The 71,768-nt window shown below is 43.1% G+C and overlaps 3 protein-coding genes and 1 pseudogene across 3 annotated transcripts in view; 3 read left to right on the forward strand and 1 right to left on the reverse strand.

Moving 5' to 3' along the window:
• Positions 1 to 881: 881 nt before the first annotated feature.
• PLCXD2 (phosphatidylinositol specific phospholipase C X domain containing 2) lies at positions 882 to 45,998 on the forward strand. Its single transcript, XM_046659556.1, has 4 exons — positions 882 to 1,552; positions 31,829 to 32,289; positions 38,732 to 38,973; positions 45,457 to 45,998. The coding sequence occupies exons 1-4, from the start codon at positions 1,390 to 1,392 to the stop codon at positions 45,614 to 45,616; spliced, it is 1,026 nt and encodes a 341-aa protein (XP_046515512.1). The 5' UTR covers positions 882 to 1,389; the 3' UTR covers positions 45,617 to 45,998.
• A 10,486-nt stretch (positions 45,999 to 56,484) lies between these two features.
• Positions 56,485 to 71,768, forward strand: part of PHLDB2 (pleckstrin homology like domain family B member 2) — a 223,587-nt gene continuing 208,303 nt past the window's right edge. The window contains exon 1 of the mRNA XM_046658183.1: positions 56,485 to 56,765. The gene's annotated coding sequence lies outside the window, so the exon portion shown is untranslated. The remainder of the gene's footprint in view (positions 56,766 to 71,768) is intronic.
• On the reverse strand, positions 63,772 to 64,924 carry LOC124237976 (eukaryotic translation initiation factor 3 subunit F-like; annotated as a pseudogene).
• On the forward strand, positions 69,999 to 70,517 carry LOC124237977 (60S ribosomal protein L21-like). Its single transcript, XM_046658198.1, has one exon. The coding sequence runs from the start codon at positions 70,031 to 70,033 to the stop codon at positions 70,511 to 70,513; it is 483 nt and encodes a 160-aa protein (XP_046514154.1). The 5' UTR covers positions 69,999 to 70,030; the 3' UTR covers positions 70,514 to 70,517.

The following is a 71,768-nucleotide window of genomic DNA, read 5'->3' on the forward strand; positions in this document are numbered from 1 at the left end:
TCCTGTCATGAGAGACCCTATAGTTTACTGCCACGGAAAAGTACCATTTGAAGGAGTAGGAGACATTGCGGAAAGCGGGGAAATGGACTTGAGAGTCTCATTCCAAGCGGGATTTCCAAGCAGCGCCAGCACATGAACTGCTCCCTGACTGCCCCCGGGCACCCATTTCATCTACGAAAAGGGGATCTCCCTGCCTTGTGGAGATTCTGTGAAGAGCAAATGGGACAAAGAATTTGGAAGACGATTCCAAACAAGGCAATACAGATGTAAAGTATCATTTCCTTCTCTGTAAAATGGGAGTAAGTGATGTGTACGTGAATCTTAATTACGAATTGATTGAAACACAGACCATCCTTGATACTGTCATCCAAATATGAGATACAGCACCTTTCTCAGCCACTTCACCTCTCATATTTCCGCTGCCTCTGTGGTTTATTGAGAATGCAACACTTCCTGTGTAATGTCATTGTGTGTGTGTGTGTGTGTGTGTGTGTGTGTGTGTGTGTGTCGAGGAAGGAAAGACATTTGTGGTTTCGTTTAACATCTGAGCGCTGACTGCGTGAAAGGCTGGAGGAAAGAAGACTTGTCCGAGGTCTGACGGGTCCGACCCTGCAAGCCTCGCCGCTTGCAGCCCCTGCAGCAGGTCTGTCCACCCGCCCGAGCGCAGGAGGACCAGAGGGAGGAGGCGGGGCAGCCAAGGGCTGAGGGCTGCTCGCTGGGCCGCCCTGGAGGGCGCGGGCCAATCAGAGCGCGCTCTGCCGGCGGCCAATCACAGGCCGCCTAGCCCCGCCAATCTGTCCAGCAGTGCGGGGCGGGGCCGCGGGAGTGCCGGCGCCGCCGGTTAGACTTGGGAGCGCTTCAGGAAGCCTCCGGGCAGGGGAGTCCGTGCCGACACGCCGGGGAGGGCTCGCAGGCAGGCCCAGCTTAGGTGGCAGCCCAGGGACACACACGGAAGACAAATCAGGCCGGCGATGGTGCGTCCGGGCGCTCACGTGTGTACAGACCCGCCGGCTTGTCTATATGCGGTGTGGGCACCTGTCGTGTGAGTGGCTCCGGGTGTGGCTGCTCGTCGGTCGTGCAGTTTCTGTAAGATTTATCCCTAGGGGCCTACCTTCCCCAGCTCCAGAGGGGAACGTAAGAAGTTTAACTGAGCCGGGTCTGAGCAGATTAAGCGAGTGGAACAGCCGCTGGGCCGGGCCGGAGAGGGTGGGGAGTGCGGGTGTTGGGGGTTAGGGACCACCTATTCGTCCCGTCTGCCAGGCAGAAAGGCCTTTCGGCAAGACTGGCTTGACAGAGGTGGCCCTGAAATGCCTCGAGAGCCTAGGCAATAATGATCACTGAGTGAGTGGCACTGGGCTGACCCTGGGCAGTTTGTTGACTGACAGAGTGATGCTAGCAGTTAGGAAGGCGAGGAGCAAACTCAGGATGGGGACCATCTGCTCCCCCAACCCCAGCGGGACAAAGACATCATCGGAGGTCTGCAATGCCGACTGGATGGCCTCGCTGCCCCCTCACCTCCACAACGTCCCCCTTTCCAATCTGGCAATCCCAGGTATTCTTTTCCTGCTTGCTCCCCCTGTGTGTGATTCTGCCATTTTAGTGTTGTTAATGGGTTGTGTTGCTTTTCTATTGTGCTGAGAAAATAATTGTCAGTGACCTTAACTAAGCCTCTTTTTATTTCCAAACCAAAAACTTAGTGAAGCAGCTGCTGTACGGAGATTTAAGCACACTGCATCATTGGCAGAGGGACTCAGGAAAATGGAAGCACTGTTTTTGTTTGTTTGTTTGTGTCTTTGTTTTGTTTTTACTTAATAGCCTCATTCTAAGAATATTACCTTCTTACTGTTGGGGCCAGGGTATGTGAAGGGTGCGTTTACTTAAAGCACTTAAAGAGAAAAGGAGAGATCAAGGGTAATGAATAGAAAATCATTCATGATTTTAGATCTGAGTCAAAATTAAAACTGAAAAGTATTTCCTTTCTCATTTATCTGACCTTTCATATTGGAGAAACAAAAAACAGATTAGCATTCGAGAATAGGTTCAGACCCAGACGGAGCATAAAGACGTATTTTTGTTGTTGGAGAAGCCAGAAATAGAGAATGCAAGCGCTCGTCACAGGCAGTCATTAGGTGAGATGAGGTGGTGGTGGTTGAAGCTTTGTCTATATATACACAGGTGTCTGCTCGGCTGATCTAGAACCAAAGCCTTGAAAAGCGCTTCTGCTACAGCCACTGTCCCTCTTCCGGGGGTTTTATACATTGACAACACTCTCATTAGATTTGTTAAATGTGACCTCTTCCTTCCACTCAAAAGCTGGGTGAAGCATGGTTCTAGGGAAAGACGTTGGACTACAGTGATCTTGGTGTAGTGGTGCTGGGCAAAGTCCTAGATGCTGGTACCTGGAAAGCACTCCTAGGGGTAGGGGATGGGCCACTCCCACTCCTTTCTCTCACCTGGAGACAGAGCAATCAGCTTCACTCCTAGACTAACAGGCAAATGCCCGAGCATCCCAGGAGCTGTCTGCCTTTTCGGTGGCTGATGAGATGACCTCATGCAACCTCGGATCTTTGCTTTCTATGCACAAGCAAGAGCAGTGCTGGCTTCAGACGCAGCCTTTCCTTCCTCATCTCTTCTTTTGGAAGTCTTCCAGGCTCATTGTCCTCGTGGGCTCTTGTTGCTTTTGAGCAAGGAGAGAGTTGCAAAATCTGTTCAGAGTTATGATCACTTGTGTTCTATCAGCCATTGACTACAGCTTCTTGGGAAAGGCCAGTTGGTCACACTTCAGAACAGGTCTTTTCCATGTTTCCTGGATGCCTGTGGAGTTATCACTGAAGTGATGCACAGGCCTCTTTTAACATTAGTCATTTGTCTTCAGGCCTTCTGATGGAGCTGTTTGGCAGGTGCTGGGGCAGGTAGTGTGTTTGCAAACAGAATGGCATCTTAGGCAGGCTGTAAATAGCTCTGTCACTCCGGGCCTATCGGGGTAGGTTGGGGCTTCCTCCTTCCCTGTGTCCTTTGGACAGCTCCGTCCACAGCTGCGGCCCTGCCCGTGGCTTGGCTGTGTACCCTGACTCCATGACTCCGCAGAGGAGCAGGCATTTGTTCTGCAGTCTGTTGGGTGTCTCACGGGGATGAATTGCCCGGGTTTGCAAACAGCAGGAGCCTACTCCTGCAACTGGAAATTCTGTGATTACCCACCATGGAGGACGCAGAATTGGTTCATCCTGCTTTGTGAAGTCCAGTCCTTCTAAGCAAAAAGAAAAGGGCTTGACTCCTCAAAGTATGCTGGATTCACTACTGTGAATGCCCTTTTCCCAGCAACAGAAGAGACATAAGTGTATGCATATGTAAGCTTAAGACAGGAAAACCACGTATTAAGTGCTAGCCATTCATGGACCCTCTGCCCCACCCCTGTTCCACCACTAGTTCCTGTTCCCCTACCTCAGGTCAATATTCCCAGCCAAAGGCTAGCAGTCTAGTTCTGCGGAGCCTTGCTGACAAATTCTGAAATGCAGAGGGCATTCAGGAAGTGGATCTTCTTCCTCCTTCCTCTCATGCTCTTCTGCCTCATCATCACCTTCACCATAATAGTTGTTATTTACTGAGCCCTACCGTGCAGCACCACTGGCATACATTACACCTCTGGGATAGATATTAACATCGTCATTTTAGAAATAAGGAAATTATTGTCCAGAGGAGTTAAGTAATTTTCTCAAGATCACACAAATAGTAAATAGCAGAACTAATATTTGAGCCCTAAGTAGCAGGCTCCAAAACCCAGGCACTGTCCCTGTGCTCCTAAGGGGACCTTGGGAGGTGCAGAGCAGCCGTGGGGGCTGGGAGGTAGTTTTCACAGACCATCCTCTGCAGTGAGTGAAAGAACTTTTAAAACTAGGTGGTCTTTATCTGAGTGACTATGCATCACTGTGAAGAGATAGATAGACATATATGTGTACATATTATATATCTGAGTAAATATATATATATTTCCCTGTTTACAATTATGTGTGTGTGTGTGTGTGTGTGTGTGTGTGTGTATATATATATATTTAGAATTGGAACCCAGTGTGTGTGTGTGTGTGTGTGTGTGTGTGTATATAGATTTAGAATTGGAACCCAGTAAGTTTTAAATTCAAATTTAGTGCTTAGACCTATTTTGTGTGTGTGTGTGTGCACGTGTGTGCTCAAGTTGCCAACCTAGGACATCTGTAAGATCGGATCCTATCTGTCGCGGTGGGGGTGGGCGGCAGTGATGTGGGAAAGGGCAGGGAAAAGGCAGAGGGTCAGGCAGTGCTAGCAAACCTGGGATGGGGGAAACTGGTTGGATGTGAGTGTATCTGCCGCATTCGCCTAAGTAGTTGTGGGAGAGAACATGTGTGAATATGCACCTCTCAACAAAGCCTCGATGTATTATTTTACTTCCACAACTGTTAAGAACACCTGTTAATGACCAGTGTCACGCAAACACACTGAAATATCTTGGAGAAGAACCTCAGAACAATTCTCATTGCCAACTGTATCGAATGATTGGAGACCCTAAGGATAAAGGATCTGGAAATTGCAAAAGTCAGATTTTTAAATTAAAACTTTAAACTCTACAAACATTTTTGCTGACGTTAGTGAAAGCATGATATTCTTTATGGACAGATAGACTGATAGGAAATTTTTTTCTATAATGTGTACAGCTTTTCAATGAATTCTTTTTCTCTGTATATTTTAGTGCTATTTCTTTTTTGCTTCTTTTTATTTGAAAGGTCTATTGGAAAGAGACTTGAACTTAAGGATCTTGAAATTTGATATTGTTGATTCTGGTTGTGTGATATTGAAGAAGTATATGAATTTCTCGGAACTTAGTTTCCTCATTTGTAATTAAGGTGTTAGATTAAACAAAATATAGAGTCCTTTCCAAATTAAAAGTTCTTTTTTTTTTTTTTTTTTGAGGAAGAGTAGCCCTGAGCTAACGTTTGCTGCCAATCCTCCTCTTTTTGCTGAGGAAGATTGGCCCTGAGCTAACATCTGTGCCCGTCTTCCTCCACTTTATATGTGGGACGCCTGCCACAGCATGGCTCGCCAAGCAGTGCCGTGTCTGCACCCGGGATCCAAACCGGCAAACCCCGGGCCCCCGAAGTAGAACATGCAAACTTAACGGCTGTGTCACTGGGCCAGCCCCCAAATTAAAAATTCTTTGATTAATTTGAGAGGTTTTTGTTTAGTTGATTGGTTTTTGGTTTTTGCCTTTTCTTTGTCTAAAGGTGGAAAGAGATGGGAAGAATGATTGGCTCATTTAAGTCTAAAGGCCATTTCTTTTATGCGTCTTCAGAGCAAGACATTATTTTTGGCATGTGCAAACAAGGACTCGCAATTGCCAGAATGAAGCAGGGTCTTCTCACTTTGGCCTCCTAAAAGGGACTGCAGATTAGTTGTTCTAAATGGACAGATCTGAATACGTTTTAAGAAACCTCCATGCTCAGGCCTGTGGGAGACCCAAAGGTGAATCAGGTGTCAACCTTGCTGTGTGTATATGTGTGTGTGTATATATATACACCTTCACCATACATAATTTTTAGAAAAACTAATTGGGTAAATATTAAAACAGAGATAAAGTGTTGCAGAAGGACACAGAATGGAAAGATTACTTCCAACTATTAAGGTTAGGAACTACTTTGTTGAAAAAATGGCAGTTGACTTGGGATTTAAAGAATGGTCAACATTTCGAGAGATGTGGCTTGGGGGTCAGGACTGAAAAGAGGGCTTTCCAAGTGAAATAAGCCAATTGGGTGAAGGGATGGGGGTACATTTGGGACATGGCTGGAGGACTCCCTCTCCTGCCCCTCAGTAAGGTGTTGTTAATATGTCTGATCACAGCACTTCTCGTCTGTCTTCCACATTGTCTATGAACAACTTGCACACGTAGAATTTGACTTATTTCTCTTTATAATACTAAGTCCTAGTTCGGGGTAGCAGCTCGGTTGTTGGTGACTGTTGAGTGAATAATTTAATGCTTGGAACTGGAGAGTAAGAATGCTGGAAAAGTGGCTTGCAGCCACCGTCATTTTCAGTTGTGATCAGAGCTAAACCGAATAGAGCGGTTTGGTTCATCTTCTGTAAATAGCCGTATGAAGCAATCTGAACATTTCCAATCCATTTCTTGTTACTTTTGCATACTATTCCTGCAGCTCTAGATGAGGCTTGTCACTCAGCCCCTTGAGAAATGAAAATTCTGAGGCAGAGCGAAGTGGTCAGAAGAGTCAGAGCAGAACTCTGGAGAACTTCTGTCCTAGAAACAATTCTTCCGCCTGCATATTTTCTGCCTTCCTTCGTCCCTTGTCATGTTTGAGCTTCTCACCTTTCCCGTCTCGCAGCAGCCTCAGCCTGCTCTCATTTCTTGTTCTCCTCTTCACCTTCCTTCCACTGACCCGGCCTGTATCATCCTGGCCTCTCCCTTTCCGGGCTCAGCCCTTGCTCCCACACTTCTCACTGCTCTCCAATTTCCAGACGGTTCTCTGTTCTCATCTTACTGATGATGATTCCCTTCTCTTCTTTTTCGCTTTTCTGGAATCCTCTCCTTTCACGTGCACTTCTGCTTTGACTGCCTGGTGACTTCTATGGCTCTTCTACTGTGGTCCCACACTCCCTCCCTACATACGTGACACGGAGACAAAATCACCCTGGGGGCAGGATGCAGGAATCTTACTCAGATCCTGCTATGGAAGTTGGATCAGGTCTGGTGTATCTAAGAGAGATGTGAGGGACACCACCCCAAAAGAAAAGGGCTTGACTCTTCAAGTATGCTGGATTCACTACTGTGAATGCCCTTTTCCCAGCAACAGAAGAGACATGAGTGTATGCATACATAAGCTTAAGACGTGTACTAAGTGCTAGCCATTCACGGTGGACCCTCTGCCCCACCCCTATCCCACCACTAGTTTAGGTTGGCTCTGCTTTGAGGATAGTGTGAGCCATGAGTTGGCCCTGGGACAAATCTATTCTCCTACAGGATTTGAAGCTTTAGAAAACCAAGGACCGAGCTGAATCAACCAGGGCTGACCCAATCAAGAAAAAATCATATGGGACCAAAATGGTCCCCTAAGTGGGAATAGTTTGGTGTTGTCGTTTTGCATGGTCGTAGTGAGGAATAAAAAGAGGCTATGACTTTGGTGTTCCCATTAGTGGGTTTCTCTTCTAGGAAGCTTCATCACTTCCCTAGATTTCCCCCCTCCCAACCCAGTCACACAAAAACCACAAGGAATTCAGGAGTCACATGTGTCTGTAAGAGGTGGCATCATGGAGGGTGTAGGTTATTAGCACTAAAGCCACACTGTCTGGCTTTGAACTCCAACTCTGTTCCTCTCGACTCTGTGACCTGGGCAAGTTACTAACCTCCCTGTGCCTCAGTGTCCTTCTCTGTAAAACAGAGATAATAATGGCACTAACTCATTCGGTCAGAGTGAGAATTACATAAATTTATTCATATAGCACGCTTAGAATAGTTTCTGTCATAATATAAGTGCTATGTAATAATAATAATAGTAATTATTATTATTATATGTCTTTTTTACATTAATCACAACGTTCATCTGTTGAAAGCCTGAACCTGAAATGAACAACAAAAAAGAGGTGTAAGATGCAGTCCATACGCTCAGGTAATTTACGGTCTAGTCAAAGAGCTGACCTTCCAGTTGAGCCGTGTGGCTCAGTGTTCTCTGTCTGATCAGATCAGGATAACTCGAACGGTACTGTCCTTGGGTACTGAGAGTTAAGGGAAGGGTGCATGCAGGGCTGCCCAGGAAGCGTGCCCCGAGGGAGTCTTCAGTGCAGTGTGAGGACAGCTGATCAAGAGAGCCAGGAAATCCTCTTTATCTCCTTACTCTGCCCTCCCATCCCAAGTTCAGCTGTCAAGCTTTGTCATTTCCAGACATCCAAAGCCTTTGGGAAAAATTCAACTCTCCGTGACAGGACCATATTGTTAACTTTGCTTCTGCTCTCCTCATTTCCCCATCACTTGCCCCCCTAACCCAGTCATTTTGTTTCCAGCTCCAGATTAGGAATATTACAGAATGCTTTCCTTTGAGCAAGTCTCTATGCATAGTTTATAACTCCTTCCCCAGCCATCGGGATAGCTTCATGATCTCTCCAAACATATGCATCACCCCCGCGTCCCCCGCCACACACAGACACACATGCTACCCATCACCCACGCAGAAACACCTAGCTGTGACCGCAGCCTCATCCTCAAGAGAGCCCACATTCTAATGCCTGTCATGGTTTACTCTTTATAAAGATCCTGCAAATCATGCCCTCTGACATTTCAAATCCTGGGCGCCTGCTCGGTCACCTGCACGGTGCTGTGTCAGATGTGCTTCTGAAGCTGAGGATTTGGTTTCTAGGACGTGATCTGACCTGACTTCCACTCCATGGGTCAGGCTGGCTCCATATCTCTCCCAGCCTCTAAAAGCGTCCAAGTCCAGGGACACTAGAGGTAATGTTAGCGAAATGCTTCAGTGCCCTGTAACTTTGCCTTTGGGAAAAATGCAAACTATTTTGCAAATGCTAACTAACGCTAATTAGAGTTTCAAACCATGCCTGCAGAGGACGGATTATTTATAGATGTTGTTACAGGTGGGTGTGTTTGTCTGTGTGAAAAGAAATTGAACACACATCAAGACCCAAATTTAGGTGGAGGAGATCTTTGACCAAATCTGTTTGAGTATTTACACACGTGGTTAAACAAGAGTCCTTCCACTCTCTCACATCCATAGAAATTTCAGTTTTATATTGCTAAGCACCCGTGGGGATCAAAGAGTACCTGGGAGGATGACATTAGCAGATCTCTAGGTAGCTCCAAGAGAAAATGGATTTGTTGGGGCCGTCCCAGTGGTGCAGCAGTTAAGTGCGCACATTCAGCTTCGGCGGCCCGGAGTTCACTGGTTCGGATCCCAGGCGCGGACATGGCACCACCTGGCAAAAAGCCGCTGTGGTAGGCATCCCACATATAAAGTAGAGGAAGATGGGCATGGATGTTAGCTCAGGGCCAGTCTCCCTCAGCAAAAAGAGGAGGATTGGCAGCAGTTAGCTCAGGGCTAATCTTCCTCAAAAAGAGAAAAGAAAAGAAAATGGATTTGGCCAGAGACGCCTGCATTGCTCTGAGGGGGATGTCTAGATTGTGGTATCTATGAAAGGTCAGCAGTCTCTCTTGGATCCATTGTCTGCTAAGCAGCTGAAATTTTCTTAGAGAATAACAGGGTTTTTCTTTTTTAAATTTCTAATTATTTTAGAACTATTGGCTGTAATGTGTTATTTCTTCCTGGAGAGTATCCTATCGATATTTTTTTTCTCTGTACACACCTGACAATGGCAAAATAACGGAAAAATAGTAAGTATGTGTACCCAATAATGCAAATCTCTTAAGAGTGCAGCAGTAAGGGTGGAACTGAAAAATTCCTAGACTGTCAGCCTGAGATGAATATTTTATGAACAGGTATGACTTCAAGGCTTATATAATGAAAGCAGTATTCTTAAAGTACAGTTGAAACCAGATGGAAAAAAATGCCAAAGAGATAAAGATGAATAGTCCCTCCTCCCCTCCCTGGGTTTGAGTTCAGGTCGTTGTCCTGGCAGGAGGTGCCCAGATGGACCCGCCTAACAATTATATGAGCACCTTATATCAGTTTGGCTAAAAAAAAATTATTACTGCTTGTTTATTCCTTTTGCTTCTCATTGCCTATGTTCAAAAAATGTATTCATCTCAAGGAAAATCATTTATTCAAAGGATATTTATTGAGCGCCCTTTTGTGCCAGGTACTGTGTTAGATGAAGTAAATATGGAGATAAATAAGGTTCTTCTTCCTGCTCTTCATGAAGTCGTGATCTTAGAAGAGAGCCGAAATTCAAACACTATGGAGAAGAATGCATAGGACACTAAAACCCTCAGAAAACCAACACCCAATTCCGTTACTGGAAGGAGGAGGAAAGCTGGGTAGATTGGGCTTCCAAGAGGAGATGAGCCTTGGGTGGAGTTGTAAAGAGCAACTAGCAGACATCCAGGTATTACAAAGAGAGAGAAGAGGGTCACAATGCAGAGGTACCAAGGAGCCAGATAAAAGGTGACCTTGAGGAAACCCAAGAGTCTAGAGTGGTCAGGGCATAGATTTAATTTAAAGAAAGGTTTGGAAATGAGACTGGGAAAGTGGGCTAATGAACCTTATGTGTCATGCCAAGATTAAACGTTAAACATTATCCCGAAAGCAAAAAGCAGCCATCGAAAGACTTGGTCAGGTAACCACTACCCTCACCCACAGCAACTATTATATCCAATATAAGATGACTTGAGTTTGCAATTAGTGTCTTTATTTTTTTATAATGTTTTAAAATTTCACCTTTTTAGGAAATCTATCCTGACCTTCTAGTTCCATTTAAGTGACCTCCCAAGCTCCTCTAATGTTCTGCTTGTTCCGCGTGAATTCTATCGTTTCTTGTTTAACTATTATTTCCCCAACTATATTGGCAGCTGGGGGGGCGGGGGTGGGGGAGCTAGCTCTGTGCACTACACCACCACCCAGCTGTGAAATGGAAACTTTTACTTCCTGTACCAGATCATCAAATACCACTTATTTCACACACTGACATCCAGGGTTAAACCAACAGGCTCAATAAAAGCAGGAGAATTCTGTATTAGAATATTTAATTTTCTTTATTGCAGTAACATTGGATTATAACATAGAATATTTAATTTAATATAATGTTTTCTCCTACCCTAAACAATTTACCATTTTCCCCTAAACGTTCATACTTTATTTCTTTTGTGTTAAATACTGAAAATTTGTTAACAAAACTGAGAGGGCTCATCGGGGGATGACCAAGTGCCCTTGTGAGGTGTCACTTTACCACAGACAATGCCATCTGTTCAGAGATAGAGCAGGGTGATAATTAGCAAAATACAGAAAGAATTTCTAATTAGTGAATTACTTATACAATATCTTATTTGTAGGTAAGGATTGGGGTTTATTGGACAGTGGAGGAAGAGAAAGTCTTTCCAGAGAAAAATAGATATCCATCCATATGTGTAACACTTTAAAATGCCTCCTATACATGGAATTGAAAACCCTTTGACTCACACAAGTCGTTGGATGTTGAGGCTGATTTGGGGACTATCTAGAACAATGGAATTCCCATGGTGCCCTGCAGAGCCCTGGGGAGGCTTGGTGCTCCCTTGGAGCCCCCAAGACACCTCAAGACCAGGAATGGGGACTATCAGGGACAGGCCTTTACCAGAGAAGCTGAACCCAGAGAACCCAGAGAAGCTCTACCTACATGCATTTGTTTTTACATATAAATACTTCATTTGACAACATTCCAGGTCTTCAAGTGCCCTGAAAACGCGATTTCCTCTAACTCTCTCCAGCTCATCCAGCCAGTTGAGGGTAGACCAGGATCAGCTCTCTCGATTCCCAGGCTGATGTCTGTCCTCAGACAGTCGGATGTCCTTTGGCTTCTCAGCACATAAAAAATAAGTTGATCAACATCCTCTGGTTCCAAGGGTTCTGCCTTCTACAATTGCTTTGCTGCACTGTGAATAATTATGAATTCAGTAGGCACCTGATTAAAAATTAAATTGGCCACATGGCCCTCTCAGATTTTACTGACAGTTTGATGGCTATTATTAACAGTCTCCCACTTGCCCCATGGAAAATAATCCAGTCTTATAGGGGAAGTTTATCCCTTTGGGTTGGCAGAGTTTAAAGATGTTATTCTTTGGTTTGGAAACTGCTAAATGGTCCCCCGATCTTGAACTGTGGACTCCCGTTGGCTCTATTTTTTCTCCTAAAGATGCCTCAGGCTTCCTGCACTTTCCAGGGAGGAGTCAAGTTCTCTACAAATGCGGCACTTTTCTCGAAGACCTAATTCGAGTGTGAGTGTGTGAGATGGGAGACCCCAAAGAGATGTTATTAGAAGATAATTTATGTGGGCATAGTTTGCAGGAAATCTACTCTCTGGGACTTTTCCTCTTAAATTGTTCAATGCGATATTTTATTATAGCTGCTCCTTTAGTCATCCTCTCTGGTTTATTTTCGTCCTCTGTGTTTTCTGACACATTGCTCTCTATTGACCCAGATAACTCAAACTAGAAGAACAAATGGAGATAAATGGGGCTGGGGGTAAGCAGGTGCTGGGGGTGAAAAGGTGCAGAGAGTAACTCTGCCTGTTTAAAGAATATGGATGCACCAAAGAGAAGTTTGGGAAAGGACCAAGAGACCTAGGCTTACCTGTCCTAGGCAGCTCTCTGAACAGCTGTTTGTTCAAGAAATCAAGCTTACACTTAATCTCTACACTTATATTCAGTGCCTACTATATGCCAGAATGAATTAGACATGACTCCACCCTCAAAAACTCACAGTCAGATGTCAGAGACAAATATGGAGATAATTACCACAGTGTCCCAAGTTCATCACGTGTCAACAAAATGCCGTGGAAGCACACAGCAAAGAGCAGTTACATCTGCTTGGTGGAGTGAGGTGAGCTCACAGACAAATGACTGGGACCTGAGTCACATACGGATACAGGCACACCTCAGAGATATTATGGGTTTGGTTCCAACCTCCATGATAAAGCAAGTCACATGAATTTTTTGGTTTCCCCGTGCATACAAAAGTTATGTTTACACTGCTGTTGTCTCTTAATTGTACAAGAGCACAACCTAAAACAATGTACAGACCTTAATCAAAAAATGCTTTATTGCTGGGGCTGAGCCTGTGGCCGAGTGGTTAAGTTCACGTGCTCCACTTTAGCGGCCTGGGCTTTGCCAGTTCAGATCTTGGGTGCAGACCCACACACTGCTCATCAAGCCATGCTGTGGCGGCATCCCATATAGAGGAACTAGAATGATCTACAACTAGGATATGCAACTATTATTGGCACTTTGGGGAGAAGAAGAAAAAAAAGAGGAAGATTGGCAACAGATGTTAGCTCAGGGCCAATCTTCCTCACCAGAAAAAAACACACACAAAAAAACAAACCCCACCATACTTTAAAAAAAAAATGCTTTATTTCTAAAAAATACTAACCATCATCTGAGCCTTCAGTGAGTCATACTCTTTTTGCTGGTGGAGGGTCTTGCCTCAATATTGATGACTACTGACTGATCAGGGTGGTGGTTGCTGAAGGTTGAAGTTGCTGTAGCAATTTCTTAAAATAGGGCAATGATGAAGTTGGTCACCTCGATTAACTCTTCCTTTCACAAATGATTTCTCTGTAGCACGTGATGCCATTTGATAGCATTTTACCCACAATAGAACTTCTTTCGAAATTGGAGTCAATCTTCTGAAACCCTGCCACTACTTTATCAACTATGTTTATGTAATATTCTAAGTCCTTTGTTGTCATTTCAACAATCTTCACAGCATCTTCACCAGGAGTAGATTCCACCTCAAGAAACCACTTTCTTTGCTCATCCGTAAGAAGCAACTCCTCATCCATTAAAGTTTTATCATGAGATTGCAGTAATTCAGTCACGTCTTCAGGCTCCACTTCTAATTTTAGTTCTCTCGCTATTTCTACCACATCTGCAGTTACTTCCTCCACTGAAGTCTTGAACCCCTCAAAGTCATCCTTGAGGGTTGGAATCAATTGCCTCCAAACTCTTGTTAATGTCGATACTTTGACTTTTTCCCATGAATCACAGTGTTCTTAATGGCATCTAGAATGGTGAATCCTTTCTAGAAGGTTTTCAATTTACTTTGCCCAGATCCATCAGAGGAATCACTCTCTGTAGCAGGTATAGCCTTATGAAATGTATTTCTTAAATAATAAGCCTTGAAAGTAGAAATTACTCCCTGATCCATGGGTCACAGAATGGGTGTTGTGTTAGCAGGCACAAAAACATTAAGCTCATTGTGCATCTCCATCAGAGCGGTTGGGTGACCAGGTGCATTGTTAATGACAGTAGTATTTTGAAAGGAATCTCTTTTTCTGAGCAGTACGTCTCAACAATAGACTTAAAATATTCAGTAAACCATGTTGTAAACAGATGTGCTGTCATTCAAACTGTGTTGTTCCATTTATAGAGCACAGGCAGAGTAGATGTAGCATAATTCTTAAGGGCCCTGGGATTTTTGGAATGGTAAATGAGCATTGGCTTCAACTTAAAGTCACCAGCTGCATTAGCCAGTGACAAGAGAGTCAGCCTGTCCTTTGAAGCTTTGAAGCCAGGCATTGACTTCTCCTCTCTAACTATGAAAGTCCTAGATGGCGTCTTCTTCCAATAGAAGGCTGTTTCATCTCCAGTGAAAATCTGTGGTTTAGTGTAGCCTTCTTTGTTAATGGTCTTGGCTAGCTCTTCTGGACAACTTGCTGCAGCTTCTGCATCAGCACTTGCTGCTTCACCTTGCACTTTTATGTTATGGAGACAGTTTCTTTCCTTAAACCCCATGAACCAACCTCTGGTGGCTTCAAACTTTTCTTCTGCAGCTGTGTCACTTCTCTCAACCTTCATAGAACTGAAGAGAGGTAGGGCCCTGCTCCGCATTAGGCTTTGACTTAAGAGAATGCTGTGGCTGGTTTGATCTTCCATCTAGACCACTAAAACTTTCTCCATATTGGCAATAAGGCTGTTTTGCTTTCTTATCATTTGTGTTCACTGGAGTAGCACTTTCAGTTTCCTTCCAGAACTTTTCCTTTACATCCGCAACTTGGCTAACCGTTTGGCACAAGAGGCCTAGCTTCCGGCCCATCTCACCTTTCATCATGCCTCCTCACTAAGTTTAATCATTGCTAGCTTTTGATTTAAAGTGAGAGACCTGCGATTCTTCCTTTCGCTTAAACACTTAGAGGCCATTGTAGGGCTATCAATTGGCCTAATTTCAATATTGTTGTGTCTCGGGGACTAGGGAGACCCGAGAAGAGGGAGAGAGACAGGAATGAATGGCCGGTCAGTGGAGCAGTCAGAACACAGGACATTTATTGATTAAGTTCACCATCCTATATGGGCATGGTTCATGGCCCCCCAAAACAATTACAATAGTAACATCAAAGATCACTGATCACAGATCACCATAACAAATATAATAATAATGGAAAATTTGAAATATTGTGAGAATTACCAAAATGTGACACAGAGACACGAAGTGAGCAAATGCTCTCGGAAAAATGGCGTAAGTAGACTTGCTCAGTGCAGGTTTGCCACAAACCTTCAATTTGTAAAAAATGCAGTATCTGTGAAGTAGAATATCTTAAAACAAGGTATGCCTGTAATTAAAATGGAAAGGCAAGGCACAATGAGATTGTTCCCAAGGCCTCTAAGGGTTTTTTGTTTTTCTAAACAAATCTTTTGCTATGTTCAATAACTGTAAGGCCTGCTTTTCATACATAACTTTGCAAATGAGTCTGTTCTTACCTCAGGCTGCAGAAATATTTTCACATGCAAAATTACAATCTATTCATATCAAATTTATTGCCACATTCAATATTCGTAGAGATTAAATACCTGAGTTGTAATACAAGATGTTTTTCTACAAAAGCTGCCCTAAAAATCTTCAGCATTTAAGGACACATGTTCATTTTTATGTCTGTTCTTAACATTCTTTATCTTATCTCTATCTTTAACTTTTATTCACATGGGAGGCAGTATCGAGAAGCAGTTCAGCGTGTGGGTTCTGTTTTACCATACGTACGACCAGATCCTAGTTACTAGTTACGTCACCTTGAATAACAAGTTTAACCTCTCTGTCCCTTAGTTTTCCCATCTGTGAAATGGAGATAATTACAGTGTCTACTTCACAAGTGCAGGTTACAGGAGGCACCGTCCACAAGACCACCCTCACTCTAACACCAATTGCAAGTTTGGGGGGTCCTCAGGATCACCCTTAGTTTCAATAATTTGCTAGAAGGACTCACAAAACTCACTGAAACCTATTATACTCACAGTTACTGTTTATTACAGCTGAAAGCTACAGATAGAAATCGGCCAAGTGCAGAGGTATGTAGTACAGAGTCCAGGGGAGGTCCAAACGGGAGCTTCCAGCCATCTGTCCCCTGGAGCCCTGGGCGGAGCAACTTTCCTGATGTTGATGTGTGACAATTGCACAAAGGATCGCTGACCAGGGATGCTCACCTGAGCCTTGGTGGCCAGTCTCTACTGAGCCTCCACATGTCTGGCCTCAGTATCCAGCCCCCCAGAGGTCAAGTCTGGACCCACGTGACTCAAAACCACCACCATAAATCTCATCCTTACGCTTTTTGATGTGGCCCCAAAGCCCCTCCAGGTAAACAAAGATACTCTTATCAGCCAGAATATTCCTAGAGTTTAAGAGATTACCTCCTAGCGCAAGGACAAAGAGCAGGCCTCTCCTTGGGCAAGGTTAAAGTATTACACAACAAAGCTGTTTAAGAATTAAATAAGATAATACACTAATACACGCAATGTGCTTAGAATATTACCTAGCACAAAACAGGAATAACTTTTGGTTATATAGTTATTATTAACAATCCTTTCTGATCACCTCGTTTGTACCTAGCATCATACTAGATGCTATAGGAAATCTTTACAAAATTAACAAGGTGTAGTTTGTGATCCTGTAGGAGAGATACTGAGGTTCAAATGAAGCCAATAAAAGCAGAATGCAGTGAGTGCCGCAGTAAAGACACCAGCTGTGCTGGGGACCTGGAAAAGGGGTGGTTATTTCCACATAGGGGTTCAGGAACAGCTGCACCGGGAGTCAACCTGGGAGCTGGCTTGAGGGATGGGTAGGATTTCAATGTGGGGAGGAAGGGCATTCTAAACAGAAGGAACCAAATGAGTAAGATTGGAGATGGGAACGCAAGGGCACCTTCAGGGGACAGAGAAGGGCTGTAGGTACTCACTGTAGAAGTGACAGGAAAAAGAAATGGAAAAGCCTGGAAAGACAGACTTAAGCCAGATTGAGAGAGGTTTTCAACCTGGTGCTGAGCACTTTCTGCTTTATCGAGTGGACTTTAGGGAGCCAGTGACAATTTAGGGCCCAAAGAACCCCCCCCAAAAGTATTTTGTTTCTTTTCATGACTCTGGTCTTTGAAGATGCTCTTTCCCCAACCATGACACCGTCCCTTCCAATACCCCCCACTTTACTTGGCCGATTACAATTTATTCTGCAAGAAACATCTCAGTTCTACTTCTATGCACACCTCCATCATGGGACACATTATGTGCTGTTGGGACTGTTTACCTGTCTTTCTGCTGTACACAACTCTGTGGTCCTCTCTGTGTGCTCGGTGTCTGTATGCTGGTTCAGAATCAGTACTTTCTGGAAAAAGAGGGAGCAAAAGAGGAGAGAGATGAGGAATCTTGAAACGTCTACAAAAAATTTAAGCATAAAGCAGATGTTTCTAGTTAATTTAAGGAGAAACTCAGACACACAGAGAGAGAGTTATCATGCATAGGGAAAGACAAAATCTGATAACGGCATTGTCAAGTCTTCTCAAGGTGTCCCAAGGCTTCAATAATAATAATAAATAGAGGAAGACGAGCCTACTTATATAACACTTATAAAGCACTTACTAGGTGCCAGATATTGCTCTCCTTGATTTTTGTAAACCCAGTTAACCTTCACAACCCACTGACGTAAGTGCTATTATTATCTCCGTTTGACAGATGAAGAAATGGAGGTACAGAGAAGTTAAGCAAATTTCAACAAAAATCCTGATAACAATGCTGGAATTGCATAAACCTGGTCTTGCCAAATTCATTTAATTGTATTTGAATAAAAGACATTGATAGAGTTGGAGATTGACCCAGTGTTGGGCTGTGACTTTAATTCCTTTTGTTGCCTGTCGTACAGAGTAGTTTTCTTTTCATCCGGGGCGTTTGTTTCTGTGCCAGACTCTAACGCCTGAGCACCCACGAGGACGGCTGTGTTGGAAGGACTGCCTGCTAACCTGTTCCGGCTGAACAAGTCACTTTATTTTTTTCAAGACCAGACATCCAGGAGGCTTTGTATTGACTCAGAACAAAAGCAGCCCAGTGGTTTAAGTGGTCTGTGTAGTAATCACCCAGCAAGGCTCCAGCAGAGAAAAATCTTTCTGCCTCTGTACAGAGAGATCAGCAGAGGCTGTTAGCAGCTTTGTGAGCTTGTCAGAACACTTCCTGGGTGGGGGGTGTTCTCCTTCACTTCTCCTGCTGTGGGTAATGTATAAATGTCCTTTAAACCCATCATTTCGTGTAATTTAGACTGCTACTTGTTGGATTGTCCCCCCTCCTTTTTCCCTTTCCTGTCAGAGCGCTGAGCTTAGTGCTTCATTTACAGAAAAGAGAACAAACCCTTCTTGTTCTCGCAGGGGATCGAGCCGAGGAGCTTCCCTGGGTCTCCGTCATTCTGCAGTTTGTCAAAGGGATCTTCAGCTCACCCTGCCCTGAGCAAAATTTCAAACAAGCTAGGGGATTATGAAGGTGTTTTATTCAAAGTCCCCACAATAAATTTCGTAAAAATGTCCCACAAAGCAATGAAATGCCAGCCTTTAGAGTGAAGGGAACTGTTACCTAAATGCTAAACAAGAAGCGAGCTACTGGCCAATAGGTTCAATCAACATAGCGCAGACCCGATGCTCGCCACCCAGAGGATCGTCCTTGTGAGAGTGCGAACCTGGATCTGTGTGAGGGAAAGGACTGTTCCAGCAATTTGACGAAATTCTCAGATGAGCCAAAAATAAATGAATACCACCCTCAGGCTTGAGAAATGATTTGATCTTTGCAAATATGAGAGTTAAATCTATAAGCACGTTTTCTGCTTAAGTATAGCAAATATCAAAGAAATGTATCTTATTTCTTTGCAATAATTAAAAATCATTGTTAAAATAGGGTCATAAATTCATTTAATTAGCTGTTAATAAATTGGAACCATCCAATTCTTGAGATAGAAGAGACCCTCAAGTTCATTTCATCCACCTTCCTAAATTTGCAAATGGAGAAACTGAGCTCCAGTATGAACTTAAAAGCTGAAGCTCAAACAAGTCATCAGAGCAGAGCCAGTGCTGGGATTCAGGGTTCTGAGCTGTGTAACTGCAAAGAAAATGTGTCCTCAACTGAGAGAAGGTTAGAGTGCCCTCATGTGTCCCTACAAAGAAATTCTTCATGTCTTTGTAAAATTTAAAATGACTTTAATCTCTCCATCAATTTTCCTGCATTGGGGTGAGGGTCAGACATTTAGCTCTAAAAGCAAACCTCATGATCACCATGTTATGGGAAGTAAACGTGCAATGCATTTGACTTCTTTGATCAGTAAGGTGGTGGGAGCAATAATACCATCCCTAGAGTAGCTGTGTGTGGGTTCGGGTCTGTTTGACCTGGGTTTCTGTCCCAGGAGGCCAGGTGCAATCTCTGTAACCCAGAACGAGTTGCAAAACCAGTCTGAACCTCAGTTTCCTCATCTGTAAAATGCAGGTAATCACTGCCCTGCAGGATTGTGGCAGAGATTAAGTGAGATCATGAAAGTAAAGTGCCCGGCCTGGCACTTGATACATAATGAACACTCAATAAAGTGAAGTTGTTACTAGTTATTTTCAGACGTGAGCCCCCACCAGGGATCACCAGCAAGTCCCTGATGTAGGAACTGAAGTGCAGATGCTGGGGAGGTAAACAGAACGGCTGTGGCTGCTTTTAGCTCTTGGATGAGACGTTTCCATGAGCTCTGGGGGCAGAGGGGACAGGGAGATACTTTTTAAAGAACATACTGAATATGTGATTCCTCCAAAATGAATTCTTTCTTCACGTGGAAATTCAAATGGGGAAATTCAAATGGAACAACGCCAAATGGCTTTCCCACTGGTGGAATCTCTTTCAGAGGTGACTCTTGGTCTCTGACCCTAAAGATCCAGCAGTCAAAGAAAAAGCCTCTACTCTGAAAGAAAATATTTGAAAACCGGATCCTATTGATGGCATTAATCCAATTCTTTTAGAAGTCTTTATTTATTGAGAGGGTAACCATATTAAAATCAATAAAGAACAGAGGTGGAAAACTATGTCTGGATGAATTCCTCCTTTGATTTTAACTTTTCTTAACTCTTTAGTTTATGAAACAGTTCTGCTTAAGTGTTCAGCAGAATTGCAATAAATCAAGTCCCTTTGCCCCAGTGAACTTTCAAAGGTTCCCTCCTCCCCCATAGTAATTCTCACAGCCTTCCTTTTCACACATGTGCGAGGGAGGTATCATTACGTACAATACAAAAGCCTTGACCTTTAAATGTCAGTGGAGGTGTAGAGTCTGGTGATTCTGTATCTTCCACTAGCTTCTTGGAGAATCAACAGAAATGGTCCAACAGTCTGTATGGGGGGAAGGGGGAGGGGCAAAAGGAGCACACCACCTGTGCCCCCCTCTTTTTATTTTTACACAACCATGGAAAAGGAAAGGCAAGATTGGGCTGGACTCTGTGATCTAAATACTAATTCTAGATACCACCGTCACTGGGACATTTATGTAGATCATCACACTGCAAGAGCAGATCAAAGGCTGCTCGGAGTTTGCAAGCCTTGCGCCTGGTGTTGCTCACGCTTTCTGGGACTCTGTTACCTTTAAATAAGGCAAATGCAGCACCTGAGGCCGAGGCGTTATTATTTATCGTAAGTTCATCATCGGGCGCATCTATGGTTGTGGAGGGGCAGAGCTGGAGCCTCTGAGCCTCAGCAGGAGAACACCACTCTCAGCGGCACAGGCAGCTGTGACGTGCCAGCTGGAGAATGCTGCGCTCCACAGCACGGCAGGGCTATTGTGGGCAACGTGGAGCTGGAGCTCGACTCTCTGTGGTCATAAATCTTTAGTCTGCTACTGAAAAGATATTCCCTGCCTCATCCTTGGAAGTCTCCTGTTTGCAGATTGACTGAACAACACATATTCTAGCTGCTGTCGTTACCTCAATAGCATTTGTGAAACACTCTGTTGTTGCTGTTCATCTCATTTTCTGTTTTATGCTTTTGAACCTTTATACATCATTTTTCTCCTTAGAATGCCCCTAAAAATCTATATATCTTGATTATCAATGCTTATATTGCTAGCCTTTATGGTAGAGTTTTGATTGCAGCACACCAAGAAAAAAAAGATTTTTCATAAGATGATCTTTTTAAAGTCCATCTCAACCAGAAAGAAGGCTCCTCTTGTCCTATCCCACTTTCTCCTGTCCTTTATGTGGCGCTCCCCTACTCCCCAGCTAGGTCTGCCTCTGCCAGTGGTCTCTGGTCCAGGCACTGGGTGAGATGAGGCGAGGGGGGCGGTCCAGCAGAGGAGAGCCCCTGGTGCGATGGGGCCTGAAAACAGCGTTGGACCGAGGCACGTGTTTGCTTCAGACAGGTTGATTCATGATTTAGAGAGAACTGTAGAAGTGGAATTGTAGCCCATCTTTGAAAAACCCCCATTAGCTTTGTCTCCTCTCCCCAGTGTCTCAGCCCTGCAGCCCCTGTGAGTCCCTCTTTCTCTTACCTTCCATTCTCTGCCTTCCTTCCTGGCCTTCCTCTCAACCTTTCTCCCCTTTCTCAGCAGAGCAACTTAGGTCTTTCCAAGCTTCTGGCTCCAAACTTGCACACCCCCACCCGCTGCTGAATACTGCTCCCAGTATGTCAGAAACCATTAATGCCAAAGATGAATATTTCAGTTGTGCTTAGCAAACAAAAGATAGCACAGTTACGAGGATTTGCTCTGCTTAGAGGACAGTGTGGACTAAAAATGACTTTTTTTTTCTTGTCACGTGTTCATATTCAAGATAAAGAGTTTACTATGTGCGTCAAAGAGACCTTTTTTTTAAACATCTTGCCCATGTTGTAAGGAGTCACTGGTGAAAATCTGCATCAACTGGCACCAAATGTGCAGTTTATCCCAGCGGTGCTTTCACATCCCTTGTAGACAGGTCCCTTCAACCAGTGCTCTGCTGGTGTGCCCCCAGCATAGCTATCCCTGGAAGCCCACTGTCCTGCCAGAGCTGGCTGTCGTGCATAAGGAAAAATGTTGGAGAGGGAGCTGAGCAAGTGATGGCCTCTATGGGAAGTCGGAGCCATAGTGTAGGAGTCCGGAGTCCAGTTGGACCAGTGCTTTCTGAAGGGCCACAGAGGTGTCCCTGCATATTCCTTGTCACCGTTTGAGTCTGACAGTGGACACTGGTGCTGAGTAAGTGAGCAGTTCCTAAATGGCTCTTCTGAAACTTGACCTTGCTGATAAGTTCCGTACCCATTGAGACATACGTTTTTAGTCATTTTTAAAATTAAGTAGTGGTCTCTCCAAACCCTAGAAAAATATCTAGAGTTTTTGATCAAATGAGCTTGAGTAGAAATGTTTTGATTGCCTTAGTTTTAGTACATTTGAATTTTTTTTTCATTTCTTAAAAATTGCAGGTCCGTTAAAATGCAAGCACTTTTAGTGAGACAATGTGTTTGAAGGCCTAAATCCCAATTTTTAGCTCATTTCCTAAGAAATATTGTTGAAAGATTTTTTAATAAAAATTTTATTAAGACAGAGTTCTATGTAAGTCAAAGCATGAAACATCTTATTTTCTCAGAAAAATTCAGTCCTTTAAAATGGCTTAACAAATCACCATGCTGTCATCTCTGAAACTCTCAAAGATGGATGGACAGTATCAGGAAGAGCTTTTGTTGAGCTGGGCTTCTCAGTGTCTGATCCCACTTCCATTTGAGATCTGTTCTCTCTTCCTTTTCTCCTTAGGAGATTACTCTCTCTCTCTTTGGCTTAAACACTGATGGCTTTTCTGTCTCTTTATGAGGCATGATACTGCTCTCTCTTCTGCCATTTGCACTGTCTTTGACCTAGTTGAGCCTTTTTCTCACCCAGACACCTTCTGGTCATCTGAATGACGTGGCTTCATTAAGATAGAGTGTAAGCAAGATTTTTGGTCTTTTGCGTTTGAGCACCTTTGATACCCTTTCGTCATTGTTTTTGGATGGGGAAGGGTCTTTGCAGCTAAGATCTTATTACTTTGCCGAGAACATTTTTTTGGTATGTGTATTTCATGTTAATTTAGAAAACCACATTTGACATTCAATACCATTTTATGCAGCATCAGCTCCAGTGGGTAACCAGCCCAACAGCTGCACCTGTTTTCCTGTGAGTTGCCTGCATTATTCTGGCCTCACTTGACAGGGTATATGCTAATAATCAGGGAAAGAATATGTAAATTATGAATCATATGACCTAAAGTTCAAACTGAGTAAAATAGACAAGTCCTAATTGAACAGTGACTATTCCTGATAGAAAATGCATTCATCTTTAGTATATGTTTTAAGACCAAGCTTACAATGGACTAGACTGTCTTAGTTTTGATAGAAATAATATGATGAAGTCCCAATAAAAATTTGCAGTTTACATGGCTCTTTTGAAAAATGAGCTCATGGGGCCAGCCTGAAGGCATAGTGGTTAAATTCAGCACACTCCACTTCAGCAACCCAGGTTCAGTTCCTGGGTGCAGACCTACACCACTCATTGGCGGCCATGCTGTGGCAGCGACCCACATACAAAATAGAGGAAGATTGGCATAGATGTTAGCTCAGGGTGAATCTTCCTCATAAAAAAAAAAAATGGAGCTCAAAATAATAAGTGTCTTTAAAAGAAATTTTGCAGAATGATGATTATATCTATTAGAAGCTCTCTATTGATATTAATAAAAATCATTCTGTGAAATAGTGGATTTTTTTTTAGTTCTTTTAAACATACTTTTCATGTAAATGAAGCCTGTTTTGTTTTTCCTCCTGATTAGAGTTTTTGTCTGGATTTCGTTTCAGATGGGCTAGTGTTAGTGTCAACACAGGCACCCAGACATGCACATAAACACTTTGGTAACTGAGAGACTTTAGTCCCAAACACCTCTGTAGATGTCGCTGCGACGATGTCTTGCTGTCTAAACATTTGCTATAACAACTTGTAAGATTTGTTTTACCTGGAATCACTGCCTGAATCAAAATTCTTATAATAGTGAAATCACACATGTGGGCTGGCAAAAGCATTTCAGTTGCAGGTACATCCAGGTGAGGATGGAGAATGTGTCACATCTCCCAATAGGCTTAGCTACTCTCCCAATGGGTTGCACATTAGTGCTCTCAACTTACCACATTATTGAGTGAAAATGTCTTCTAGAAAAGTTAAAAGCCTGTGAATAAAACAAGTGAACTCAAGGGGCCTGAATAGCCCACACATGCAAAGAAAAATGGGAAGTGATAAAGCATGTTGAGAGAGGCAAACTAACATGAACTTGGCCATGCTCATGTCCCCAAGAACTATGCACTAATGTTTTCAGTGTGTGAGAAAAGACAGAAAAACTCCTGAAAGTACTATGGATTCTGATGTTTGGTGTTTAAAATACTGTATATTCTGGAAAGATTCTTTATGGATGTTTATATAGGTGTTTGAGTGTTTTAGTGATATTTATTAAAACTGATAGGGCTTTTGGATGGGTTGGGAAAGCGTTACTGTTTTTTCCATTTCAAATAATGGATTATAGGTTTTCACTCTCCAATAGTCTGCTATCCAATATGCTTTTAACAACAGATTGGATTTGTTTCTCTGTGTTTGTTTTTCTATAGAAATCACTCGAGGATGTCTAATTCTATGATGTTAAAAATAAAAAGTTCAAGAATATCCTTGGAACTTTTTCTTCTACACTTTCAAATTGTGTAGTACTGTATTTATTTATTCCTAAGTTATTGACATAGGAGCAGCCTAGAGATAATTTATAGTTTTACTTTTAGTGCCAGTTTATACGTAAACTGTATGATACTGTGATCTGAATTTAGCCCTTTTGATGTTGATTCTGGATATAACCTAAAACAAATCACTGAAACTGCAGACTTCATCTTGCCCAGTTAACTGCCACAGCAGACCCCTGAGTGTAAGTAGTTAATGAGGTCTCACAACATTATTTAGAAACAAGAATTGTTTGTTTCTCAGATAGTATCATCCAAGTAGAAGATGACACAAGTCCCTTAATAGTGAAATAGTAATAATAATAATTTGTTTGAGCTCATTCTGTTGGCCAGGGACTCTTCTAAGTGCTTACCTGAGTTAATCATTTAAGCCTAAACACAAACCATTGATGTTAGTACCATTGTTATCTCTATATGACAAATGAAGAAACTGGAGCTCAGTGTTTCAGTCCATAGCTAGTAAGCAGTAGAGCCAGGACTATGACCTTAGGCAGCTTGGCACCAGACCCCATGCTCTGAACACTGCGGGAGCTCTCCGTTTAGCTTATTCAGAGCTACGGTAATTCACCAAGTTATAGTAATTCACTCAAAACTCACCATTTGTAGGTTTCTTCTTGATAAACTAGCATGTTGTAAACTGCAAGTCTGGGTCCTTTGGGCCTGAGAAGGCAGAGAAATGACTTGTTGGGCCTGGAGATGCCTATTGGGAATATTTAAAGGATAACTGGAAAAGAGGGAATTGAATTGGTTCCCAACTCATTAGTGTTCTGGGGGCAGGGGATGGGAACACAACCGTCCAGTATTGGGTCGCCTGATGGGGGAGTGTCCAGTTGCTAGAGGCAATGAGAGACATGCCAGTTAAGGACAAAAAGAGGTGCAGGGTCAGAGATCCAGCCCAGACAAGTCAGATGTCCATTTGGCAACCAGGGAGCTCTGCCTAGAGCCATACTTCTCAGCCTTTTGTTCTTTATCACCATACTAAGGAGTTTTTTTAGCCATTTCTATCCTGCTCGCCACCCCCAACCGTGAAATTTTGATACCACAGATACACTGTATATCTGTTTAGGTACTGTGTGTGTGTGTGTGTGTATTTATATATATATATATATATATATGCTTTATACATAAAAAGAGTAAGATTTTTTTCATCCCCCAAGAACAATTTTTATCCCCTTGAGAGCAATGTCACTCCAAAGAGAATGCATAGCCTAGAGGCACCCATACATTAAATGATGTGAGTAAACACAGAGTGGGAGGGCAGGCTTCAAAATTAGGTCTTGGAAGGCAGGGTAGTGCTTAAGGGAGAGGGGAAAAGAGATTTTCTTAAATATGTGAGTTCAAGGGTTCTTTGACCTGGGGTCACCATCCCACCTCCCCAGATGCCACCCAGAGATGTCATAAAGAAGCTTCTCTTTCTTTCTCTTATGTTTCACTTAACTCTTGTCTTATCCTTCCTTCCGTGGCTATAAGTATAGCCACCATGTCATCTGAAATGCCACTGTGCTGTAATGAAATGTATCATTTCAGGGTGTGTGATTTGAATTCTTTTTGTTTTATTTGGAGACCAGGTTCCCAAGAAGCTTGCTTTAAATTCTTTTTAATTAATTGAGTCCAGAAAAATGGCTACTACTCCAGTTTGCAAGAAATGGGTAATGAAAGTGCTTTAACTAAAAACTATTATGTGCTAACTTGAGAGCTCCTAATTCCCAAATTAGAAGTCGCAGAAAGAATCAAATGGCAATTGGTATTCCAGATAAAGAGCAAACTGATTGTCCCTGGCCCTCCCACGGCCAGCATATTTCCTTATAGATGGTCTCTTAGATTATCTTCTAACCTAATGCTGGCCAGGAGGAAATAACTAGAACACTGAGCAAACCCTTTCCCATTCAAATCTCTCTTTCCTCATGATTTTGCTGCCACGGTGACTATACTGAACTGTGCAACCCAGCCCACATCTTGAAGGCCCTAATTAGCCTTAAATAACTTCATCTAATCACTTACTAGAAGGCATGAGAAGGAAAACAAGGCCTCCCACTGTTTTTCTTCTTTACAAACAAGCTATGGTTGTTCAACTGGTCAGGGCAGGAGGCATTCTTGGAACAGAAGGAATGGTGAAGAAAGCTTCTACCAAGATATGGAAAAGGCTGCCCACCAGATTATTATTTGAAGATTTGAAAGTGCTAGAAACCAACCAGGGAAGGTGACCCAGAAGTCAGAGAGCTTTTTGGCAAAGGATAGTCTTACATTTATGGCAGCAGATGTCCAGCCTGGGTGCCCAATAGAATCACCTGGGAGCTTTTCAAGTTTGCCATTCTCAACTCCCACCCCAGAGAGATTCTGACTCATTGGGTCCGGGGTGGGTCTTGGGCACTGGTGTTGTTTAAAAGCTCCCCACCCCGGGGAGTTTCTGATGTGCATCCGGGGTTGAGAATCACTGCTTTAGATTACAGAGTGCTTTCACATATATTATCTAGGGTTCTGTATACATGAAGAGAGGAGATAGAAACATTTTTAATGCCTGTCGATTGTATAAGGAAAAAAGAGACAAGTGTAGTAATTATGAAAATAAAAGGATTGCACAAAAATAAGTTTCCAAAAATTGGAGGAAAGAACCTCACCTTTGCAGAGCTAAAATTGGGGATGATATCAATCCATGGAGTGTAGAACATTAAGAATATGTGTCCGTATTTCCTGCTCTATAGGGAATATTCTTGAGATGACAGCAAAATTCCCTACCCAGAGAAGTCTGAAAATAGTTATCCAATATTTGATGCCTATTATTTCCTAAAGCCTTATTCATTCTACTCTATAAATGAGAAATATTGGAAAAGAGAAGGAGAACATTTGCTGTTAGTCAAAAAATATGTTGGAAAACATGTTAATATTTCCATGTGCATTTTCGGGCTGTGCACATGATTTGCATGTATAGACAGACAAAATGCCTCAACAGTGATCCTAACAGCTTTCATATGGTTATAAATTCTGCACGTAAAAGTAGCATCTAACTACTGTGGTTATAGCTGAAGGATGACGTAGAGCCAACTCTGGGCTCTCAGATTAGGGAGAATAGAAGTCAAGTTACAATGAGGCAGAAGAAAAGTCAGTTGTGCTCAGAAAGTAGGGTATTGAATTGTAAGGTTTTAGAAGTGGGTGATGACAAAGCTTAGGCTGTGACCAAGAGAGTAAGTGACAGCTACTGTCAACAAAGCAGAAGCTAAGCTATCATCTCCGTGTCAACCAACAAGGTGGAAATGAACCACACTTCATGTGCGGGAAAGAAAATCTTCGAGACCCTAAGTATTTAAGATAAGGAGCTTCAGTTAATTCACCCCTCCTCCCTCTAGTTTTTAACTAACAGAGACTGACTAATAGTAATAGAAACAGTAGTTCAGCACTTACTTAGTGTCAGCATTGTTCCAAGCACTTTGCATACATTCCAATATTCACAGCAATTTTTGTGACAATAGGCACTATCATGCCCAATTTACAGACAAGAAAACTGAGACGTAGAGTAGACAGCTTGCCCAATGTGGGTTATAAATGCCGGGGAGAAGACATAGACAGAGTTGGCTGAGAGATTATTTCATGGAAGATATCAGCAAACGAAAGTGAATGGAGTCCAGGAAGAGGCCTGCCCATCAGTGTATTTGCACACCAACAGATAGATACGTGTAGGGACTGGTGAGAGATGAGTCTGAAATAATGCATGGGAGCCATACTGGAGAGAGTCCTAAACACCGGTGTTCAGAGTTTGAACCTGATTTTGGGGGAGGAGGAAAATGGCATAGCACTGTAGCTTCAGATGATTAACTTTTGAATATGAACAAATTAGAGAGAGGCTGCACTGAAAGGACACAAGTTAGGGTTCTGTTCGTCCTGATTATATGAGAGGTAATGAGTGTATGGACGAGGGGGTAACAGTTGAAGGTTAAAGGAAGAGACTGTGTGATACATGTAAGAGTCAAACGCAAAGTTTTTGTAGCTGGCTGGATGCAGGGGGTGAGAGAGAGGGAAGAAGTTAAGTAGAATCTAAGGTTTCAAGTCTGAGAAACTGAGTGAACGATTGGTGGAAGTTCAGGAGAGGCCCTTTTTGGGGGGTGGGAGGTACAACGTGAGTAGCTGGACCTTGAAAATCTGCGATTTGTTGTTTGAGTAGGCCATTGGGTGGAAGACCACAGCAGGAAGTCGGAAACATAAATTTGGAACTTAGAAGAGTCTGGGCTGGAAATGAAGCCTTTGGGGTTATCAGCATAATGGTGCTGTGGTAAAACTGGGGAGTGGATGAAACCTCTGAAGAGGGGGAAAAGAAGGCAGTAGAGATCTTCGGAAAACATTTACATTTGGGGACAAGCAGAAGGAAGAGGAACCAGCAAAGGAAGCAAAAGGAGTGGCAACTGGTAACAGAAGGATAGGAACACTGAGAACCATGCATCCCGGAATACAAGGAACGAGAGTTTCCAGAAAAGAGCTGATTTAGCAAAACCTCAGAGAAGCCAAGAAGAATAACACCATCTGGAATTGTTGATTTGAAGGTTTTAAGGATCAAGAGTAGCAGTAGAAGGACAGGAGGTGGCTTTGCATGGGAAGGAGTGAGGAGATCATAGGAGACAAAGGCCGCAGGACTTGCCTCCCTTTCAAGAGTGTGACAGCGAGGAAGAAAGAGAAGACGGTCACTTGAGGGGATAAGACACGTAAGGGAAAGTGCTTTGTTTTGTTCTTAAGATAAAGAGCACCCCTTAAATCTACTGTAGACAGAGATGAAGGAGTCGGAGAGAGGGATGAGGGAAGCTGCGCAGGTATCACTGGGTAGTAGCAGCAACAACGCTTTCCCTGACAGAAATCACAGCAGAGTGAGGTCCTAAACTGTTTCCTCTCTTGGCATAAAACAAACCAGAACTCATGGAACTGCTGTGCTTAATGACTCAACGCTCAGCACTTCTCTCAGAGAATAAGGCGAGGACCCATGAGGCAGGGTTCTTCTCCTCTGCTGGGGGAATGCGTGAGTTTAATCCATACGTCCCAGGGCAGAGAGGGAGAAGGAGCCCACACTGCACAGTCGTTAAAGGGTAAAATAACCTCCCTCGGGTCCAGGGAGAAGACAACACTTTGATAGTGAATTTGGGGTGTAAAATATTAGGATTTTCTTTTTATAATTACTATTTGTAGGTTGTATAACGTGTAAATATTCTATGTGCAGGAAAGGGGAGGGCATTTTTATCCTGTTTTTCAAAAAAGAAATAGTTAAATGCACTTAAGTACCTGAATGTTATTTCCCTCACTCTATATGAGGCAAAAGCTTCCTGGAAAAAAATGAGCAGAAAGGCAAACATATTGATAGCCGTTAATGAGTGATGGCTAGCTTCGAAGGCTGTAGGCCTAGGTAGGACAACTGCCATAAAACATTCTGCAAACAATGTGCTCCATTGTCCTGTCCTTTCCTGTCAAGGGGAGGGAGGGCTGCGCTGGACACAGGATGTCACAAAGGAAAAGGGGAAATGGCAAAGGGAGCAGAGAGATAAAGAGAGACGCCATGTTCCCAGGGAATGTGCACACCCTCCCTCTTCTGTGGGTACCACGTGTGTCCCTGTGTTTTCAGAAATGGTCCCTGGAGCCCCATCACTGTCACATTGCTGCATATTCCTCAGACGTGGAGAAAAACCTTGGAGGTTCTTAGCACATCTCCCTCTGGAGATGGAGCTGAGCTTAGCACCAACAAGAGAACCCCAGAGGGGATTCGTCTCTCCTCCGTGCTTGGGTAATGGCTAGTCCCTCATCCCCAGGGAAGAATTAAGTTCAGTGCGTGCCTCGCACTATATTACACACTCAATCCTGAACAGCTGGACTGCTAATATAATTTAAAAAGAAGAGAGAACTGGCTGTTCACCATCTATATATAATGTATTCATAATAAATCTCTCAATGAGGAGGTATAAAGGTTTCCTGTCTCTGTACAGCCAAAGGAAGCAGAGCATTAGGCAAGTATCCAGTGAGTCTCATTAACAGAGACAACCAATGTGGAAAATCCAGGGGGACTCGCTCCACATTTCTATTAGTCACGGCAATTTTTTTTACCTGAAATATGCTAATAATTTTCTCACTTGCAAAACTGACTTTGCCTAAGGATTAATAGATGTGCTTTTTCTTAATAGTTACTGAATATCCTCCATGTTCTAGAGACCACGTAAAAATAAAGCATTGCCTGTCACCCTTTTTTTTCTTTTTTCACTTTATTTCTGAGAACATAAAATAGTAAAGCCATCCCAGAATGATTTATTTTCAAGAAAATGGAAATAATAAGGCATAAGACAGTAGAGTTTTGTAAAATTCTATATTATGTATGAAATGCCTCTAACAATAAGATCATGTCAGTGTCTAAGAGGGTACCTACCCTCTTTTCTTTAATGCAGAGGAAAAGGACATGATTTTGACCATTTAGTAGCACATTTGACCATTAAGGGATGAATTCAAAAAGAGGGCCATGTAACTAACCTGTATCGAGTTCTTCAGAAGGTTTATCTGATCTGTCAAGAAGTCATTTCTACTGACTCCTTTTTACAATAGTAAAATAGTGTATACAAAATCATAAAAAGAAGATAGTTTGGGTTTTTTTAATTCTTCCCTTCCTAGAATTTAAATGCCTGTTGCAGCATTGTTGGGATAGAGAGTTTGCGTAGGCTTTGTTTCGATGACTGCATGAATAAAGTGGATTTGCCACCATTGAGCGTACTTCAATGAGAGATGCTTAAGCAACCTCCACTTTGTCTCTGCTATGAATATTCTTCAGCAGCCATCTTTGTTTTTCTAAATGTTAGTTTATTTCTTCAGGATAGCTTTTCTGAAATGAAATTACTAGATCAAATGGTATGAATATTTTAAAGCTCCTCTTTCCAAACATATTTCTCAGTAGCTTTCCAAAAGGGTTTTAATTTACCTTACATTAACAATATACGAGAATTATAGTTTTACCTCAGGCTTAACAAGCTGATAATAAGACTACGTTACTTTTATTTGTGCTTACTCATTCCTGGCAAGCTTGAAAATTTTTTCAAGTCTTCGTTTACAACTTTTGTGTGCATTTGGTTCTTAATTTTTCTTTGTTTTCTTCTCAGTTGGCTTATTTTTCCCAGCTCCAGCCTCAACTGCTCTCCTCCCCTTTATTGCTTTGTATAGGTTCCCATGACTCATTCAGCTACTGGGTAGATGAAAAGTCCCCGGTGGGGCCTGATCAAACCCCAGCTATCAAACGCCTCGCCAGGATCTCCTTGGTGAAGAAGCTGATGAAGAAATGGTCTGTGACTCAGAACCTGACTTTCCGAGAACAGCTGGAAGCTGGGATCCGCTACTTCGACCTGCGTGTGTCTTCCAAGCCAGGGGATGCTGACCAGGAGATCTACTTCATTCATGGGCTCTTTGGCATCAAGGTCTGGGATGGGCTGATGGAGATTGACTCCTTTCTTGCACAGCACCCGAGGGAGATTGTCTTCCTGGATTTCAACCACTTCTATGCCATGGAGGAGGCCCATCACCAACGCCTGATTCTCCGCATCCGGGAGGCCTTTGGAAGCAAGCTGTGCTCAGCCTGCAGTGTGGAGAGTCTGAGGCTACAGACCCTGTGGGAGAAGAAGTGCCAGGTAGGAGGAAACAGAGATGAGCTTCCAAGGGCGAGAACCTCACTCTTTCTGCTGTTTCTATATGGCCAGCTATAAGACAGCTCACTCCAGCGCTCTTAGACCAGAAGGTATAGATTGTTTGGAATATCAAACATAGCACACTGGTTCCCAGGCTGTAGGATAGGGCTCCCCCAGCGCCATCGAACTGGGATTAACACCTGCCAAATATTTAAAACTTGTTTGGCAACCTGTTTGACATCTAAATTAACTTTGAGTGGGCTGGCCAGAACCAACCCAAAGCACAGTCGTCAAATGGGACCAGTTGGTCATACCACTTTTCTGTTTCCCATAGAGTCCATTTTCGCCTTCCTAATTGCCCTCAGGGATAATCCATTCCATCCTGCCTTCAACTCAGTGTCAGAGAATCCCTGCCAAGGGATTGATTGGTAAATTACAGCATTAGCTGAGAAAGGCACATGAGGTGATTCATCTCAGGGGTGTTAACATCTTCAAAGGCCATCTTCACAGAATTTGGGTCATACTGGCAGGAGTTAAGGAAGGAAGAGCCTGTGGAAGGGATCCAGGTTGAAAGAACAGTCCCCAGATTGCTCAGGCTGAGGGCAGCCCCCAAACATAGACCCATGAAAGACACACTCAAGAAAAAGAAAGTGAGCTTCAGATATATTCCGCTCTGATCCCAAAGGATGGTAGATAGTGGGAGAGGGGAGCTTCAGGAAAGGTCAGCCTGCACTTAGACTCTTTTTATTTTAAAAAGGGGAAAAAACAAGTACTTTTCATTCATAGTTGCTCACTTACTCATAGATACATTAACCAAAGCATCTAAAAGAGGCAGTTATTGTTAAACTTAAGGAAGAGCTTTTAGTTAAAAGTCAATTAACGATTATTCACTTGCAAATATTTATTGAACACCAAGTATGTGCCAAGCATCATTCTCAGTACTTGGGGTAAATCGGTACACAAAGATCTTTGCCCTGAGGGAGCTTTCATTCAGCTGGAGGGAGATAGATCGTAGATAATAAACATAGTAAACACATTATATATAATGCTAGAAAGTGATCGGAGTGATGAAAAAAGAAAGTCAAGCGTAGTAAGGGAGAGCCAGGGCTCCGTGGGTTGGAGGGTTGGTTGCAATTTTAAATAGCTTGATCAGGGTAGACAGTTAAGGGAGTTAATAGGGGCTTATTAGGGGAAGAGTTTTCTCTACAGAGGAACCAGCCAGTGCAGAGCCCCAAAGCAGGAGTGTGCCGGACACCCCAGGAAAAGCAGGGCCTTGGGGCTGGATGGAGAGTAGAGCAGCAAGAGGTCAGAGAGATAATGGGTGAGCATGTAAGGACTTTGGCTTCTACTCTGAGTGAGGAAAGTTCTGGAAGGGTTCTGAGCACAGGGTGCTGAGACCTGAATTAGGTTTTAATGGGATCTCTGTGATTGCTAGGAGGAGACCAGGGGTAGGAGGAGCGAGGAGAGATGGGAAACCAGCGAGGAGACTACTAGTCGGCAGTGGGCAGGTCGGAATCTATGGGAAGGTAGGGCCAACAGGGTTTTCTGATGGATGGGATTTGGGGCGTGAAAGAAAGTGACGATTCAAGGATGACTCCCAGGTTTGGCCTGAGTAACTGGAAACACCAGGTTGTTTTGCACACCTGTAAAAATGCTAAATGCCTTTGACTCCACAGAGGCTAATGGGTTAACTTTTAGTATCTGTTAAAAGTTGTCTAAGCCACTTTTTCTCACTAAAACTTTGTAAGTGGTATTTTGCCAACGATTTATCACACTGTTACCAAAGTGAGTTCACCTCCTGGTGAGTTAAAATCAGACTCTCCACCAGAAGTAGTGGTCTCACAACGTAGGGTATATTTGCAGCAAATAGAAGGCCATGCAGAACCATTTCCAAAGTTGGCATCCCCGAACGAAGGGAAGCAGGGCCGTTTATTTCCGATGGGGAATGAATATTCCAAAGGGAGAGGTGGGTTTTGGCTTGAGCAGGCTCATTTGGAAAACAAGCCTCCACATAAACTGCAGGTTATGCTAATAAGGCCTAAGCTCCTCCCAGAGAAGAGATCTTAGCATTAAAAATAAGGCAAAGGTCATAGGCACCCGCTTTTGTGGTAGGGCTTGGTTTGGTTCAGGGTGGTTGGTGACTGCATCCCTTAAACAATGAAATGTGCCCAAACCCACTCTTGAGTTCCTCAGGGCAGTCAGTCAGTGACAATGCCTCTCCCTCTAAACTTGAGTTGTATCTGTTCCAACTCACAGGTCTAATTTGGAGAGATTTTTTCCCCAGTGGAGTCTCTCTCTTACAATGTTAAACAATAGTAATAACAACAGTCATAATAGCAACTAACATTTATTGAGCCTTTCCACTGTGCTAGGTACGTGGATTAACATGTGTAATCCTCTGCACAACACTAGGAGGTTGGTCAGTATTTTGTTATTATCCCCATTTTACACATGAGAAAACGGGAGACTTGGAGAGGTTAAGCACCTTGCCCAGAGAACATTGTTAGTGAGTGGTGTAGGGGAGGAAGATAATTCCTCTATCCTCTAGGTCCTTCTGGCTGGTCTAAGAATTAAATTGACATGAGGCAGAATAAAAGGGGAAAATAGAACAAAATTTAATAACATGTATACATGGGAGAGACCCAGGAAAACTGAGTAACTCACTGAAATGGCCAAAGCCACCACCTTAAATACCATCTTCAGCTAAAGACAAAAGAGGATGTTGGGGGTAGTGGTTTGGGACTTCAAAGGGAGGAAGGCAATTTACATGGAGATAGAAATGCATATGTTTGATAACCAAGTATTTTTTGGGCCATCTATAGACAATGTGACCTGGGAGATAGAAATTTGGTAAAAATGGGCTTGTTAGTGCCTTCCTGTCTATCGCACCTAGTTAACATCTTACTATAGTTATCTTCTGGTATTAGCTCCTTCATGGAACAGATCTTCTGTCTTAAGTTCCTTTAGGCAGTTAGGGAGAAGGTCAAAGTTTCTTTCAGAGTCTGTTGTCTTTAAAAATAATCAAGGCAGGGGCTGGCCCCGTGGCCGAGTGGTTAAGTTTGCGCGCTCCGCTGCAGGCGGCCCAGTGTTTCATTGGTTCGAGTCCTGGGCGCGGACATGGCACTGCTCATCAAACCACGCTGAGGCAGCGTCCCACATGCCACAACTAGAAGAATCCACAACGAAGAATATACAACTATGTACCGGGGGGCTTTGGGGAGAAAAAGGAAATAATAAAATCTTAAAAAAAAAAAAAACCAAGGCAAAGAGACACATTTTGGGGTGGCTGATTTTGATCCCCCACATGGCAAGAGCCTGTTACACATCTTGGTGACTTTCACAACTAGTGTAGTAGATGATGCCAATAGAAACACTTTCTCTTTATTCATGAGCCACTGTTAGCAGGGTCTCAGAGGGTTAGCAGAATGGAGAAAGGGACAGAGATCTGTAAGAGGGCTTTTGACTGTGGGGATTCAGGGAAGGTTAAATTTGAGTATAGCTAAGTTTATAAACAGATATTTGTGATAAATATAGTTTTATAACTTTGTATACACATAGTGTTCTGGATAGTTTGCCATATTGCATGCTAAATTGCTTAGAAATCTGCAGGAGTAACAGATATTTTCAGGAATAATGCATAGTGTGGACAGTGAATTTCTAGCAGCACAGCAATGATCTATCATAAAGTATGGGCTAATCTGTGTCATCCAATGACAAGTATGCCTAAAATTATGAAGGAAAGAGTCTGTGATGACATATCAGAAAAAGAGAGAATGTCATCCATTTGAATTCTGGCATCTCCTTTTTCTTCTTCCTTTCCCAACATTTCCCTGCCAGGTCTCTTCTCAAAAGCTAAGCAGATCTCCCACAGAGTCCTCAGGCATCTCCCCCTGCTGGGGCAGTGCCATACTGGCAGTTAAGCGTCAAATATTCATTATGTAATGAGCTGCCTTGCGTGTAACCCCCTGAGTATTTTATGGCTACAATTTAATAGCAAGAACTGTACAACCATTTTGTCAAATTTCATTTATTCAACATGCAATTACATCACAACTCACAGGTGTATCTCTGTACATTAGTGGCTATGAGTTTTGAGGGTACAGTGAATTAGAATATTTAATCTGCATCTTGACAGTATTTAGAATCTTAATGAAAAGGTAAGAATACAGAACACTAGTAAAATACAAAACACCTGATATACAGTTGAGGATAAAACTACCTCAAATGTACTATATGAAGAAAGGGGTTTGTAAGCACTCAATTGAAAAATAGTACATAGTATAAATCTACATCCCAGGAGCCTCTAGTAAAGGACTGGTCAGAATGAGAAGAGGTCAATTATGGAACAATTCTCAAAGGAAATAAGATTTTTAATCTGAGTCTCAAGAGAAAAACTGATCATTGGAAGGGAAAGTATTTCAGAGAAAAATACAGCAGAGCCAGGTAGGGGGCACATGCAAAACCCGGGCCCTGGGGCAACAGTTACTGCCCCTGGAACTCTGTAGAATGAGGGTTGGTTTGCTAGGCCAACCTCCTCCTGTAAACAGAAATTCTCCCTATAACCTTTAGGGTCAGATTGCCCAAAAAGACTCTCGAGGAAAAGAATTCAAACCCCTTTCCTGTAATTTGTACTTTCTGCATCTTTTCCAAGGCAGAGTAAAGAATAGACTGTCTTTTCGTCCCTCACGCACAGGAAACGGTCTGACAGGCCCTGTCGAGGGTCACACAGCCTCCGCCTCTCCCACAGTCCATGTCACAGGCCAGCTTTCCTCACTTATGATGCTGGAGACCTCTGCCTTCCAAACTAGCCAGTTCCACCGCCAGCAGCAAATCTACCCGATCTCCCAGGCAATCTGCTTACAATGAGCCGGTGATTAACCTCATTAACACACAGCCAGCATTAGCAGTCAGTCAGACATTACTCAAATCCATTAAAAACAACAAGAACAGCTATTAGCCTGTTCAGGCATCAAGCCTGGCGCTCCCCAGCCCTAGGCCTTCAGGAGCGGTTAGTCTGGCACCTTAGTCATGAGCTAAATAGCCCTCGATCTTGGGTGCCTGGAGGGTTATGCTCTGGGGCCAGCTATCTGAGGATTGCAGTCCAGAGAGTGTAAACATGCACGCTGGACATTCCTCCAGGAAGAATCACTGGTACCCAGGAGGGAAAAGATATGTGACTTCTAGAAACCAAATTAGCAACTCTCTGTCCCCCAGCTGCCTCTCAGAAACTAATTAATGCTGTGGATGTGGCTTGCTAATTATTTTGAAATCACCACCATCCTGAGAGGTCCCTCTGGAGACCCATCAGCTCCTCAAAGTCTTTCCTACCTCAAGCAGAGAACTCCCTCCCTCTCCTGGGACAGGCAATTTCACTCAGAGTCAGCATGCACAGTGCAAGATGTGTGTGCTCCCAAATTAGTTGTGTATTGATCTGAACTCCAAGAGCTGTGTCAGTTTCATGAGCAAAGGAGTCATAACTTCCAGACAGCAGTAGCCACAGGGGTTCTCCACCTGGGTCCAGAGATTCCCAAGGGGAGAGAGTGTGAGTGGAATGTAAGAAGTCTGTGAATTTGGATAGGAAAAAACTACGTTTATTCTCACTCACCTTTTTTTTTTTTAAAGATTTTATTTTTCCTTTTTCTCCCCAAAGCCCCCTGGTACATAGTTGCGTATTTTTGGTTGTGGGTCCTTCCAGTTGTGGCATGTGGGACCCCACCCCAGCATAGCCCAACGCAAGTGGTGCCATGTCCCCGCCCAGGATCTGAACTGGCGAAACCCCAGGCCGCCAAAGCGGAGCGCGAGAACTTAACCACTCCGCCACGCAGCCGGTCCCAATTCTCACTAACTTTTAACTGAAAATTAATATCCCCATTGATTGTAAGTGCCTGCGTTGACCACAGCAGGATTGGCCCTACTGTGACTTTATCCCCATGGAAATCACAGAGATTTCCATATCACATTTCAGTTCTTATGGATATCTTTTGAAATATCATTTATACTCATCAGTAACTCAAAATTATGGAACGTATTAGATTTACAACAAAATATTTTATTTGAAGGTATTTATTATGAAGCATATCCATTAATTTATTGCAACCTTAATTAATATGTTGATAGCTGTATTTCCATCTCATTGATTTTCTTTGTAATCCTGTGTATTTTATTTTACGCATTCATTTAAAGCAGTCTGAGAAGGCGTTCAGGATTTTACCGTGCTTCCACAGGTGTTCATGACAAAAGAAAAGTTAAGAATCTTCAAGTCACACCTGTAACAAGTACTTTAATCTTTGCTTATTGATTTTTCTAAAAGAATGTATAACAATTCTTGACTTTCCATGTATGTCTATATTTGTTTGCCTTTCCACCTAGCCGTCAGCGTAAAGCTAAGGAGTTGCCATTCAGCTTGTCCATGAACTGTTCTCCTTTTCTGTTTGGAACGTTTCAGGTTCTTATTTTCTATCACTGTCCCTTCTACAAGCAATACCCCTTCCTGTGGCCAGGAAAGAAGATTCCAGCACCCTGGGCAAACACCACAAGTGTGCACAAGCTAATCCTCTTCTTGGAGACCACTCTGAGTGAGCGGGCCCCTCGCGGCTCCTTCCACGTCTCTCAAGCAATTCTCACCCCCAGAGTGAAGACCATTGCCCGAGGCCTGGTTGGTGGCCTCAAGAACACTCTGGTTCACAGGTAGGAATTTGCTTCCATGTCATCAGTAAGGTTGTAGAAAAAAAAACCATTGATCTTGATTCTCTTCTGAATAAACAGCAGTAAAGCCATATAGTTTGAAGATTGAAAATAACAACAAAACAAAAAACCTTATATTTGAAAAAGCTATGCATTTGAGATAGCTTGCGTTAACTGTGGCCAAAGGATCTCTAAATACTTTGTTAAATATACATATGATATCATAAATACTGCCTAAATTTTGATACTAAAGCAAAGTGCTTTAAGTCAACACCCGTATGTTGGCTTCTGGAGGTGGTCACATCATTTTCTTGCCTCTGCCCTCGCGGCCGGCCCAAGTTCTCACTCGTTTAAGAAGCATTCAGTGAGCCTGCTCTGCTGAAGCTAAGGATTCAGAGATGGCCCTCCAGGGATTTGGGGTGTCCTTCTCCCTTTCGTGGTGACAGTGAGTCCTAAGACGCAGCCTGGGATGCCCCCGCTATGCCAGAGCCTCAGATACTTCCTCAGTACAGAATCAAGCCTGACTGTACCATCAGGCAGGAGAAGCTCCAAAAAGTTTGTATTAGATGATGTTCTTTATCCTAGACACCAATTAACAATAGGCGTTGTCAAGAAAAAGGTGTTGTCCAGAAAAGTCTTACATATATGTACATGTATGTATCTGTGTTGATGCCTGTGTCTGTGTGTAAAAGGAATGTTATAAATACGTTTGGATAACAGGGCATCCCTTGCCATCCAAGCTGAGGAAGCTAATACATTTGGGTGACAAAGGATATTTACAGGTGTCACTTTGGTCCCAGGTGATGAACACCAGAGTTCAGATAGTGCAAGATTCATCCATAAACCTGCCCCTGTCTCTTTGGCTCTGAGTTTGGATAGCATGACTTCAGATAGCAGGAGGTCACCTGGCAGGAGTCTGGATAGGAAGGAGCACCTGCACGTTTCTTTCTCGGCGAGAGCTCCTGATTAGTTGGCCATGAACGAAACCAGAAACCCCACTCCAGTCTTCACTGAATTATTTGTGCTGAACTTGGAAAAGAGAATTTTATAAACCAGTGACATATCTCTGAATGATCCAGAGTTACAAACTTTTTTTTTATAATATATGTTCATGTATCCACACCATTTTCCTCATGCCTTTGTAAATTTATAGATTAACATTATTTATTTATTTATTCGTTCAGCAAAGATTGAGTACCTAGGAGGAGCTAAGTCCAAAGATACAAGATGAATAATACAGTGTCTACTCTCAAGGAACTCACAGTCTAGCAGGAAAGCTAAACATGTAAATTTCTATAAAGGAATATGAAAATCACTATAATAAAAGTTGGTGCTGAGAGCTGTGCTAGTAAAAGAGAGGACGTGTTTAAAAATAAAGACAAGGTACATCTGTAAACCGTATTCTGAATATAAAGTACCCTCTTGCAGATGATTTCATTGATTCTTAAATTGAGACAGCCTCTAGGAGGACACATTGTCTGGAGCAGTTTATCGTCCCCTTTTAAGATGGGCTCAGTGAGGTGCAGTGACCCACAGCCACATAGCTGGTAAGAGTCGATAATGTGTCTCAACTCTGGACTTCTGACTGTTGGACTATGGCCCTTTCCAGTGCTTAGTGCTGACTTGAATGGAGCGTGTTTCAGTGCCCTGTTCCTTTCTGCTCCACTGGGCTGTAATTAATTGTCTTATTAATACCCGAATCTGGTCAGATCTTACTGGTTACAACTGTGAACCTGCAAAGTCCCCATGCTTTTCATACTTGTAAATTCCTAGACCATTCATCTGGCTACAGATGCAGCACAAGGCCCTTTCACTTAGTGCTAATGATGGCGGCACGCACCCAAAACCAAGGCATCCCAGCATGCCAGAGCCCTCGCCCATTGGTAGCAAGCATATGTCTGCAAGATTGGAAAGATACTTGGGCGTCTTGACCCCTGCTGATCACAAGAATATTACAGGGATGCGTCATGCATTCCTAGGCCTCCACGTCAACTGAAGGAAGAAGTTCAACTTTGGTCAACAGTTTGTACCCAGACACATGCACAACATGTGACTGCCATTTGCTCTGTGCTATTGAACAAGCATAGGAAAGAAGCAGCTGTCATAGGGTCTTCTCGTGAGTCCCAGCACCTGGAAAGTCTGTCCTAACTAAGGTACACAGGGGTGCTGTCAAACTGGTCCTGGGCACAGATTGGCAGCTTAACCAAGAGGAAACAGACAAGGTCTGTTTTCCTACAAATGTGGTGGTTTTCTCAGCAGAGTTAACCCTCCCTCCCTCAACTCTTTGGTAAACATGGGCCTGAGATCGTGTTCACTTTGGTTCATCACCCTAAAAGGAAGCCATGAAAAACATAGCCATCTGACTGAAGTTCTGTGGCAATTATCCTTTCTATGGTAGGGTTCTTAGAACCTTGCAATCCTACTGAAATCAAATGAAAGCAAGTTTTGCCTAAACCTGATTGATGACAAAGCATCCATGGGACCACAGACCAGGCCACGAACTGAAATCAGAAGCCTGAGATTGAAGTCTGACTTGGTCCCTGTTATGGGCTGAATTGTGTTCCCTGAAAATTTGTATGTTGAGGCCCTAACCCTTAGTACCTCAGAATGTGACTATATTTGGAGATAGAGCCTTTAAAGAGGTAATGAAGTTAAAATGAGGCCGTTAGGGTGTATCCTAAGCCAGTCTGACTGGTGTCCTTATAAGAAGAGGACGTTAGGACAGAGAGAGACACCAGGGATGCTGGGACACAGAGGAATGATCATGTGAGGACACAGCAAGGAGGCAACCATCTACAAACCAAGGAGAGAGGCCTCCTGAGAAACCAATCCTGCCGACACCTTGTTCTTGGACTTCCAGCCTCCAGAACTGTGGGAAAATTAACTTCTGTTGTTTGAGCCATCCAGTCTGGCACTTTCTTATGGCAGCCCTAGCAAACTAACGCAGTCCTTTAACAACAGGGTGGCCTTTGACAAGTTTCCTGAGGTCTCTGAGCTTTGGTTTTCTCACCAGTTAAATGGGTTAATAATACCACACAAGGTTCTAGAGTCTTAACATGAAGATGCTACCACAGTGCCTGGCACGGAAGAGGCATGCCATCCCCGTCTGTGAAAAAACTCAGAGACACAACAGACTGGCCTGTTCTCCCTGTGCCTCAAAGTCAACAGAAAGTTTCTCACCTCCTGCTCTGCAGCCCGTGGGATTTGGTGCCTTGCAGCCCTGTCCGCAGTATCTGGCTCAGCCTTCTGCATTGATCTCTCATCTTGGTAAATGCCTGGAGTTAAGAAAATAAAGTGGCTCCTCCTCACAGTGGGTTCTACATTTCCCTTTCTTTGTGTGTCATCTCGGTTATTTGATCCTTGCCTTGGGGAAGGTGGACACATGCAACCTGAAGCTGACACAGAGCTCTTTGTCGCTGGAGACCACAGGGACACACCTTTCCCTGCTTTCTCTGCTCAGGCTGCTGGGATCCTCTGAGGTGCGGCTGGTGTCAGCCAACTGGAGGTGCCACCGAGCCTTTAATTCTCATTTCCACGTGATGACCAGAAGGTGGCGCCGGCATTTCACACTTGAACACTGACTAGCGATCGTTAAAAGAAGTCTTGAATGTCCCCTTCATGCGGGCCTCTGTGTATTCCTGGTCCTGAGCTCCAAGGGAAGGCCGGATTTGTAGTCCTTTGTTCTCAGGCCACAACATTTTGTCACCTAGCAGCAGGATGTGACCACTTCAGGAAAATTTCTCACCCCCAGCCCCCGAATCCCTCTACCTCACACTCTAGCATTGACGATTCCTTCTCTCGTGCCAAACACTTACATAGTGCTTACTCTATCCCAGGCACAGTTCTAAGCACTTTACGTGTATTACTTTATTTAATTCCTTGAAAATCTATATGAAGGAAGTATAATGATTATCCCCATTTTACATGAGAAGAGACTGAGGCACAGAGAAATTGAATAAGTAGAGGTCAAGTTGAGGTAGTTAAGTCTTCAGGAGTCCCAATTAAAAATGGAAGTACCTGTGATGGTGTTCCATTGATTCTTAATCAGCTATTAATATAAAAATGCAAATCAATTTATGAGATGGGTTTTAGCCCATCGCTGATTGTAGAGTCTGCTGAGTGAGGGAAGAGGGCGAGGACAGATGATAGTTATCATGATAAGAGGAGAAGGACAGAATGGTACCAAGGCCTTGATAGGGTTGTCTAGGAGAAGACTGCGAAGTCAGAAGATCAGCTAAAAGAAGAGAAGTCAGCTTCAAAGGAGAAAAGGAAAGGTGAAGATGACAACTAAAGAGTGTATTACCAGAGGAGGAGAAAGGGACCCATTAAGTTAATAAAGTTGACTTATTCTCAATTTTGGCCTAGAGCATACCCGTCTTAAAATATCTCCAGTCACTTAGCCAAAACATAAGCCCCAGTTTGTGTCGTCCTTAAAGCCTTCTCAACGTCTTGAGTATTTAGTGAACTGTTTTTACTGTGATGCAAAACTGTGAGTGCACTTGAATGCTGCCTCCTCTGTACCACCCATGGTATTTTATACTTGCTACTAATATAGAAAGTATCACATTAAATTGTCATCCTTTGTTTATGTCACTAAACTGTGAGCTTCTTTGGGCAAAACAGTCTGACTATCCCATAGAAAGCCCTCAAATTATAAAATGAGACCGACAGACTGTGTTTGTGAGACAACCGAGTAAGCAGTGGTCTATTAAGAAGCTACACGCGGTGCTGGAACAACTGTATATCCAGATGGGAGAAGTGAACCTTGACCCCTACTTCATAGCATGCATAAAAAGTAACTTGAGATGGATCATAGATCTAAATATAAAAGCTAAAACCATAAAGCTTTTAGAATAAAACAGGAAAGTATTTTTGTGTCTTGGGCATGGGCAGAAGTTTCTTAGGTCACAAAAACTATAAAAGGAGAAATTGATAAATTAGACTGTGTCAAAATTAAATTCAGCTCACCAAAATATGCCACTGAGAAAATGAATAGGCAAGCTGTAGGCAGGGATAAAATATTCACAAAGCATATCTGACAAAAGACTGGCATCCAGAATATATAAATAACTTCCATAATTCAACAATTAGAAGAAAAAGAAAAAAAAAGAAAAAATGGATAAAAGAATTGAACAGTTACTTCACAAAGAAGATACATAAATGACCAATAAGCACATGACAAACTGCTCAACATCATTAGTTTTCAGAAAAATGCAAATTAAAACACTATGTCTTTACACACACACTGGAGTGGCTGAAATTAAAAAGACTGGTAGCATCAAATTTAGGGGAGGATATGAAGTAAACAGAACTCTCATACTTTGTTGATGGGAATATACAATGGAACAACCTCTTTGGGAAAGATCTGGAAGTTTCTTATAACTGTAAACCTACCATATAATAAAGCAGTTTCACTCCTTGGTATTTACCCAAGAGAAATGAAAATAAACATCCACAAAAAGACTTGTATAAGAATAAAAGAGTTTTACTTATAATATCCAAAAACTGGGAACACCTCATTTATCCATCAATAGGAAAATGGATAAACAAACTACAGTACATTCATACAATGGAATACTATGCAGTGATTAGAAAAAAGAACAAACTGCTGATGTGTGCAACAATGTGGATGAATTTCAAAACCATAATGCTGAGTGAAAGAACCTCAAATACAAGAATACATATTGCATGGCTTATATGAACTTCTTGAACTAATCAATAGTAGAAAAAAATCAGTATAACTGTTGCTTCTGGGAGGACAGGGAGAGGGATTGGTGGGGAAGGTGCAGGCAGGAACTTTCTGGGTGCTGGTAATGTTCTATGCCTCGATATGGGTATGGATTATGTATATACATTTGTCGAAACTCAACTAGTGCACACTTAAGATTTGTGTATTTTATCGGATGTAAACGTTATGTCAAAAGAAAAACAAACTGAAAACAAATATTAAAGCCTAGTTAATGATTTGCATACTGAGATATTTAGATGTATTTAGATGTCTGCAGTTGGAATTTGTCAGAAATATAAGATGGATTGGTGGAAGGATAGAGTGATGGATTAATGGATAGATATGTACTGAGCAAGTAGAGTAAAGTGTTAGTGGTAGAATCTAGGTGGTGGATATACTCACTGTAAATTTCTTTCAGTGTTAGAATATGTTTGAAAAATTTCATGACAAAAAAAAATTAAAGAACCTACCAATACAATAATAAGGCTCTTGATCTTAGTCTTTCAAGGTCCTGTTGACATGGTGTCTCTTTGGTGCTTGAGGCAAATCAACTCCTCTTCCAGCACAGAAACCCCAAAAGTACAAGTCTCTGAAGAAATAGACCTCACTTTCTCCCTGAAAGAGATACAGAGCTGCAACAGACAAACTTCTGGGGGCTCGTGATTCTACTGACATACTTTTGTTACATTAACAGAAACATTTTGCTTCTGTTTCTGGAAGAGACCTTCAAACTCTATTCTCTGTTCTCTCCTGTGTAGGAATCTTCCCGCCATCCTGGACTGGGTGAAAACTCAGAAGCCCGGAGCCATGGGGGTCAACATTATCACATCTGACTTCGTGGACCTGGTGGACTTTGCCACAACTGTCATTGAATTGAATGACCTCCTGCAGGAGGATAGAGCTTTAGCTAAATGCTGATTTAATTTTTCATTTAACTTAATGTTGAATTTGTTGATCCAGGCAAGAGTGCTAAAGGATTTCCTGTTGGGATGGCCCCTGGGCTGTGATGCTAAAATAAGTAAGAGGAGGGCATTTTTTTCCCTCCTAACAGGGCCATTTGGATAAAATTACAGGGCATTTAATGGCATTTTTCCCAAATGAGACTTTCAAAGAACTTAAGTCCAAGGGAAGAAAGCATGTTTCACATGATCAAGGTCAGGATCTGCCCACTGGCTTCTGATGTTGAATGTAGTACGGAAATAGGGTCTCCACGTCCCACTGGGGTATTGGGTGTCCCCTAATTGGCCCAGTTCCCTGTTGTCTTCTAGGATGTTGTGTTTGAGCCAGTGAGAAGGCTGAACCAGAAAGGCAACCCTGGTCAAAACAATGGCTCATTGCAGGTGTGGACTGCCCTGTGGGTGGCATCAACCTGGGAGAAAGGGCCATGTCTCTAGGCATGTTAAATGTCACCACTTCTTCCCTGAGAGAGGAAGACTTCTTTATCACCAAGGTATTTCAGCCACAAGCTGTTCTTGCTTAGATCGTGCTTGGCAACTAGTGACCGTCATTCTTTAGTTAAACGGTTAAACATACTGCCCTTGGTATCAGAAGTGTGTTTCCTGGTTTTAAAACATTGATTCCTTTCTATTTCTTTTGGCCCCTTCTTAAAAGTGAAAGGAACAATGATGAGACATCTTTTCGGTGTGGGGCCCAACAAGAGATAGACATGCATGTTTGTTGCATGCCAGATTCTTTCATTTAATTTTGTAGCTTTTCCCAAAATGGCTGCCAGGTAGGTGCCTGCATCCTTTTGGCAAAGTCATTTCTGGAGTGCGATCTTCAACCAAGATCTTGGAACTGCATTTTGCGGTTGTCTGCCTAGGACTCAGGTCTGCACTGTGGGACGCACTGCTGAGGGAAGGCCCCTTGTCTGTGACACCGTGGAGGCAGACTCAGGAGGCATGGGAAAGTGCAATGGATTTAAGGAGGAAGCTCCAAGTGAGTTTGGAGCCATTCTGTAACTTCTTGAAAAACAAGACTACCTCGGGGACATTTAGGATGACTTGTGTGTCATCAAGTGAGAAATACTCAGTGTTGGAACATTTCCAGTTCATGTCTTGATTGTTCTACTTTCTGCAGGTTGTTCTGAGCCTACTAGTCGCCACTGTATGAGGGCTTTGAAACTCAAGAGGGGGATTTTTCTTTTACTTGATAAGAGGTGGTAATCCCTCAAGAGCTCTCTTGTGTTTTGTTTTATTTATTTATTTATTATTTATTTATTTATAGATTAAGTATCTTCAGTGCTTCTTACCCTAAGAGCACTCACAAAGGAGCTTCCTGAACTTTTCTCACCCAGGCCAGATGCTGCCATGGTCTTCCTCCCCTCAACAGGACCACACTTCTCAGGACTGTGAGTGACCTCTGACTCTGCTGTAGATGTCCTGGCTCCCCCAGTCATGTCTGGGACAGTGTTCATGTGTGAGTGTGGTCCAGATCTGAGAAGCCACTACCAAGCCATGCACTGGAACAGAAGATGAAATGGGTCATGAAGAACTCCAAATTCCTGAGGAAGACCCTCCAGAAGAAGGTTGAAAGGGGAGGAGCTAGAGAGAAAGCTGGGTATGGGAGTGTGCACACTTCGATGCTCCTCAGACCTGTCTGAGAATCCCCAAGGAAGGCAGCTTCGGGGTTCTTAAGGAGGAAAGATAAACACGGGATCCTGGATGGATGTGTGCATTCATAAAGATCATGAGACCACCTCCCAGCAGCTTCCCATTCCTATGCTTGGATGCTCCTAGCTGGACTTTGCATACTACATGCTGCAGTATGGGGTATCCTAGGTGAGCTACTAACAGCACATGCACACCCCCAACTCTTGGTCTTTCAGCCTTTCCTCTCTGTAGGGTAATTTAAGCCCTGACCCTTTGCTTCCACAACTTGAGGAGGTCACAACTGCAAATGCTTCTGGGAAAATCTGGTTTAACTTTTCCTTTTCTTGCATTTGAAGCCCTCCCCAGTGAGGATTCTGGGATTTTATTGTCAACTACCTTAGGGCCTTCTCTGGAAATGAATAAGAAGGTGGGTGCCCTCACTTTCTCAATCTTCCTCCAGTTCTGATATTAAACTCAGTTTAAACAAGCTCTGAAGTCCCTGGCCCACCCTCAGGGTTTTACTTGTGTTGTTATTATTTCGTTTTGGTCTTGTTTTTAATTCTTGGTCAATTGCTAGGGACTAGATCATTGCCCCTCTTTTAACCCTGTGTTACTTGGCAAAGAGATAAGGAGGCAAGAGGAGACTTACTCTGCTCTGTTTTATTTGAGCCTCAGCTTTGTCCAGGTGCTCGGTGCTATGAGGCCAAGCGTGTTGACAGGTATCTGCACAGGATGCCAATGACAACCAAGGGCTGCTGACTATTCAGTGAAATGTTTACTTGATTTTCTCCTTTAGTTTTAAAATATATAGTTGCACTTCACTTGGGTTGTAACATTTAAGTGCACCTCAGTGTTTGCATGAGAAGAGAAAAGTCATCAAGCATGACACAAAAGCACAGAAAATGATACAAGGTCGCCTGCATGGAGTCCTCCACTGCATGGCGAGTGCAGGCCTCATTTCTTCATGCTGCTTTGGGTTGCCAGCTGGGCTTCCATTCTGAAATTCTGCACAGGAGCTCTGGGAAGTAGGAGAAGGGTTATTTATCATTCATCCTTGATAAACACCTTTGAATGGGCAGAATCTCTGCCCCCAGAAAGAGTTGCTCAGCGTGTAGTGAAGGATGTGTGCATTCTGCTCCTTGATCGAAGGCCAAGCAGGAGAGTTGAGTGATGGGACAGAGGGAAAATAGACTTTAGTTCTATAACTCATTCTGCAACTGGCAACAATAAACATGGTGACCCAACCACATCACTTATTCTCGCAAGTTCTGGGGACCTTTCAGATCAAACAAGGCTCTGATATTTGCTCAGAATTAACTTTACGATTAGCTAAAAAGCTTCTTGATTGAGCCAAAGAGGACTTTAGTTTCACAGGATTTGGGGCAATATTTGTTCTGAAATGTAGACTGACTTTTTCATGAGCTCCCTGGACCATTTCCCACATGGCCACATTTCCATGGCTTTGTGGCAAGGGGGACCATCACAGATTTCAGTTAGATTAAAGCAGTGTTTAAAGGCTTGAACTTTGAGCCTATTAGAAGTACCACTGTGGTTTCATGGGTACAGAAGATATTGTTAGAATTGGAGACAGAGGTCAAGATGGAATTGATGGAAGGGAATAATAAATTATTGAGGATTAAATTTTAAATTAATGGCAGATCTAAGAGGATTATGCCAAAAAATATTATATATTTGCTATATTAGACTGTATAGTAATTAAGTTTATTTTCCTTAGCACTGAGTCCAGACCCCTGAATTATCGAGAACAGTTAAGCCACGGTCCAAACCCAGGATTTTATATAAACTCAAAGAAAAGCACAAGATTCTGAGCCCAGGTCATGATCGATCCTAAGAATCCTCGTTCTTCTTCCATGACCTCATATTCACATCAGAAAGTTTCTGTTTCTGTTCAAGGAGACAATGTAATGGAGCATTCTGGAATTAAAGGCAGTTTTGTGGTGTGTCAGGATTTTCTATTTCTGTTTTTCTGAATATTGCCGTAATAAAGTCCTCCCCAAAGAGACATTATTACAACCCAGCTAGGAGGCTTAGTGCTCAGCTAAAGGTGGAGAAAAAGGAGATATTAAGACTGAAATGAAACTGCCTCTTTTCCTGAGAAGCAAAAGGGCTACCCCAATTCAGGCCATCTTACAGAATTAGTTTATGCCACAGTTGAAATTTTTGTGTTTTTCTTTCTTGGCTGACTGCGGATTTTCACTGGTGGGTTCTGGGAAACAAAACAGGCTAATGAGTAGGACACAGCCGTGAGACTCCCCTCCTGTGGCTGAGCGACTGAGTGATGCTGTGCTGGATTTGCCTTGGCTCCTTCCTCTGGAATAAAGAGGCTGTCTGGTCCTTTAGTGCTGTTTTGCAAACCTTGGGTGAGTAGCTCCCCAGAATATCGCTCCCTAGTGATTAGGTTCACTGCCTTATAGTCAGGGGCTCCACAGTCGTGGTAGTTCTTCCCTGAGTGGTGTGTGTAGAGAAATACTACTTGGACTTATTTCTCAAAAGTGTGGCGTGGGATGACAGAACTTGTCCAACAGCGGCGCCTTCAGTAATCCAGATAATGAATAGGGCTGAAAGAAAGCTGCTTGCATGTACATGAGCTCCTGAAAGGTGGGCTTTCCCAAATACCTGCTAAATAGGCACATTATGCCGAAAGGAAAGGGATAGAAATTGATACCATCAAGTGTCCAAACTGATAGGAAGTTTGTTTTATATGGCATAGAACTTGCTTCTCCCTCTGAATTCCAGTAACTTTCCAGTACATCTTGCTCATCTGCCTCAGGCTGCTTTCTAGTTTTTGCCACCATAGCTTTGTCACTCACAAATGTTGCCTTGGATACAAAGGAGCGAACTGGTTGAGTGATAAGTGATGTACCTGGAAACTTCACGCTTAATTCCAAATAATACTGAACAGCTCTTTACTGCCCCCCAGAGACACACTGATCCTGGTCCTCTGGCTCCCCTAGCTTCCTTCTAGAAATAGTGACACTGATGGCACTATATCATTGAATTAACCCTAACCCAGAAGAATGCAGTACAAAACCCTGTTGATGTTGAAATAGCATTCTTAGAGGCTGTAAAAATATTCTAAGATAACTTTTTCTGTCCTGAGGTAGAGTGTTCTAGTATTTTCTCCAACAAAACTTGTTCTTAGGACTTTTCAAACTTGTTTCTAAGCCACATCGTTTGGATGAAATATTTTCCCTCTCTCTTCTGGAAATTCAATCCCACAGTCTATTAAGGCAACCCCATGAATAGTGTAAGGCATTTTCCATCTCATTTCTTCTCATCTCCTTCACAGAAGACCACTTTCTGCTTTTCTCTTGTCTCTTGGCCATCCTCTGTCGTCTGCTGATTACTGTTAATCACAGGAAGCTGGCAAAACTTACAGTAAAAGGCACATACGTTCACTGATGTCCAAACGCACTCCTATCACTGTAGTTTTTGCTCCTTACTCTTCTCAGATGCATTATTCTGACCCCCACCACTACCACCCAAAGACTAAGGCTACACCTGAGAGGAACCCAGAACTTGGGGCTAGTGTTTCATTCAAAGAACAGGGGCATGCTCACAAGCTGTGAGCCTAATGAGAAGCACAGCACTTTTAAAAGTCAAATAGGCCTTCGGTAGCTTTGTACGTTTGCAGTTTTACATTTGTTATTAGTTTATAGCACTAATAACACTGTAGTCATGAACCTATAGTGTCAATATGATAAATCTTAGAAGATATTCTAGAGACAGTGGTACCCTGCCGCTATTATACTTACTAATTTATACCCCAATATTAATACGTATTACATACAGATTGTGTATGCATTATTTGTGTTGTGTATATGCCAACTGTAATACTTGACCTCACTGATCAGAATCAGGAAATACAAACATTGTCATAGTGAAAATAAGTCTTGGTCAATTCAAATGATACGTGAATCTGATAAATGCTCTATTAGATATTATGTTTTGTCCTCTATGCTTGTTTTATATTACAGTGCATGCTATTTGCTAAGTTAAGTAAAATAATAATAAACGATGCCAACTTAAAAGTTAGAATTAAAATTTTGCATATATGCTGCTTGGTACTCTGAAATGTATCTTGTGGCTTAATTATCTTTTTCATGCACATTTCACTTGGATTTTTTCCCCCTAGGAAATAATTGTTCAAATCTCTCTCTCTCCTTTCTTGTAACCTGGATTAAATTGTTTAATTCAACCTGAAACATTGTAAAGCCAGATTACCTCATTTTAACTGTGAAAAAAGTTCAATAGATATGATAATATGGTGTCTTTTCTTGTATTTGATTTGAACTACCTAAGGAGGCTTAAGCCTAATAATAAATAGAAACCTTCAGCAGGTACTTTTCCTTTGCTCGTATGCACGTTTTGTTATTGGCCCACTTCTAATTTTGTCTTGAAAAGTTATAGACTCAGCATCAATGAAATTCCTCATTATACGATACTGGATGAAGACCCTTGCAGCCACATCCAGCACCTATTGGAGTGAGCTGCACATGCCTGTGGTTCCCAGGGTGAGCTGTGCGTGAATGTGCACACAGCCTAGTCACCCAGTTTTCCAAGCTTCATCCTCAGCACTTGAGCTATTTCTACTAGGCTTGGCCCAGGTCCTGCTGGCATCCATATTCTCGCCTGACCACCATCTCCAGCCCACATTACTGCGTGATCACCAAATGTCCAGAAATAGAACAATGCAGAGGTTAAGTGTTTGTGCATACAAAGGTTAAATAAGAGTGAGCCTGCAGTTTCTGTTGGCAATGAAGATTCCAGTATTTTCCTCATTCCTAATTCTTTTTAATACAATATCTAAGGCCACTTAATTTCAGTAAATTTCTCTTTTTGCCCTACCCCCTACAAAAATAATGGGTTGAGGTGAAAGTCTTGTGTATGAATTTAGCAGAGATCAAATTAATTCTGAGTAATCATTCATTTGACATAGTTCAATGTTAGAACAGGTAATTAGGGATAATTATATTTCTGTTCAAGTTACCATAGTAATTGAAGAACATAGTCATGGTCAGAATGTTCTGCCTGTATTTTTAGGTTTTGTGTGGTAAATCTACATTATGTCCTCTGGTTTGCTTTGATAAGCACCACTGTCAGTCATTCCTATTTGGTTTTAATAAAAAGTGACATGATGTAGATAGAGCTGGGTCCAAACATAAGCAAAGCAGGTATAACCCACATAGTGTAATTGCAAGGTTACTACTGCCCTGCCTCCATTTCTGAACGTGCACTTGCTTTGAGACATTGCCTCTACGACAATGGGGCTGTTGCATTATGTATGAATTCTTTAATATCTAAACACATATTAATTTATCATATTAACAGCATTCTATTTAGCACAGAAGCTAAGAACAGGCATTTCAGAGATGCACACACCTGGGTTTCTGTTTCAACTCTATCACGTCCTGGCTGGGTGACGTTAGGCAAACTGATAGCTCTAAATATATAGGATATGGGACTAATCATACCTACTATGAGGGATTATTGAGAAGTCCACATAAGAAAACATATGGAAAGCATTTTAACACAGAGCCTGGCACATAGTAAATTCTCAAAAGTAGCTGTCAGTCTTAGTACCAGAGGTAGGGACTCTGTACCCACTTCCTCCAAATAGCATCCAGCACAATGCCTTCAACATGGTTGACTGCTAACTATTGTGTTTATTGGTGAACGATTTAGCAGAAACTAATTAATGAGAGAGAAAGCAGATAAATTCAGACAGCGAAAGGGGAAGTTGCACAATCACTGGACAAAATATGCATTGCTCAGAGCATGGGACTCATGCCACTAGTGGTATGCAGGATGATGTGGGGTGGAAGATGCCACATCCTTGAATAGCATTAATATCATTAATCACTTAATCATTCTCATTAGTTGAAATTCTCTGCTTAGTGGTCATACCTCTCTAACCCTTATTTACCTAGCGAAACCAAGAAAGACTATAGTATCCAGCTAACATTTAATACCATTTTGTTTGTATTGTGTTTATTTTGTGGTTACCTCCTCTTTGTAGCAAGTGACCCTGGGTTTTTCAATAGTGATGTAAAATTTCCTTTCTAAACAAATTTATTTAGGTCTTTTAAAGAGTCCACGTGCAGACTATGGGAATGACCCAAGTTTCTGATCCTTTCCAGGTTGAAAAAATGCAGTTGAGTCTACCACACACTTTTGCTGAGAATTGGGTTTGGCTGGGCTCTTTTAAACATCCTTCCCTAACTAAATAAGCGTATAAATGAACTGCTATTCGAGATAGAAAATCGCCTCTTTTTTCATGAGAGAACTGTCTTCATGGTTCCTGTAGAATGTCATGCTCGGGTCATCCTCTCTCCACATCGTCCTCCAGAGCAGTTGAAACTGGAGGCAGAAAGGTGCTGGCGTGGCTCCGTCCCACAGATGGCTGAGCCGGGTTGACATGGAATGTAGAGAGCAAGCTTTTCTTCCACTTGGAAAGTGATTCCTTTTCTGTGAACCCCTGAGGTTAGGATGCCTGAATGTCCTGGATTTTTGTTGTGTTTTTTCTCCAAAGGAATTCTTCTTCATCAGCAGTATGTTTCTTTGTTTACTCCTCTACAAGTCTGCTCACTATGACTAAGGAGTGTTATTATTTTTAAGACTTGGAACCTTTCTTCTCAGGGAGGGTGGGAGGTGTCAAGGGAGGGACAGTGGCCAAAGCCCATGTGCCTCAAACCTCACCCTGGATGGCCTGGACGAGTGTCAGTAAAACAAAAGTGCTAGTCAGACCAGGGTGTTTGCACAGCTGGGCAGTGTTTGGGGATAGCATGGGTGGGAAGCAGGACGCAGAAGTGTCAGCCTCTGTCCAGTAGCATCATGCAATTGAGAGAAGCTTCAGGCAAGCAGATGGCTTTAATCTAAGGGGCCTGGTGTCTGAATAGGATTTGTCCTGTGGAGAAAGGGCCTACGAAGCAGAGCTCTTGTTGCAAAAGGAGGCCCTAAAAGCTGTTCTTTGTTTAACCTGAGAACTTTGTTGCCTTTTGGCCTAAAGACTTAACTGCATTGATTCTCGTTGGGTGTTTGCTCCATCCAGGCCCAAGGAGTCTCGTTTCTAGGGCCTCCGTGAAGTAGGGGATCTAGAAGAAGACAGTAGATTGCATTTGCAAAAGCTTCCCCACCAACACCCTTGTGCATGTAGAACTAGCTTGCCATGTGTCGGGGCAGGGATGACTACTTCAGTGGGGCCAGAAGGCCCTGAAATGTCACACAAAATTTTAGATACATGTGCACTTCTTCTGCTTGAGGATCCATAGCTTTCATTGGATTCTCAAAAGAATTTATGATCCTAAAAATTTATATACCACCGCCTTTCAAGTGCCTGTGATAATGAATGATCGTTTAAATGTTGGTAAGCAAGCAAAGATGGCTAATTTAGGCTAGCACTAGAAAGCTTTGGTCCTTTCTGTTTAAAAAAAACCCTAAATTAAGACTCATGAGTTTGTTCATTCTGAGTGCTCTCTTTCAAGAAGTAAGGTTGGGTAAAACAAGATAGAAAGGAACAGACTATGCCAAGTCCAGAGGATCCTAAGGGATAGTTAGATGGGCTCTAGCAAGAGAGGGTGGTGGGCAAGCCAGAGAAGCCAAGCATGCTGGCAGGCATAGAGAGAGCTGGGCACTAGGCACAGATCTGAGCACCGCATTTCAGGGGGAAGTGGGTATGTTGGATCCTTCCCAGAGAAGGGCAATAGGAGAGTGAAGGGTCCAGAAGTCATGTCACATGAGACACTGGGGATGCTGAGTTTGGAAAAAAGATTGAGAGGAAGGGGACAGGGATATCGTCAAATATTTTCAAGTTGTTACATAACTGACATTGTAGAATCTTAGGACTTTAGACATGGAAGGGACCAAAGAACATTTGTCCAGGTGCTAACGTTACAGGAGGGAAAACTGAAAGCCAGAGAGAACTGACTGGCCTAAGGCAGTGCTGGCACTAGAATCTGGGCTCGGAGTCCCTTCCAAGTGTCCTTTCCCATCATTACCAGCGTCCTCCCTGAGTGCCAGTGTGATGGGAAGAACTAGGAGCCATGAGTTATCATTTCAAGAAGGTGGAGCTTGGCTTAATAAAGAGCATTCCTAAGTGGAATGGGATGCTAAACGAGGTTACGAACTCCCCATCACAAAGAGAATTTCTGGGAGAGTGTATGAGTTTCCTATTGCTGCTGTAACGAATTACCACAAACGTTGTGGCTTACAAAACACAAATCAATTACCTTCCAGATGTAGAGTCAGAAGTCTCAAATGGGCTTGCAGGACAGTGTTCCTTCTGGGCTCTAGCAGAGAATCCATTTCCTTGTCTTTTCAGTTTCTAGAAGCCACCTTCCTCGGCTCCTGGCCCCTTCCTCCATCTTCAAAGCCAGCAGCATAACATCTTCAATCTCTGACTCTGCGTCTATCATCACATCTCTTTCTTTGATTCTGACCTCTTATGAGGGTCGTTGTGGTACACTGGACCCACCTGGATAATCCAGGATCATCTCCCATCTCAGCATCCTTATCACAACTGCAAAGTCTCTTTTACCGTGTAAGGTGACATATTCACAGGTTCTGGGGATGAGGACACGGACCTCTTTGGAGGCTCTTGTTCAGCCTACCCCAGAGTGTATCATGGAAAGTGCATTGACACTGGAACTGGCTTTTGAGCAGACCTGAATTCAGAGCCTGGCTTCAGTGCCTACTAGTTGCATGACCATTACCCCTCTGAGCCTCTGTTCCCTCATCCATAAAATAGGAGTAAAATCTCAAGATTTTTACAAAGATTTGTGGTAATAGATATAAAATGCCTAACAGATAGTGCACGCTCTATAAGTGACAGCCATGTTTATTCAAGGAACTTCCAGATGATTATTACCAGACAGGAATTCACTAAAAGAAACTCCATCATTAAATGGAAGGTTTAATAAAGTGACCTCTGAGATCCCCTTCTGAGATTGCTAAAATAAAAGGGAGTAAGATAAAAAGAGATTTCCTCCCACATATGCTTGTCTTGTCTACTTCACAGATCCAGTTACAAAGTAATTGCTTTTCTGGATAGCCAATAGCTAACAGACTCTGCTTTTTGCCCCTCACAGTACTGCTATCTGATCTTGTCACCTAGACCTCTGGTCAGGTTTGAGCAGGAGTAAGAGCCTGGCCTGGTGAGTAATGATTGGTCAGACCAGGCAGCTGAGACCAGGGCAGCCTCCCTCCCTCACATCTGTCAACATACCCGGCTGCAGGCAAGTTGCTGCCGTGACCACTATCTGTAGGGGCCAGAGAGAACAGGAAAGGAAACCGAAGGGAACACCTCGATTCCGTGCTTAGGGAAAAGTAGAAGCCTGTGTTGACGCTTCTTCCCAACATCTCAAACTCTTCAGCAAGGATTGGAACAGTCGTGGGCCATCACTGCTGAGTCGGGCAGGGAGCTGAGAGAAGAATCCAGATTGAAAGCAGCAATCAAGGTAGGTGATCTGTCTGGTCACAGGCCCCTCTCTCAAGATCATGAAACAAGCTCTTTGCACATCCTTGTAGCCAGAGCATCTCTCATGATGGTCCACTGAGGGAGAGCTGGTAGCCGTGGCTGTGTGTTGGGAGAATTCAATCTCTTGTCACCAAGGTATTCTGAAAAGCGGGCTGTATTTTTCTTCCATCTTCTCTCTCCTTCAAAAATTGTTGTTCCTCTACATATTTCAAAAGTTTGTAAAATTTTTTATCTTTCATTGTAAAAAATCACACTGTGATTTGTTGAAATTCTTCCATCGGTCATGGCTCTGCAAATGCGACTTTGTTCCAGAATTTGGCTTGTATAAAATCTTTCTGCTTTCAAGATAGACCAGAGAGGACATATTGCGTATAATTCTGAGTTCCTCAGACACACTGTCAATGTGGAGAGCTGTCAACCTTAAATGATAGGATCTCCCAGGGAGCAAAGTGCATTTTTCTGCTTTGGGACCTAGGGAGTTAAAAGTCTTGAAATTGCTGGAGCAGAATCAAGCCTATTTACCTAAGCTTATCACCGCGGGCAGCCAGGTCAATCATTTACTGAGGCGAGGCTGTTTGCTACCTTTGACAGAGGACCGCTAAGGAAAGCCCTTGCCAACTGAGTCTCTCTGCAGAACAGACACAGGGCAACGTGGAACAACCCTGCTCTGAAGCTATAGCCCATATTGTCTTCCAACTAGAGTATGTTTTTATTCTGCTCAGAGTAGTACGTGCCCCAGGAGCCTTCCCACCTCAATAATAGACACACCTGAACAAGACTCATGCACAAACTGGAAACCCGATATCACCTCAGGCATAAGAGCTGTGGCTTTCAAGGAGCTTCCCCTACAGCTGGAGGTCCACAGGGAAGAAACAGAATAACTATAGAACACCTTATTAAGTGATTCTTGAGGGAGAATGAGATTAAGTAATCACCAAAAAACATGGAATTTTTTCCCCTTCAAGTCTACACATTCTGAAAATGTTATTTTTAATGAACAGGATCCACTCTTCTTTAGGTCTGAAAATAACTCCTCTAATCGCAGAACAGTTGTCATTTTGTCACCACATACACTTGTCAAGTCTATGCAATGGTTCCCGGCTCTTATAATTATTAGAAGCCTGGTGATAGGGAGGCCCTATTTTTCTACACTCCCTTTAGGGAAGGGGTTGGGCCATGTATTAAACAAGGTAATGTTTGACACTATTTTTGTCAATCATTTATGGAACTGAAGTGAATTCCCTTAGGTGAGGTTTGTGGCCAGAATTTTTCACAGCTCAGGCAGTTACCTAGATGCAGCAATTGAGGCCATTGCCGAGTGTGGCCCAGACACAAATCCTGTGTGTGATTTTGGGTTAGTCTGTGGCTACCTCCCAGGAATGTGGTGGAAAATTATGAAAAACGGATAGATTTCGGTGAGGATATTAGGCCCTGTAAAATATTAAGTGTGCCTGGCCGGTTTCCAGAATATATTTGTAGAGAATGCAAGTGATGGAGCTGGCTTTGAAGAGGGGAGAGGGAGTCAGGCATCCAGATCCATTGACCAGATTTACCCACAATACTGCAGGCCCCCTTCAGGGCAGACACTCAGGTCTCACCTATTCTTTCTGTGCAGCATCTGGCTCAAGGCCAAAAACACACTGGTGGCCCCTGAGTATACCCAGCTTCCCTCCCCATTTCATGTATATTGGATATTAAGAGGGGAGAGGTTATTCATAACATTGACCAGACTAGATAGACATTACTCCTTTTGCGTGTTAGAAAGTTAGACCCCATAACTTAATTTGCTGAAATCCACGCAGTCAGAGGGTGAGCCAGGATTCTACTCAGCTCTGCCTCATTTCCAACCTGTTGCTTTTCCCATGTGATCATGGAGGTAAGCACATGCAGAAGCATCAGTTGTGGGGTGGGGTGGGGAGGAGTCACTGAGGAAAGCAAGGCTGCCTAACATAGTCAGAGGTTCTCCACCGGCACTTGGATGTGTCATGATGAGGCCAGTTGGGTACCACTATAACCAAAAGGCCAGCATTGACTAGGCTGGACCTTCTTTGAGGGGAGGTAAGGAGAGAATCAGGTGGGGAGCAAAGGGAAGTGCCCGGTGGTGGCAGTCACTGGAGTCTTTCTAGGCCTGGATATTTCCTAAGTAAACTCAGGCAATTCTCAAGCTAGATATCTACCCCTTTCTATCTCAGAGGCTCAAATTCATGAGCCTCAACTAAAGTATAATGTCTGAACTATTTCCAGGGAAAGAAATGACACCATCCCAATCCTTCTCTGGGAACTCAAGAATCTAATTACTATCTCATTTCACCTCAGCTAATATCCACTCATCTACATCCAAGGGATTTAGGCAAAAAGAGGAGTAAAGCGAGAGGAACCAGCCAAATTCTAACATATCAAGGCTCCTAGTACCTGCAACCGAAAGAGGCCCCTATGAGCTTGAGTCCAAATGGCTTGTTGGTGCCACTTAGGCAGTAGACGAGTCATGAGCAGGAGCAAGCCTTCCTTTGCCCCAACCCTGTTTCACTTTTGTTCAGATACATCCTAAAAATGCCATTAGCTGTCTGGCCTAAATTCCAAAGCAGCCACACTTCCTGAGCATTTACAAGATCAAGATAAGGAAATACCATCATGAAATGTGGTAGACTAAAAATCTTTGAACAAAGAGTTTCTTTTTTTCCCTGACCCGCCTCATACATACCTAAGAGTGTGATAGCAAAGGCATTATAAGCAGAGATTGCACCACCAAGTCCACTCAGTACCTTTCCTCACACAGCTGATCCTGCGTGACCTTTACTCACGTGCTGTCATTTTTGTTAACTAAAACATGAGGATAAAAAGTTAAAGCTGAAACGCAAGGACTCATAATAACATTTCACCTTTATCCGGGGCGTCTTATGACCAGGAAATGAAGTACTCCCTTTTTATCTGCATTTTTTCGTTGAATTCCTATAACAAACTTAGGCAACTCACCCAAGTCACAGAGCCAGAAAGATGAAGTGAAATATGAGTTGGGGTCTGTCTGACTCCAAAGCCCACATTTGTCAGCACTTCATTCTGGGAAAACTACCAACCAACAGTATCGACATTGCTTGCATTCTGAGTGTAAAAGAGTAAGGAAGGAGTTCTTTCTAAATTATTTGCCTGGCTCCTCAGAGCATATATTTATGACACCACCCCCCAGGTGTTCTTGAACCTGTACAGACAGAAACCTCAATATCACAGTGATTCTCCTCTCCTCCAGGAACACACATACACACGTGCACACACATGCTGACACACACACACACCCCCCCTAACGAGTGCCTACAGGTCAGCATTTTGATCTCTTTCTGAAACTGTGAGAGAAAATTTTTCTTATCCTGGTTCACAAACATTGTTTTGTTTGTTTATTTGATTTTAATGTAACATGGAAACAAATTTTTCATATATTATACCAGGAGTTTTTAAAGTTTATTTCTGCAGTCAAATTTCTGTCTTTGAGAAAACTAAATACATCAAAACTTCTCAGGGTGGTTTTATAGAGTCTTCATGACAGCCCTGTAAGGGAGTATCACGTTCAGCTGACACCCTTTCAGATAAGAAACTTGAGACCCAATAAAGGCAAGTGTCCTCAACAGCACTCAGCTGACAAGTCCAACAGGTCTTGGGGCTCCAAATCCTTTGCTCTTTTTCTCTAATGCACAAGTAGCTTTCTGGATTTCTAAAGCTTGCAAATAGTAGGGATGGGACATCCAAGCTGTTCTCAGAAATTGAAAATGCCAAATGACTACCCAGCCTGTTCCTGGGCTGTGGAGACCCACTCACGTATCGATTGCTTTGCATTTGGCTGGGATTCTATCAGGTCAGAGTGGTAATGTTCTTACTCTAACTAAATTTTCATTAAGTAATGGAAATGAAGACAGTAATTGTTACTTAATAAAATCTACTTTGAAGTAAAAATCTTTCAAATCCGTGTGCCCATGAGCAGAGTAAGATATCAAAGGGATTCTTGCTTGGAGAAAGGTGAGAAACCACTGTCCTCGAATGTGTTGCATGCCTGGGGAACAGTGTACATGGGTTGGGTTACAGAGCCCCCATGGTGTCTCTTGCTACACACAAATCCTCTGTTGGTTGACTCTATAACCAGATGGATGTCTCATGGGTTGAGCAGTTGCCAAGTGGTAGGAAACTAAGGAAGTCCTCCCACAGGTTGAGAGTCCATCATGGGTGTAGTCCCAACCCCTGTAGAAACCAACTAAAGTTACAGGAGGAATTCCTGTGCCCCGTGAATTCCATTTCAGTCTTAAAATGCTCTGAGCAGTGAGGGAGCCCTACATCCACCGTGCATCAGGAGGGGACTAAGTATTTTCTTATTCTTAATGCTTCACTGGGAACTGCTCCAGGCTGGCCACCTGAATCTCCATCCCATGTGACATTCTCGTTGTCCATGTCCTTACTTGGGTTAATGTGCATCTTTATCGCACCTTTTGTCCGCTTTTCTGGGACCTCTGAGGCTCTAAAGATCTTGGTACAGGAGAACCCACAAGCTTCAGGCAGTGAGCAAACAGAGAGAATGGAACTTCTCTTGCCCCACACCAACTTGAAAACGGTTCCCCTCTTCTCTACAGTTCCAAGGTCAAGTTTCCCTTGGGAGCAGTTAAGGAACTGAAGGTCACAAAAAGCTGGCAAATCACTGTGACTTGGAGGGGTTCCCAGAAAGCAAAAATGGAAATGAGATTGTTTTCACACAAGACCCTGTATCTGGAGGACAGGCTTCAGATAGTCTGAATTTGCCGTTTCACTGTGCACTTAGGTAACCCCCACAAAGCCCAGTATTTTTTTTTCTGAAGCCAAAACAATATGAAAATACTTCCTGCAGAGAACTCTAACTAGGCAGAATTCTTTTTTTGTCATCACTGGGCTGATGTTTTCAAGGATTTATTTAAGACTAGCCTTTTATGGTGCATTTAGCTGGAGCTGTTGTGTATTTCTTGTTAATAATGACTTTCATCCATGGAGCCTGCTTTGTGGTGATCTCATTCGATTTCACAAGGTAAGCAGCTGAAAACTTGTGGTTAGTACGTGAGCAGGTTGCAAGAGAAGAGAAAACCCAGAGGCCAAGCAGAGATGTTGCAGTGAATAAACAGGTGGCAGACTTCTCTACGCCCCAAGGAACACCAGTACCTCACTCTGATTCTCCCAGTTCTAGAGATGTACCTTCAAGGTCAAGCATATGGATTCCACAGAATTTCGCTCTGCTTCCTAGATGGGATCCTGAATATAAGCAAGAATCCATGTAGACGTCCCAAAACCTACTGTTCTCTACCAAAATACATCTCATTTTGTTTCTCTTTGCAAAATGGAAATGTCCCTGATGAGAGGTATTGTTACAGAATGCAGTTGTGTTGTAACTTGCGGTCCAGCATAGGGTCCTCGTCCTGAGGCCACCAGTGTGTCGTTCTGTGGGTTGGTGCCAACTTTTAAACTTCTTGGTGGTGACTCGGTTTCGATTTTTCTCTGAAAAACCGGAAAAATTAAGATCAGAAAGTTCTTTAAAAAAGTAAACACAGAAAGGGTTTTTCACTCTGGAGCCATCATTCCTGTCTCTTATGCACTGGGGGGAATACAAAACTGCTAAAGAGATCTCCGGAATGTAATTTTGAGATGATTGTTATAAACTGGAGAGGCTGGGCAGCAGTATTTTCTAGAGAAAAGCCCACTCAGCTGGGAAAATGCAGAGCTCTCTCGTCCAGCTGCAATGCTGGCCCGAAACTCAGCTTTGCCGCCCTGTGTGTCACTTATGCAAGCTCCAGCCAGCAGGCAGGCATGACTACTATCATCCCTTTATAAATAAACAGAGGCCCTTAGAGGTGACGTGACTTGCCCGAGGTTACCGAACATAGCCGAGAGTCAGAGGGAACTGTGTCTGTTTGCAGGGGGAGGGGTGACATTATAAGCAAAAGGCGGAAGAGTGAGGGACAGATCCGTGCCTCCTCTGAAGTTCACAAAACAATGGTCAAAGGCTGCAGCGGAGCTTTAAGTTTGCTTTGGATCCTGCGAGCATCCCTGTCCTCCGCCCCACCCTGCCTCAGCAGCCCTGCCCAGGGTTGCTCACCCGGGTTATTGCGAACTGGGTGCCTGTGCTCATGTCCCTTCTTGTAAGCCTCATGAAAGGCTATGTGTAATGAAGAGAAGGCACAAGAAGGAAGAAGGATGCATCAAAGCTCTTCCCCGAGGCCCCGAACTGAAAGGGCAGTTTTCTTTGGAGAGACTCTGATTTCCTTCTAATTTTCTGCAGAAATGAGTGGTCATCAGGGTGATTGACAGAATTATGACATTCCATTCCAAGCTTTGATAGTTTTTATTTTTCACCTCTATGGTTATTTCACTCCTCTCTGCTCTACTTCTCCCATAAAAAGGACAGAATAATGCTTGCTCACTGTGACATTGTATGAGAGAAAGCAGCCCCGGGTGGTACTGTTCAAAGGAACCACTAATTGCACGAAGCTCTGAGGCATGACTGAGAGATCTGGTGAAGTGTGCATGGCCCTTCATTCACACACTTACTCGTCACCCCAGACCCATGCCCAGGGAGCTCTAAGGCCCTGAAGAGCCACTCACAAATAATGGAAAGAACCTCTGGTCCAACAAGTAAAGCCCTGAAAGAAATTGGGCATCAATGGTCTTATGTCTCAGCACCATTCAGAGACTGCATTGCTTTGCTGCCCATTTTGTCCCTTTTTAAAGATGAGAGCGGGAAAGACAACATTACTTATTATCACCAAGGGATATCTGGTATTTTTTGGGTGACGGGGCAATGCCATGAATTCAGCAAGAATACACTGGTTTCCTGGCAGGGTCCTCAAGTGTCTCTCTGTAGTACTCAATAGAAATCTCCCTGAGTTTTTGCACTTCTCAGTTTTTTTTTTTTCATTTACAAAACGTAGGCTATGTTTATTTAGACTCACAAGCAGTTGACTGACTCAATGTGACTCAAGCCACAAAGAAACCAGCTATTTCACTCCATTCTGAGTCCTAGGATTGGGGCCCATTCACAGGTTTACGAGTTTCTCATTGAGGGCAATTTGTGACTGTGTGAGATTGGCCAAGTAGGTCACCATCAGCAGGTCATTGATGTTGCTGTTGAGCATGGTCTCGAAGTCATCAGGAACTATCTTGGGTACTTGGTTAACCAGACTCATCAAGAAGCGGCCCACTGTATTGTCAGCTGACACCTTTCCAGACAGTACATCCTCTGCCTACTGCAACACTGTGCTTAGGGCATCCTCGATGCGAGCCGGCACCCCTCCTATTTGCCGCAGGTCACTTAAGAGTCCGATCACCCGGTTGGGGCTAAAACGGGTCTTCATGATCAGGTCAACTCTGATGCGTTCTGTGTCATAATATGCATATTTCACTGTCAGAGGTGTGAACATCACCCCCATGGTCCTCCCAGGGACACCCATTAAAGTGCTGACATAGGCCTTGACGCTCATGCGGCCGTTCTGGAGGCTCGTGTCCACAGTGAGGTGAATGAGGTTGGATCAGCACAGAGTGCTCTGTGATGTCATGGCCTGTAGCGTACCAGCCCTGGATGAGCTCATTTGGAGAGACCTTCTTGTGCAATTCATACATGTTCTTAGCAAATTCCATGTCAACAGCCACCTCATCTTCTGACTCGTTGTGTGGCACTGAAAAGCAATTGGTGACTTCCACAGAGTGCTTGTCAACGGTTCCCAGCAGGGTCCCGATAACGCGGGCAGCGCCCTCGTTGCGTCGCTCGTAGCTGTCCACGATGGAGGCCAAAATGACCAGGTGCAGGCGGACCACGCGGCCGCCGGGGAAGTGGCCCGGGAGAGCAGGACCCGGCAGAGACTGCGCCGGGTTCTGCGCTGGGGCTGGCGCCGAGGTCGGGGGCTGGCCGGGAGCCGGCAGGAGCCGCGGTCGCAGTCGCCGCTGCCGCCGGGTCTGAGGATGAGGCTGGAGCCGCCGTCGGGGCCAGAACCGGCGCTGGAGCCGGCGCTGAGCCTGGGGCTAGAGCTGTGGGTGAGGCCGGGGCTGGGGCTGAGGCCGAGGCTGGGGCAGCAGCCGCGGCTGGGGCTGGAGCTGCAGGAGGAGCACTCGCCGGTACCGTCGGTGTGGCCATCTTGTCGAGAGAGCTGCACTTTGCAGTTTTGACTCTATTCCTAATACCTAGTTGACTTCTTCTTAGGTAGTCTATTGGGGAGAGGGATGGGTAACACGATAAATCATGCTTAACTGACACCGCCTCAACCATGTTGGCTACACTCACTTTTTAGAAACCACAAAACAAACAACCAGAACAAGTCACCCCTGGGGTGACCACCATACAAACTTAGTTAAGGCAGGAGAGGAAGAGGATTGGCTTATGGTTCAACCATGTCCTACCTTGGAATGAAGCTGGAGAACCACAGGCCCATGATTCCAACAACCATTGTCAATGTCAAACTCAGCTCAGATACAGACCTCAATGTGCTTCCACTGAGTAACATAAAAACCAAGCAAGCAAGGTGCTGAACTATGGGACAGTCTCATACATTCTCTAACGCTAATGGCCAGGTGAACAAGCACCGGTTGGCACCTTCACAGCGTTTTCTGCAGGGTGCATGAGCACACCCTCACTTCTTGAATGGAACTGAATTCCTAACGTTGGACTGGATTCTCCAGCCCCGCCAGTTTTCTACCAGGAGAAACAGCGTTTCAAAGCACGAGGCAACACGGAACCCAGTTTTCCTACTTTTAAAACACTATCTGGCGGCACATGCACCCACCACAGTCCTCACTCTGCCTTCTGAAGGCCAAGGGAGGTGGAGTCCACAGTAACCCATCTGTGCTGAGAGTCTGCTGGATAATGAAAGTGAGGAGGGGTGGATCCAGTAGAGCTTTCCAGAAGATGTAGGGACTGTTCCTGACAATCCCATTTTTCACTGTCTACTAGGCTGAAAGGGAAGAGGCAGCATTTTGAACACAGGAGACTTTCACGCCATAAATTTTCAGGCATTTGGTGGCACCAAGGGTTCTGCTGTAATCGTGGTGGAACTAAAATAATTTACAAGGGGGGTGTGTGTGTGTGTACAATGCATGCAAAGAATTTTAATATGAGAAAGGTATTTGATCAATTTTGTAAAAAGAAAAATCTCTTGTCTAGACTATTCCTGGGTGTGGGTTATACAAAATCTATATACTCATTTAATTTCTGGAATTAATTAGCAAATGTCTGTCCAACTCCCCGGCCTTAAATACTTCTATTGATAGCATACCGCTTTCTCTAAAATTGCTACAACATATTTCGATCATTTTTAGAAAAGGCAAGTTACAAGAACCTTTGGCATGTAAAAAATTCTTTTGAGACGTTTAAATGAATCTCAGGGTCAGTTAATTATACTGAACTTCAGATGTCTTCAAGTAACTCTTGGCAGGCTAAATTTTATATCCCATTACCATCTTATTTTACACGATCTTATAAGTAAGATTAGCCAATGAAACTCGAGTAAAGTGATCACTGGATACAGCGGCCTGAGCACTATTTGGTTACATCATGCACTGTGCCCACTCTCCAAACATCTTTTTTTCTCCGAGTCTGCAGACATGCACTCTGGCCATGGCTGGTTATGCTTAATCTTTGGCTGTTCCTCTAAGGGGATTTTCTGAGGGTCACCATTTTTCTTCTTTGCACTATCTGATATGCCTCCAACTGGGATACTATTATTTTTCACATGCATTTATATCAGAAGCTATTAATTCCCACTTGCTCCAAGCCAAGGTCATAACAGCAGGTTGGAATCAAATATTTTCCATTGTTTTAACATAGATCCAATAAGAAGACACTGATGGAGAGCCTAACATATGTTTGACACTGTGCTAAGTGCTATAGATACAGAGAGGAGTAGCTCACAGTTGTGCCCAGAGGAAGACCAACATCTCATGGAGCAGATGAACCGATGAAGGAGCCAAGGCAGCATGGTGTGAGGCTGGGAGGGCCGTGGTAACTGCCCTCTAGAAAAGTTCTAGATGGATGCTCAGGAAGATTTTCAGAGGAGTTGAGATCCAAGTGGTGTTTTGAAGAAAAGGAAATTTGGTTTTGCAACCTTCCTTTTTAAGAATTCAGACTCTGAAGAGAAAGCTACTTTCTTTCAGGAATTTGTCTGAATATCCTAAGGAGAAAGGACAAAAGTAGAGACAGTTGTGGTAGGCATCGCTGAAGAAGATTTGATTGCCTAAGAGGAAGGTCCAGAGAGACCCTCCTAATTAAAAAGTAAGAAGAGAAAGAACTAGAACTTCACCTGAATCAGAGCCTGTGCCTAATTCGCAGCCCTTAAACCTGGAGCCTTAATTTAGAATCATTCTCTGCAGCCCAGCCTCATGCTCTCCCAAACCCTGAGGGCTTTTGCCTGGTGAACAGTCTTGTTATAAATCTCTACGCAGTTATGACTTGAGTTTCAATTTATTCTGGGAGCAACTTTAAACATAAATGAAGAACAAAGAACAAAACACTGGAGAAACAGGAGTGAGGGCCTCTGACGTCAGCAGCTGGCACCAGTTAGGAAGCTCAGTGTTGAAGGACAGGAATGACCTCGCCAGTGCCCATCCCAGCAGCCTCCACTAACGGCCAAACCCAACTCTGACTTTAGTTCCTCACATTTTAAGCAGGACACAGCCGGAAGGACAAGCTTATTAGCTTTCAACCTAGCCTGGTTGGAAATCCTTCTTAAATTGGCTTAGGTAAATATTTAGTGTGTAAGTGAAAACTTTCACCATCTTAAACAATTCGCCTGTTTCCTGCAGCTGGGCCAAGAGATTGTTGAGTTGTTTGATTCTCTTAGAAACTCAGATCATAAATCAAACTCATAATGGTCCAATTTTCACGTTGGTTTCACTCTTTCACCCACAGAAAGAAAGAATATATGTAAACGTTAATTAGGAAAGATTTGACTACATAAATGCTCAAAACTTCTTTTACAAATACCATAAGCAAAAGTAAAAAATAGAAACAGTAAGCTGGAAAAGTATATTTGCAACATAAATAACAAGCTAAATGTTACTATTGCTAAAGAGTATTTACAAATCTGTACCTGTTAGAGGCAACACCCCAGCAGAAAGGTGGGGAGAAAACAAACTGGTAATTCACAAAAGAAGAAAGGTAAATGACCTATAATCAAATGAAAAGCTGTTTAGCCACACTAACAAAGAAATAATAGCAACTTTAAACAGTGAGATAGCATTTCCTTTTTATGAGATTGGTAAAAACTGGGTAACATCAGGTATTGGTAAGCATGTAGGGAACAGACATTTTCACACACTGCCATGAGGGAAGTGTGAATTGCTGCAAACTTTTTTTCTCTTTTCTTTCTTTTGGTGATGAAGATTGGTCCCGAGCTAACATCCATGCCAATCTTCTTCTATATTTTGTGTGTGGGTCACTGCCACAGCATGGCTTGATGAGCAGTGTGTATGTCCGTGCCCAGGATTTGAACCTGCGAACCCTGGGCCACCAAGGCAGAGTGTGCAAACCCAATCACTTCGCCACCAGGCTGGCTGCTGCCACCTCTTTCTTAAGGGCAGTTTGTCAAACCACATAAAACTGTTTTAATGTGGGTAACTTTTAATTTCGCAAATCCACTTTTAGGACTTACTTTTAGACAATAAAGGAAGAGTGCGTTAAAATTTTTGCGTAGTACACATAGTACATGGATATTTATGCAAGGCTTGTTCAGAGCAGCAAACTTTGAAAACAGCATAAGTGTTCATCAGAGAGGGATTGTATGTACACACACACACACGAGGATCCTATGCAGCCATTTAAAATGATGAGATCCATCTAGCAACAGTGGTTCAGAGCTTGAACTCTGTCACCAACAGACCTGTGTTTAAATTTTAGCTCTGCCAGTTACTAGCTGTGTGACTTTCAGCAAGTGGCTTAACCTCCCTGAGCTTCAGTTATCTCATCTTTGAAAAAGGGGAGAAAACTAGTACCTATGTCTTGAGATTGGGGTGGATTAGCTGGGAGGGTGAAAGCAGAGTTCTTAGTACGCTGCCTGACTCACAACGAAGGCAGAGTTGCTGACTGTTGGTTCAATACTGTCAGCTTCTGTGCAAAATGGCAAACTAGACCCAAGACTTTGCCTCTTGATCTTCCCAAGACCTTATCAAAATAAAAGTATTTTTTTTTAAAAAAAAAGAATAAACTTATGACAGAGAAGAACACACTATTAAAAAAGAACAGTCAGAATAAAAAAAGTTCTCTTAGTGATTAAAATTATTATTGTCATAAAAACATCGATAGACTAGAAAATAATGAAGAAACTTTTCAAAATTTAGAGCAAAACTGGGGCTGGCAGGTAGCATAGCAGTTAACTTTGTGCGCCCCGCTTTGGCAGGCCAGGGTTTGCCGGTTTGGATCCCAGGCGTGGACCTATGTACTTCTGTCAAGCCATGCTGTGGCAGGTGTCCCACATATAAAGTAGAGAAAGATGGGCATGGATGTTAGCTCCGGGCCAATCTTCCTCAGCAAAAAGAGGAGGATTAGTGGTGGATGTTAGCACAGGGCTAATCTTCCTCAAAAAAAGAAAGAATAGGATATTGGTAGAAAAGTAATAAAAAAAGATAATTAAATAGTAATAATAAAAATTAGAGTAGTCAGCATATACTAAAAGCACTTGAATACATCCATTACATGCATGATTTCCATCAGTCTCCCAGCAAACCTGTGATGTAGCTAGTAATACTATTACCTCTTTACAGTTGGAGAGATTAAGGCATTAAGAAACTAAGAAATTTGGCCCAGGCCACATGGCTCGTATGTGGTGGTTTTAGGGCATGCACACAGCCAATGTGGCTCTGTGCTGGATTGTCTCTGTCACCTTGGCATCTCTGCCACCCCTACTGAGGACTTCTGTGCATCACAAAGAAACAGGAACTACATTTCCCAGAGTGCCCTCCCACATGGTTCAGGTTAGAGCCTGGAGTGGGCATCTGTGATTTGGAAGGCAGAAGAGAAGCCATTATTCTGCAGAATCACCAAGACTGTTGCAGGCAGACATACAGGCAGAAGGTGCATGTGAGGTCTGCAGCAGCTTCCAGGCGCCCATCTAGAGAACCATGCACATTGGGACGGCAGACGGAACTCACCAGTGACAGTTCAAGAAGCTTTCATTCCTCGAGCCCTTCCACTGCTTATTCTTGTATTAAAACACTTTCTACTTCTTTTTGGCCGGCGCCGCCATCTTCCAGTAATTCGCCAAAATGACCAACACAAAGGGCAAGAGGAGAGGCACCCGCTATATGTTCTCTAGGCTGTTTAGAAAACATGGAGTTGTTCCTTTGGCCACATACATGCGAATCTACAAGAAAGGTGATATTGTAGACATCAAGGGAATGGGCACTGTTCAAAAAGGAATGCCCCACAAATGTTACCATGGCAAAACTGGAAGAGTCTACAATGTTACCCAGCATGCTGTTGGCATTGTTGTAAACAAACAAGTAAAGGGCAAGATTCTTGCCAAAAGAATTAATGTACGTATTGAGCATATTAAGCACTCTAAGAGCCGGGATAGCTTCCTGAAACGTGTGAAGGAAAATGATCAGAAAAAGAAGGAAGCCAAAGAGAAGGGTACTTGGGTTCAACTGAAGCGCCAGCCTGCTCCACCCAGAGAAGCACACTTTGTGAGAACCAATGGAAAGGAGCCTGAGCTGCTGGAACCCATTCCCTATGAATTCATGGCATGATAGGCGAAAGAAAATAAAAGACCTCTGCACTGTAAAAAAAAAACAAACAAACAAACAAAAAAACACTTTCTACTGGGAACACACAGAATGGCTCTTGTTTTCCTGACAAAACTCTGACTGATATAGGCTCCAAACACTGAGAGCTCATTTAGGAAGTCCCACTTCTAATTTACAGGTGTCTCAGAAATAGCGCAGCAAATTGAAGGGGAGAAATTATCAAAAAAGAATCTTAGCACTCAAAAGTCACAATGCTTATAATAAAAGGGCTCATGTCCAACGAAATCAATTAAAAAGGAAAACAAACAACTAGGCAATCTTAGAATGTTTTACAATGTCAAACATTAGGAGAACATAAGAACTTTCAGAGAGGAAAAAAAGTAACCTACAAGGAATATAAATTACACTGCCTTCTGACTTCTCAGCAGCATCACTGTAGGATGTTAGAAGATGTTGGGAAATGCCTTTAGAGATCAGAGAGGACATGACTTCAACCTAGAGTTGTATATTCAGCCAGACTAACTCAAAGCTTAGAGCAAAATACGGACATTTTCTGGTAGGTAAGGACTCCAAAACCTTAACTTCTTCGAATGATTTTTTTAAACAAGGATAAAATCCTAGTTCACTTGATAAACTTTCTGCAGGATGCAAGATGATGATGTATAATCATTTTAATATATGGGTTTATTTCCGTGAGTATTAAAAAGTACATAGCATAGCAAACTTTCACATTCATGCATATTATTTAGAACAAAGGTATTGGAGGTATTTAGGTATAAAAAAAGCAATATAATAAGACAGTTTATGAATATGGCAAAATCGTGAAGATTATACATGAATAACTGAAGTTGAGCAAACACTTTGCTAAAGTAAATGACTTAATGTCGTCTCTCTTCCAAATATATTTACATTTTGAAAGAAGAAACTAAAAGGGCACTGCAGAGCCAGAAGCTGGAGCTCATCAGCTGCGGCAAAGCGAGGGCGGAGGAGCCCAGGGGCTGTTACTTGGTGACCCACCCCAGAAGGGAGCCCGGTTTCCCTTGCTCAGACTCCATATGCATCATCCTCCCCATGGAAGCCTCTGACTGTTTTGGCTTCCCAGGGAAGAGAAGGTGAGGACCAGTTGAGCTGACTCTTGTCATTTGCCTGCAAGTTCCATTTCTCATTCCACAGTAATAGCTTTGGCAATCTGACTCATGCACCAGTACCTTTATATTCACTTTCTCCTATTTCCCTCTCTTTTTTTTTAATCTTGTTG

Source organism: Equus quagga, chromosome 4 (assembly GCF_021613505.1).
Source record: "Equus quagga isolate Etosha38 chromosome 4, UCLA_HA_Equagga_1.0, whole genome shotgun sequence".
Lineage (NCBI taxonomy): Eukaryota > Metazoa > Chordata > Mammalia > Perissodactyla > Equidae > Equus > Equus quagga.

Bases quoted from the DNA above. Each gene is read 5' to 3' on its own strand.
- PLCXD2 (XM_046659556.1), top strand. From the start codon at position 1,390: ATGCTAGCAGTTAGGAAGGCGAGGAGCAAACTCAGGATGGGGACCATC. The intron at 32,290-38,731 runs GTAGGAGGAAAC...GGAACGTTTCAG, and splicing joins TGTGGGAGAAGAAGTGCCAG to GTTCTTATTTTCTATCACTG. The intron at 38,974-45,456 runs GTAGGAATTTGC...TCTCCTGTGTAG, and splicing joins AAGAACACTCTGGTTCACAG to GAATCTTCCCGCCATCCTGG.
- LOC124237977 (XM_046658198.1), top strand. From the start codon at position 70,031: ATGACCAACACAAAGGGCAAGAGGAGAGGCACCCGCTATATGTTCTCT.